The following is a 72,089-nucleotide window of genomic DNA, read 5'->3' on the forward strand; positions in this document are numbered from 1 at the left end:
TCCTTGCTCCCTATAAGACACTGAAAAATATTTTAAAATAAATTTAACCAATCCAATGCAGTTATATATTTTTACATTTAATATAAAATAGTGGATTTTTTGGGTATTTCTCAAAATAACCTCTTAAAACATTAAATTATTCTTTAATATCTATGTAATGGTTAATATTTATTTTCCCTCTGATTCAGTGACTCATAACAAATAAAATGGTTACACACCCCCTTTATGTTTTTGTAATTTTACTCCACACATATTTTCCAGTGTCTGTGAAATAGGCTTTATGCTGTGGGTACAGACATAAACACAATCATTGACACAGATGATGTTCAAACATAATGGACATTTTGAAATATTCAATGAGTTACTGTGATGATTGATATCAATTCCTGGTTTAAAGATCTTTTCTCCATCTCATATCTCAGATTATGATGTTTGCTGCATCTAAAGTCAACATCTTTCTCAGCACCAGATGTGTGTTCTCCTAGTGATAGTGATAATGACCATCATTGTATGGCCTGCAGGTCCCATGAGCACTGGTATCTCTGGACACTGGAGTGTAGAAGCATACTGGGGACAAATGTGTATGGGGAGGATGAAGAGAGTGGTACCAGGGGATAGTTGTATTCCCTGAGCAAAATTTTAGAAAATAATGCCATTTCAATTATTTTTCAGCCAATACTATATATATATATATATATTTTTTTTTTGTATTGGCTGAAATATATATATATATATCCAGAGGAGGTTGTATGCAAAACACAATAAAAAGTATCAGTGTCAGATAGGTGTTCCCCCATATTAGATGCTGGCCATCTCTGGAGCAGGGCAGAATTCTGTAGAAATACACATGCTTCTAAAGTCCTGGGTTTAAAATTACTTCTGGTCCTTTCAGGTTCTGAGCAAAGATTTTACTTCTTTACTGGCACAGATACCATCAGAAATGGGCACACCCTCCCATCCACCACTTGGTTGACCAATGAGCCACTTCCCTGACTTTGGGGGATTGTCTCTGGATTCTTCCATTCAGTAGCAGGGTATTAAATTCAACTACAGTGGCCCCTTTTCTCAGTAATAAGCTGGTGCTTCATGAGTGAGGGAAAAGTTGGATGTCTAGATACTGGTGCTTTCCTTTTAGCTTCCTTAAAAATGGCAAGTGTATATTAAACCTGGAGCCAGAGAAGAATAACATTCTGAAAGGATGAGTATTTTTTTCCATTTTCTCCCATTTCAGGATCTTACCTGTTCCTTGTCTGGCCTCTGGGGGGCTTATTCCAGATGTCAAAGAAAATGTAAAGTCTGTAAACTATCAGCACTTTAAGGAGTATTTGTACACTTACCAGGGAATTTCGGAGAAAAGATCTAAATCACTAAGGGATGGCTATCTAATGAATACATTTCAGAGAAGCTGGAAGTTATTTTTGGACAGAGAAGAGAAAAGAAATTGAGTGCATACTGTTAACAGATAATGGGAAGCACTCTAGGGTCATAGTGTTTCTATACCTGGAGTCCCAGTAAAATATAGCCCAAGACTGTTAGGACTTTGGAGGATAAATCACTGAGGAAGGGCCCCCGTTTCCAAATCCAAGAGGTGAGATTTGCATTCTAGTCTTCGGGATGGTGCTCAGTTTACTGTTTATTTATCTAGCTCTATTCTAGAATTACTTGCTTTTAATTTTTTTTTCCCCCTTTCCATGACTCAAATCATGAACCCTTAAACCAAAAACAAAAACCGGCTTTACCTCAAGGGAAGCCTGGAAGGGGTTTGGGCTGGAGGAGCCGCTCCGAAGTAGGGTCGGGAAGACGCAAGTGGAAGACAGATTTCACTGAACCAGAACCGGGCTCCTTCCAGCCCGGCGCTGAGGCTGAATGCGGTGGGTGAGGGCGGCCTGCTCTAAGGTCATCCCTCCTTCAGTTTTGGGTACCAGGCAGACCGTCAGAGGAAAAACGGTGGCACCAGCGCCCGGCGGACGTTTGAGAGCTCATCTGGGGGCGAACCGCAGCAGCAGCAGAGGCATGGGCGCTCGGAGCTCGTGGCGGGGCGTCCCAAAGTGCGCGCGGAGCCTGCGGTCCGGAGCCAGCCCTGCGTTTCCTGCCAGGGCTCAGCCCGCCGCCTCACCTGGGTGGACGGCGGCTCTCGCGACGGTCCTGGGCGAGGACCGTGGGGAGAGCGAAGCCTCACTGCGCAGCGCTTAAGCCACCACTGAGAAAGGGCCGGCTCGCGGCTCCCCTGGCTGGCCGGCGGTGGCACGTCGCAGCGTCCCCGCGGGGCTGGGGCCAGCCGCGGGGCAGGCAGCAGAGGCGGTGTCCGGGCGCGCAGGGGCTCAGCCCGGGGAGCCGCCGTGCAGCCTTCGCCGCGCGTCCGCCGCGCGTCCGACCCGCGCCGCCTCGGCCTCTCGCCCCTCGCCGCCTACGCGCAGCCGGGCGCCCTCTCCCTCCCCCACGGCCCGCCCGGCGCGCATCCCCGGGCCGCGCGCATCCCCGCCGCGCTGCAGCGGGAGCCCCGGCGGCCGGCCGCGCGGACCGAGGGGCGGAGGAGGGGCGCGCGCGCGCGCGCGCGGGCGGGGCGGGGACGGAGCGAGGAGGAGGAAATAAATAAATAGCGCCGGAACCTCCGCGCCAATGAGAGCCGGGCAGCGCGGAGGCCGCAGCCGCGGAGGCCCCGGGGCCGCTTGCCTTGCCCCTGAGAGGCTCTGCCGGCGCGCGCGTGTCCGTGCGTGAGCGCGTATTCGCCGGGCCCGGAGCTGGAAAGTTCAAACCGGACGTGTTGCTCGCGCCGCTGGCGGAGACCGCGGCGGAGGCTCTGCCCAAGTTCTGCGGGCCGAGCGCCTGGCGGCGCCCTGCGTCCCCGCGCCGCCGCCCCCAGCCACGCTCCCGGCTCGGGCTCCGCGCCCGGCGACCGCAGCAAGGTACGTGTCGCCTTCCCGCACGGCTCCCGCGGGCTGCCCGGGTCCTCTTGGCGCTGCCCGTGGCCGCTGCAGCCGTCCTCCCCGCAGCCTGGGCAGCGCCGGCCGAGGGGGGCGGGGGGCGGACCCTCCGGCAGCGGTGCTGCCCACCTGCGCGAACGGCGTGTCCCTGCCGGAGGCGCGGGTCTTTCCTTGCGAGGGTGTCCTTCACCACCGTTCCCTGGGACGCTATAATGGTTTTCCCTGGCCCCCTTGCGAGGAAGGATGTTCAAGTTGGCAGAAAGAGGTATGTGCAAAGCAGGGGAAGTTTGCAGCCGCCCGGCTCCGGGAGCGGAGTAGCCCTTTCTTTGCAGCGGCGGCGGCGTTGGCGGCCGGGCGGGGGGCGGCAGCCGCTCGCTGTCCCGTCTGCGACGAGGAGCTGAGGGAAAAGTCCGGCTGCCTGGTCCGAAAGCGCGACCCTGCGGTTGCCGGCCAGGATGCTGCGGAGGAGAAGGCCGAGGGCTTCCCGCTCGGTCGTTGGGGAAATCCCGTTCGGAGAGGCGTTATCTCCTTCTGTGCCGTTTACGGGCCCACCGATAGGCGTGTTTTAAAAATCTCTTTAAAACTTTTATGCATGTATTTCCATTTCTCGACTGGGTGAACGGCTCTAGGATCCTTAGATAAATGTCTGCATCTGTGCTTGGAGCGGTGTGCAAACCGGCAGTGAATGAATAGCCTAGTTCCTTCTGGTTTGCCTTAGATCCCCTACGGTGAAGCGTGTCTTCGCTGCCTTAGTATTTTAATGACGGTTGTGGGTTCTTAATTAATTAATTTTAAATATTTACGGTGAAATTGGAACTCTGGGCGAAAATTAAAAAGTCACAGTAAGTTTCTCAGGCAACGCGCTTGAGCCTTTTGAAGCCACCTGCTGAATTAGTTCGTGCTACTTTTTAGAGGTTGCCGCTGGGTGCCGGAGATGCAGGCATATCCAGCAGATGGAGCAGTGTAAAGCTGTGCTGCAACCTGCCTTACACTCTTGTATCCCCATTCAATCACGATGATACAAAAGAAAAGAAAAAAAAAAGTATATGGAGCTCATGCTTAGGAGAGGCAGTGGATTTTCTGTCCTTTTTGAAAAGAAAATTGCATGCCCACTGAAATATAACCGGAGCATATCTGTAAAAACTTCAATTCTTTAAGCTTTTTTCTTCCATAATACGTTAAAAAAATAGTTCCTTGTATAAATTAAAGTATAATATGATTCCCTCATGTCAGAAATACCAGTTGGTCCTATAGTTACATTTGGGGGGTGACTCGCAGCACCATGGGAAACAATCCCTCCTGCCATAATAAAAGTCTCATTACTGTGTGATCATTTAGAAAACTACATAAAGTTGTATTTAAAGGTGACTCAACATTATGAGTTTGAATGCTTTTCAGTAGTTTGAATGTAACTGAGTGTGTGCTTTACAAAATTAAGCTAGGCTGATATACCTATTTCTTGAAATAATTTACTGTAGCCAAAATTGAAGAGGAAAAGTTGGTAAAACTTTTTTGTTAATTCTGGTGAATTGCTGGTCCTTGTTCCTCAGACGTGCGTGAACTTTGGAACTGCTGTGACCTGAACACGTTAGTCGTATACTCAGATAGAAAGGGGAGAACCTTCAAAGGCTACCTGTACATTGTTTGTACCTGTACCTGTACATTGTACCTGTACATTGGTAATTATGGTAGCAATAATCATGTAGAGAGATAATCTGCCTTCCTACATAAATTTATAAACTTCCTAGGAAGTCATGCATCGACAGTGTAACTTTAAAGTTAACAGAGAAAAATAGGTTGCCCATTTTATAGACAAAGCAGCAAAGGCTTAAGAAACTTCAGGTCTTCGTCGTGCTGTTTCAGGAAGAGCTGGTTCTCAAATCTAGGCTATACTCATCTCCAGTCTCTGCACCTTTCATTGTATTTTGCTGTAGATTTTTCTGTGACATAGAACTCTGCTTAACTAGTCTGGAAGAACTCAGTCAGGGCTTATTTTAATTTTATTATTCAGTAATTTAAAAGTTACAACTATGTATCAAACATCTCAGGGAACTTAGGGACAAGTAGGGTGCTTCCGGAAGATGTAGTGCCGGTAATCATTTGAACTATACCTGCTTTACATTGAGTGCACACGTTTATAAAATTTATGTGATTATTTTCTAAATCATCAGGTAACGTCTCTAGAAAAGTACTGAATTGTGAGTTCTGAAAACTCTATTTCCTTCACATTCACATAATATTAAGGAAGGCTTGGAACTCCCCACGTTGTAAAATAATATTATTTTCCTGAAGGAAATGGTTTTACCTTGTCTGTTGTCACATAAATTCATTGTAGATTTTTCTAAATTTATCACATACCTTACCCCTTCACACATTGCAAAACCAAAAGGATTTCCATGTAAGATGCCGAAAGATTTATGCCATGATTAAAAATATGAGAACAGGACATTTACTAATTTTTTATCATTATTAAGCATGTTAAATTGCTCAAGCATGAGAACTTATTGGTAATTTAAAAGGCAGCTAGTAACAGCAATGTTAATTTAGTAAAATAGGGTAGAAGTGGGTATATTATGGTCCTTGCTTATGTGACATATACATTTGCAAAGAAAACCAGATGTGTTTATAGGCTTTTCCATGAATTCAGTCTCAGTGAAATATTGATACAATTGATATAATTTTGATATAACATGGATATAAGGATAGATAAATTATATTTTGGAACTTTAAAAATGCTCAGTGCTCGCTACGTCATACAGTAGTAAGCTGTTCAGTTAAGGTTACTTGGCAGAATCGTGTAGCAGACTGCTGAAGTCGGGTTCAAGTTTAAGGGAGGAAACATTGCATAGGAGGGTAGGTAGGTAGATAGTGTTAAGTCTCCAGAAATGACACTGGTATTGTATTGATGAATTTTGGAAATACTTTAATAATTAACTTTTTAATTCTTCTTTGAAAAACTGCAGTATCACATATGGGCTGTTTTAAAGCATCAGTTACAGAGTGTGTCTGTATTTAACCGAAGCCTCAGCTTTGCGGCTTGTCAATCACTGAGTATTTGTCCTTCTTATCATAGTGATTTTAATCCATATTTGTGCATTATTTCTATCTTTATTCCATCTTTTCAGGGCTTTATTCTGTTATAGCTATATTAGGTAGTTTTCTTCCAGCAGTCTAAAAATAAGCTGTTAGTTTTAGACTTAAATATATTTCAACTGAATGAAACTTAAAAAAAAAAAACATTTAGAGGGACTGAGAGATTATGAAGCAGCAGTGAGTTTTGTTTTTTTCTCCATTAAATTATCATCTAAGATAAAATAGATTTATCAGTCAGTGAAGATCAAACAAAAGATGAAATCTTTTTATTCTTTAATTTCTATCTTGTCAGCAGCCTGTTTGACTTCACCTGTAATATAAAGTATAACTGAATATGACTTTCACTTGTAATTTCTAGAAAATGCATATATATTTGAAGCTTAGGTTTTATGGGGGGGGGACACCATTAATTCTGAATTAGAAGAAAGAGTTTGAGAGATCAGTTATAATATAGGAAAATAAGAATTATTCTGGATGAGCACAGCAGTTAAAATGTATCTTAGAATATGTCTTAGTAGAAATGATGAGAATCTGAAGATTTATTTCAAATGATATTTCCAAATTTGAGTATTACTCTGATTTAATCTTCATATGTTTATGATGTATTGGGTACGGATATCTTTATTTTTAAGAACTGTTTTCATTTCAATCAGCACTTAATTTTATAAAACCCTACCAAGAATAAATGTAGCTTAATTATATGTATATGATCATCTGTGTTAATTGTATATATATTCACATTTTAAACACGAGTGCAATTTTGCTCTTACCATATCAATATTAAGGAATAGGTTTTATTACATTGATTATCCAAAATTATTTTTGAAGTCTAGGGACTTCAGGCAGTTTTTTCTATATGGTTGCATAGGACATTACTAGTTCTGCCATATGGTTTTAGAATGTTCGGTCATAGAAATGATTGGTAAACCACCTTACTATTCACCCAACTACCATAAAACTGGTAATTAATCCCTAAGTATAGCATATTATATGAACTATATGTAATGTTATTTAAAGGTTAAAATCATTGGATAAGACGAACACAGGTATTCCTTTGTGATGGTGGAAAACTATCTTCCACGTTTTTATAGGACCTATATTTAGGAGTTATTACTGGAAAAGGTGGATGAATCAAAACTTGGTATCAAATTAGTGAAAAAAATTAAGGATTTAGCAGAATCATTTATCAATTATTACAATAAGCATATCTTGGCATTTTTTTGAAGAAGTAGGAGATTTGAAACAGATGGAGAGAATCAAAATTAAAAGATAGAAAGTATAATCATGGAAGAATTTACTGCGTGATATTATTAGAAGAAAACAGTTGTCTAAGTAGTATTTACATTATGATAGGGATATGTTTTATGATTTTGGTTGTTTTACAACACCCCATACCCCAAATAATTGTTTTCCACTTTCTAACATGAATATTTTAAAGGTTTTATAATATTTGACCAATGTTTGGAAATCTGTGCCTAAACTAAAGGCAGGTATAATGCTGTTGGAAAGACTGAATGACTAAAAAAAGTTCACATTGATATTACTTTATATGTAGCCCCCAAATCTGCATTATTACTACTTTGCTGGCAATTTTATTAAGAATATAATCAGATGAGGTTCTTATTCATCTCCCCATTTTCAGTATAGTAGAGTATGTTTAGGAATCTGCTGGTCTTTGGCTGGACTTCCGTAATGAATATTGATCATCATTGTATGATAGGGATCTTTGATGCTCACATCAGATTTCAAACATTACCATACAAAATAAACAATCCAAAAAAATGCTCTGAGTGTATAACATTTGCTGAACTAGTGCCCCAGGCGAGTAAGAATGGAAAACATGCTTTCCCAGCCTCAGTTACGTGAAGATGAAAGCAAGGTGACTGAGGTCACCTGCTGACACCATGGTTGCTTGCCCTCCAGTTTATACAATGAGTTTATTAAATACATTTGATTTTAACATTTTGTATACCTAGATGTGTTTAATGGGAACTAATTACAGTCACAGGTATCAATTCATTCATGGACTGCATTGATACTTAATATTTTTTGGATTATAGCTCAATCAGTTATTAAGTGTTAACTAAAGCAGAAAGATTTATGCCTGTTACCTTTTAAAAATAAAAAGTATTTCAGCAGTTACAGGGTGACAGTGGCATGGACTGGTTTTGAAAAGTTACAAATAAAACTAAGAAGAACTTGTTGATGCAGTTTTCAGGAATTAGTTTTATTATTTGGAAGATAAATATTTCTAGGTTAAAGCTGTGATTATATACAAAATTAATAGCAGCATAAACAAAGAAACCCATATTTCAACAAATTTGACAGCTAGAAATGATAAATGGGTTTCCCTGTGTGTGTGCGTGTATTTTAATTTTCTATGTTGATTAGTTTGGACTTTCCTTAGAATAGAATATCCTGAGAGGATAACGATATCCTGTTGAACAGAGATTTGAAAGTTACATGGTTATATTATTGAAAACCAAACATGTTAATTTACCTTCTCTCCCTGAAATTTTTTTTTTCTTCGAGAGCACTTTCCTAAATTGGGACGGCATTCATAAGCTTGATTAAAGTTATTTAAAGAATAAATATAAAATTAAATTCCCTGTAAGTATTTTTCCCGTTGCGGAGCACAGGCTCCGGATGCGCAGGCTCAGCGGCCATGGCTCACGGGCCCAGCCGCTCCGCGGCATGTGGGATCCTCCCGGACCGGGGCACGAACCCGTGTCCCCTGCATCGGCAGGCGGACTCTCAACCACTGCGCCACCAGGGAAGCCCATGCCCTGTAAATATTATGTTCCTCCTATCATTGATCTGTTCATATCATCAAATTAAAAAAAAAAAAAAACAGTACACTGATATTTTTCTTTTTAGTCCAGTTAGGTACAAGAGAATCCAACAGGTTAACAACTGGAGAATATTTGTTTTGTGATGGGATGTATTACAATTTCTTTTTCTCATTGTCTTATAAAGTTGCTATTTAATTTTAATTTGATGTGGTATGTAAAGATTCCTTATGTAAAGTAAATTTGTTTTATGAACACATTAAATACAGTAAAAACACCTTGCCTTCTTATGTGTGATACATATAGATATTGAGTATAGAAACACTAAATTTTTATTTTGTATATATCATTACTTATACTGTAGGTCTTTCCTAAAATACAGATCCAAGATCTGTTTATATCACTCAGAGGTTCCTTATTCACACTTTTCACAATACTTTTCCATACAACTTAATATTTTGTTTATTAAATTCAAAGAATTTGATAATATTTTAGTTATTGCCAACTTTATTTTACTTTGATTAAAAATACATTAAAATAATGAAAAGTATTATTAGCCTTAAAATATATTGTTGCTAAAGTTATTTGTGTAAATCGTTTGCTTCTCAGTTCTTCAAAATTTTATTGGTAACTGTGGGATCAAAATTAAAAGTTTATTACTTTTAATATAGTTATGGTCAGTGATATTTCCATTGTGTTTTTAGTCTATATCTTTTACAAATTTCATAATAAGATTTTAAATAAAATATTTCTTATTGATGTTTGTGGAGTATATTATACTTTTTAAGATTTTGTGTTTTCAACAGGTAACAGTAATTAATTTGAACAAAAAAGAAAACAAAAATTTAATGGTTAGCATACATATTTAAAAATAAGTTTCAGTTAAATGAAAAGTTTGAGTGATGACCTCATCTAAATTTTATATATATATATATATATATAAAAGAAATCACAACATTTGATTTTATGAATTTTGAGGGAAAATAACCTTGAAATAGTTAAATGCAGAAAACAATGTTAATTATTGAGTTTTCAGTTTCCTGGTACTGATTTGGTAAGATCTGAGTCCAAATTTCCATGCTAATAATGTTTACATAGGATCATTCATAATTTTAATGTTTTAAAAAATTTGTGCATCTCAACCAATATTGTTTTATACAATGTTAATAGTTTCCAAGTTACCCTCATCAGTTTTGATATTGATTGTATATGTCAGATCATCTGCCTAATTCTCTGTTTAATATTTAAATGGACATAGTGATTTGTGAAAAATCTAGATTAAAAATATAATTAATTACATGACGATAAAACTCTTCGCTTTTTCCTATTTTGGGAGTTTGGTCATTTCCTTTTAGTTAATTTTATTGAGAATCAACTTATGATTAACCACTGTAAAAATTGTTAAGTATTTCCAACACTTCCTATTTCCCTAAATCAGACTGTCATAACTCCAGTGAAGTTATGGAGAGCTCATATTTAAATTGTGTCAAACTCAAGGGTAGTAACGTCAAGGGACAGTGGTTTTGCTAGTTATGTAATATCACTTAGAGGATTACATATGATATATCCATTTGAATGTTATTTCCCATGCTTAGCCAGTCATATGTTGAAAGTTTTATTTAAAAATATTTTCTATTGAGCAATGTCAAAAGACTTTTATTCTTGTTTAGAATATGAATAATGCTTAAAACCTTTTATTAGCGTTGGTAATATAAAATCCAGAAAAAAATGTCCTTGTAGGCAAAAGTAAGAGAAAGATACCTCAGAAGACTCTTAAGATTTCAAATAAACAGTTATGCAGTAATAGGTCAGAAGACACCTCATCATAACAGACCAAATCTACACAAAAAGAACCTCTACCAAAAAGAATAGAATCTATCCCCAAGGCAGCCTCTCTAATCTTATTGACAGGGTTAACAGTATCTAAGAGACAAACGTTTCTAACATGTATCAAAAAGATTCTGGCAAACAAATTCAGAATCCCATAGGCAATTTGGGAATCTTCATCTTGCAGCCACTCTGGGAAGACGGTGGCCGCTAGCTTTCTGAATGTTTGATGCAGCAGGCTGGCTTGGGCTGATGGCATTAGTAACATATCCCATAAATAAAATACCATATAAATAAAATAACGTATGCTATTTCAGTGCTTGCCAAACAAACTTCAGATAATCTGTCTATTCCTGTGCGTTTCGTTTAGGGAAAGAAGGTGTTTGGGGGGCTCTTGCACAATCAAGGCTGGGAACTGTTGTATTTCTATTGTAAATGACTGAATTGGCACGTTGAGCTCTACGTTTCGTACCCTTGTGAGTGCTGCCAGCGAGAACCATCCTCAAATGTGATTAGACACTGACACATACAGTGACCAAAACTGCAAGACCAAGTTCACCAAAGCAGTGTCACCCCCAAGGGCTGTCCGTCAGCCACCACTGAGAAGAGCCCTCATCATGTCACCAGTGAGAACTATTCTTCCAAAGGCTGCAAAGATTAACATGGAGAATAAGGACCCCCCCCACCCTACCCACCTTTTTATTAAAATGAAAATAAGGAAAACTAAAATTACTCAGGGAACAAAAAAAGAAGAAAGGAAAATTGGGAGAAATAACAACATTATGGAATGAAAATACTTCCAACAGAAATATTCCTATCGTGACATTTATTGGGGCATTTAATTATTTACACTCAAAAACCAAAATTCAAGATTTAAAATATAGCCTTAGTAATATTTTGAAATTTGAAAGATTAAAAGAGCAGTCGCTTCTCAAAATTCATTGTGTTTACCGTATGCAGATTTTTACAATTTGCTTTTTTACTCACCTTTATATTGTTAAGATTTTTCTTTATTCACGTATTTCGAACTTGTTTGTTTATTATAACCACTGTTCAGTATTTCCTTATATGATGATGATTAAACTACAGTTTCAGTATTCCTTTCCCGACATAAGAAAAAGTTCTTAAGTGTGATACTGCAGTAAAATACAAAAGAATTGTATGCGAAATACAATACAGAATACACAACTGTATAAGCTAACTTTGAATGGTATTGTGATGTGTGTATGTATGATATATTTTATTTTGTTTATTATCACATATCGGGTTGGCCAAAAAATTTTTTCGGGTCTCCTCTGTAAGATGTTATGGAAAAACCCGAACTAATTTTTGGCCAACCTGATACTTATCATAGCATCCTACATAACACTTTTTAAATTAAAAATATCTACGTCATTAAATATCTTCCTACCACAGCACCAATTCAGTGGCTGCTTATTATTTCATTGTATGGATTTAAAAGAAATTACTTAACAGTCTCATATGGTTGGGTATTTTGGTAGTTGTTGTGTTTTACATTTTCATAAGATTAAAAGAAGCTACGTGAAGGGTTTAATTGTGGTTTATATCTTTGTTGCCATCCAAAAGCATTTATTTAAGATAAATTCTCAAATGTGAAATTATGTCAGAGGGTATGCCTGAATGTTTTTGATTTTTAATATAATTAACATAATGCAGTAGGTTTCATAAAAGCATGTTCTTAAATAATTGGAACCGCTGTACTGTTTTGGTTGACTCTTAAGTGAATTATCGCTTGAACAAAATTAATTTTGATATTTTATTATCATAGACATAACAATGAATCCTGCCAGAGTCTGAGATTTGATTTCATTTAAATCTGTGTCATCTTGTGTGGGTTATTGAATATCTCTTAGTACCAATTTCTCTGACTTATAAACCTAGGAGTTTGTAACAATGCTTAAGAGAATATGGGCTACACTGACATTTTATTATTCTAACTCTACTTCTGATTTTGGAAAAAAATTAAATAGTGTGTAGGAATGAAAACAAGTCGCTGTATTTCCACAGCTTATCAGTGTTAACTCACTTATTGCCAGCTGCAAGGTTGCAAGAATTTTTTTTGTCAGTTACTTATAGTAATATTTAATGATACAGCCAATTATTTGGAGTGAAGCACAGATTAGCCTGCAACTTAATATTCTTTTAGCTTTCCTTGGGTAAACATTTTCACAGCTGACTGTATAATATTTTGGAATATAGACACATAGATAGCAGCATGTATATTTACAATTAATTCCTGACATCATTTTTTCTGTGGAAATAATGTGTGCATGTGTGTATGTACACACATTATATATTCTTGCACAAACTTGCACTGATTCTGTTAATGTATATTACAGGCTAATATTCAAGTACACTTCTAACTTATATAAATAAGTTTAAAGATATGTACATATTTGTCACCATTTTGTCACTTAATTTTTAAAGTATTTGTTCCCAATCACTGTAATTATCCAGAAAAAATAATGCTTTCATTATGTTTCTCTAGATTAAATAAGTTTTAGAAGTACCTAATACTTGCCTACTAAATGAACTTTTGAAGTAGATTTGCCCTTGTTTGTTGCCTGAAGTCCAGTGACTTTAGCGCCCTACCTGAACCTGATTATGTAGGGCCATGTTCTCAAAAATAATGTTTCTTCTTTCAGTGCTTGTCTTCCTCCTGATCTGTAAGAAATGCTGTCTCTACAGAGGTTTTGCTTTTAAAAGATACGTACAAATATTTAGTCAATGTAATTTACAAATATATTTGAGGTTATATGTGGGAAATATTTTTTTATGATCATAGAAGATATTAGTGCTCCCTGAGTCCTGCTATTATACACTTTGTCCTTTGATCAAAATGTGTGTGTGGGGCTTCCCTGGTGGCGCAGTGGTTGAGAGTCCACCTGCCAATGCAGGGGACACGGGTTCGTGCCCCGGTCCGGGAAGATCCCGCGTGCCGTGGAGCGGCTGGGCCCGTGAGCCATGGCCGCTGAACCTGCGCGTCTGGAGCCTGTGTTCCGCAGTGGGAGAGGCCACAACAGTGAGAGGCCCGCGTACCGCAAAAAAAAAAAAAAAGTGTGTGTGTGTGTACATGCATATATAGGAGTGAATGCAAGTGCACATAGCCTCTCAAACAATGGGGACTTAACACAAGTCAGTTTTTACTAGTTACCATGCCAAGTCTCCAAGCACAGGAGATGGAGACGAACAGGAATCATAATCTTAACCCCGTTTAAAAGGTCTTTGATCCCTGCCATCGTGAGTTTGGTTCTTTGTAGCAGAGCTTCCAGGATATACCCTATCCTAGATCAAATTGTAAAATATATAACAGGAACGATTAATATATTCTAATTAACAGCAATCAAACAGCACATTAAAAAGTGTATACTTTAAATTGGTTGTATAAAGACCTTTGATGGAGATAGAGAATAAGGGACCAACATTCAGCAGCAGGCAAATTTCCAGTCAGTCATGGAGTAATAACTCTGATTGTCTGCTGTCTTCTTACAGAGTCGGCAAGCAGTGGAAAGTTTCCTAATGTGTGTAGAAGTTTCAGGCAGTAGGGGAACAGTGGATTATGGAGAGTTCTGGGCTAGGACGTTCATGATGGCCTGTAGTCAGTTTTGCTGCTGTTCTTTTGCTGTTGTTTCCAGTAGGTTTTTTTTTTTTTTTCTTTACCTGAATACCTAGTCTTTCTTAACTAGAGAACTGTAGAGGCTGTGAGATCACATAAATTCCAATTAGGCGAAAGTGATCATAAGGGCCATTCCCTTTGAGTCCACTGCCTTCTACAGACTACTTCATGTGAAGAAAAATAAACACAAATGATAACAGGTTACCTTGTAAATTAAATGGTCAAGGCCTGAATGCCTTCTAACCATTTTCCTCTTAATAACCTCAAATGCATTGTGTGTTCTTCCCAGAAAAAGCTGAAGAAACCTGATTCTTCAAAATTACAATTATGTACAGAATTTTCCTTTAACCCCCCTGGTTGTTTTTCTGGAAGTGAATGTATTTTTTATTTCTCATTCCCCTAAGATAAAATCATGTATTGCTATTGCAATTATTTATACCTAAATGCACATGAGTTTCTTTTTCCTATCTAAGCCTTTAAACCTTTTCCTAAGGAGAACATTTGTCTCTGGGCCGTTAGCTCCTTTGTTCTAAAGCCCAACACCTGTCTGATCCACACGTTCTCTCCTCTGCCAGAGGACAGGTCACTTTCTCCTCCCTGTTCTTTTGGTCACCCATGTTCTCCTCTCCTTCCTTGAATGCTGAGGTCACCGCACTCACCCCCCATGTCTGAGAGTTCTCTTCCATCCAGGCGTCTCACCCACAGCGTTCTGTTCTTAGTGTGATCATCCGTTTTTAGTAAGTGCCTAGGTGAATATGGTCTTGAGAATGACTGAAAAATGCTTCTTGTGGCCAGACTTTAGGAGGAACCCAAATACAGTTCACAGAATTAAGGATTTGGGGCAAATGAAAAGATAATGTTAGAGTTTGAGCCTTTCTGTATAGTTTAAAGAGCGCAATGGCTATTAAAAGATTCCTGATATGGAAAGTTGTTAAAATTAATTCTTGCGGATGCTAGAGAAATACAAGATAAGATCATCAATAAAATCAATAAGAAAATGTAAATTTTTACCTGCTGGCTCTTTTTTCTCGTCCTCAGGCAGCATAATAATTCATTTGCATATCATTAAGGGGATGTCATATTAAATGAACCATTCTTTTGTCAGTAACGTTAAGCTTCTTTTGCTTCCCTAGCATTGTTTGATCAACAGGACATGTCCGCGCGTCTTGTCATTAAGTCTCCTTAGGCTTGTGTTGCTTCAGAGCCTGTTCAACGCTGTGAAAGAGGCAGCTTGCTCTAGATCCAGCCAGCCAACCACATTTTAAAAGGCAAAGTCATTTTGCCATAACCTAACATTCTTGCATCTTTGACATTTTTCTTCAGGTGTTCGCCCAGATTTTGCCTCCTTATTAGAGCTAATTGGGAAGTCAATCACCAGAAATTCTCGATTACCCCTTTGGGAGATGTGGAAAGAACAGTAACTGCTTTGAAGGAGATCAAGGCCCTGAAAAGAAATAACTGACGTGGATGGTGGCTTTCTTAGCTTCCTAGGGCTGCCGTGACAAATTCCTGCCAACCGGTGGCATGAAAGAACCGAAATTCGTGCTCTCACGGTTGTAGAGGCCAGACTTCCGAAATCAAGAAGTTGTCAGTGGTGATTTCTTTCTGGAGGCTCTCAGAGAGACTCAGTGTCATGCCTGTCTGCTAGCATCTGATGCGGCCAGAAATCCCTGATGTTCCTTAGTTTGTAGATGCGTCTCTCCCATCTCGGCCTCCATCTTCATGTGCCTTCCCCCTTGGGTTTCCTCCTCTGTGTCTGTGGATGTCAACCCTCTCTCTCCTTCCTCTTATTAGGACACCAGTCATTGGATTTAGCGCTCACCCTAAATCCAGGATGATCTCGTTTCCAGACCCTTAACTTAATTGCATCTGCACAAATTCTTTTTCCAAGTAAGGTCACATTTGTAGGTACTGGGGAATAGAAGTTAGGCATATCTTTTGGGGGGACCCTATTCAATCCACAACAGTAAAAAAAAGGCAACTTTGGTAGAACCTAAAGGGTTAATTTTGGACAGGCCATTAGGACTGTGCCGTCTCCAGAAATTGTCTCTGTGAGTGGCGTGAAATAGAAATATAATGGTTGGCAGGATTGCTAAGTCTTTGCCAGAGATAAGAAGTATAATGTAGACATCTGAGACATGAGATGAATTTAATTCGAGAATTTACATACTAGTTAGAACACTGAACAGAATTCAGGGAATCTAGCATGAGACTTGGAATCTAGGAAGGACAAGGATAAATGTCCGCAGGGCAAGGTGTGCCAGTGGCATCTCTAGTGACATTGTTGAGGCCATGACTTGCATGGGCAGGGGCTTCCCTCAGCTGTTCCTGATATTAAGGGTTTCTTTTCTTCAATCAATTCTACCTAGTAAGTAGAAAAAAACAGTGGTTCAGCAGTCAAATAGAACCGAGGTAAAGTCTCTGGTTTGTCAGTTACTAATATTCTGAATATAAATATGCTGTTTATTTTCTTAGAATTTTACTTGTCCTATCTGAAAAGAAAAATAATGAGAATCGTTTTCATTATGTCTGGGAAGAAAAATATCTGCCTCCAGTGCTGTCCAAAGGAACGTTCTGTGATAATGAGAGTGTTTTCCACCTGTGCTGTCCTAAAGGGTGACTGCTAGCCACAAGGTGAGGACTCTGGGAATGTATTTGATTTTAATTAATTTAAATTTAAACAACTACAGTAAGTCCCCTACACACGAACTTCCAAGTTGCGAACTTTCAAAGATGCGAATGTGCGTTCACGTGACCAGTCATGTAAGTTAGTTCACGTGTCTAGCGTACATTGTCCCATGCGGGCATCCTCTATAAGTGGTTGTGCTTTTGTGTACTTTACAGTACTATATAGAGTGCAGTAGTACAGTCTCTTTATGTCGAAATCAAAGCACTGTAAAAAGAGAAAATTAAATATAAATAATCTCTTAGACTCTTCATGTTTAAATAATATGAGAACTCAATTTGCTCTATGCTGACTCATTTGTCACTCAACGATGCAGATCGAGGATACTGTGATAGTAAAATGTGCATGTTAATTCAGGACACATCCTGAACTTCCCTTTATGTGATTTATAGTTTAAAGTATTCATTGCTCTCTTTGCCAATTTTAATCATTTTATTTTTATTATTTTCGTGAGTGAAGTTTGTAGGTGGTTGGAAACCATACAATTTCGTGTACTGTTTTACTTGGAAAGTAATTGGAGATGGAGAAGAGTTTTTGATTGTGCTCTGAAATCCTCCACCAAAACCACGACGAAAATATCTGCCTCCCACTAATATCACATATTATAAGTTAACTTACGACATAGAATTAAAATAAGTAACAAATAAGTAACACAAAACTACTAAATTCACAAGGAAAAAGTGAAAAACACAAAGAGTAATCGAGTTTAGCACACTTTAGTTTATGAAAGATTAATGCATAAGAATTAAATTGTGTCAAGGTTGGTTTTATTGATATAATTGATAAGATCACTGGAGAGATGAGTAGCAAACTTTGTGCTACACAAGCAAATAAACAAAAGTTCCTTGTCAAGCAAGCTGTATATCTCACTTATGCTGCCATATACTTAGAGACACACACACACACACACACACACACACACACACAAACACACACACACGTGGGGAAAAAAAACGACCGTGGTAAATTATGAAAAGCTGGTAGTCATAGATGATTCTCTGTTTTAAAATTAAGGCAACAAATTTAGAAATAACTAACCCCAAATTAAGAAACTAAAACTATAATTTTTACTGTTAGGAAATAACAGTAAAAAATACTGCTACATACAAAATCTGTGGGTGGAGACAAAACTGTAATGAAAAGGAGCTTAATATCTTAAATAATTTGTTACTAAATTAAAAAATAATAGAAAATGAATTATTTAATTAGAAATCTGAAGTGGAGCTTTTGTCTTTTCTGGATATATGCCCAGGGATTGGATTGCTGGATCTTATAACTCTATTTTTAGTTTTTTAAGGAACTTTCATACTGTTCTCCATAGTGGCTGCAATTAGGACCTACTGTATAGCACAGGGGACTCTATTCAATATTTTGTCATAACCTATAATGGAAAAGAATATATATATGTATATATTGTATAACTAGAAACAATACATTGAATAAATTGTCCATTTAAAGAATAAATGATAATATTTGTAATGCCAAAAGTTTTTTTTTTGGAAATGTACCAAGGAAATGTCATAATTAAAAACTGCAGCTAATAACATAAAATATATGGATATAAATTCAACAAGACATGTACAATGTTCAGGTAAAGAAAATTTTAAAGCTATAAAAAGCAGTAACACTGGAATGAAGGGATTTACCTAAATTGCATAGTTGTCAGCGTGGGAGCTCCCTTTTCAAAATGCTTGGGTGCGGAATTGACCCCAGTGTTCACTGGGTACTTGACCATAGATAAGTTACCTACAATTTCTGTACCTCAGTTTTCCCATCCACAAAACGGCAATAAACATATCCCCTTCACAGAGCTGTGATGGCTAAAAGAGATAATGATGTCACGTGTTTGGAAGATTATCTTACACATAGCAATCTTTTAATTACCATCTGCTATTTTTCCTATTATTTCTCCTAACACCTCTGCTGCTACTCCTAAGAGGTATAAAACAGTAAAGGTAGGCAGTCTATAAAAACGAATCTGTGCATTCAATGTAAAATCAAGCCGAATCCTACTAAGATTTTAAAAATTTGTCAAGTGGTTTTAAAGTACCTCTTAAAAAGAGATGTAAAACAAGTGAAGGACACCCAGGCAGCATTGGAGGAGGGGTTATGCCCCGGTAGATATTACGATGCCTTATAAAATCATACAATTTGAAATAGTATGATAGTGGAAAGAATAGAGAGTGTAAAAAAACTGTACCTATGAATGTATGGAATCTTAATGTGATAACAAAGGCATTTTACATGAGTGGAAAAAAACCTATATTAATAACCCAAGGTAAATATCCTTCTAGGCAAATAGATACTGGACTTGAGAAAAGACATACAAAAGATCAGTAAAAATATGTTCACTAGTAATTGGAGAAATGCACATGAAATATGAATCTTGTATTTCTATTTTGGTGGGTCCTTAAAAAATTGAGCACTGTATTTCTGTCCTTTTGAATATTAGGGAATGTGTATTTTCCATAGCCTCCTTGACCCCAGTGTTAGGAATAAGGGTGGCATATGGATTTGGGGAAGGCTGTAGGTTGGAGACAGGACAGACCAAGGATATAGGTTGGAGGCGGAGACAGGGTCAAGGATGCTAAAAGCAGCAGAGACTTTTCTGCAGTCATCACTTGTAATGAAGGTTAATAAAACACTGATTTTACAGCTTGACATGGCAGTGTCAAAAGGCCAAGTTTTGCTTCTTGCCTATTGTTAAATACTAAAATTATTATGAAAATGCAGCCTTGGCCAGAGTGTAGGGAAGCAGACATGAACACACTGTTGATGGAGTATAAAGGTACGGTCTTCCTGCAGGGCACTTTTCCAACATTGATCAGGCATAAGCACGGATACGCTATGCTACAGAAATTGTCTTTATAGAAATGTATTTCAATGAGATAACCCACTAATTGTTCCTATATATATATTTTCTTCTCAGCATTTTTTATAGTACCCGGGGGGGAAATAGGAAAATAACCTAGATGTCTAGGAGTAAAGGATTATTTACATGAATCATCTTACATTCAACTGTGAAATGCTATGCAGCCATCAGCGGATGCTGTAGATTTACATTTACTGAAATAGAAAACTCTGCACAGCATATTGCAAAGTGTAAATATTTTTACACATGTGTATCTGTGTATGTGTATGTGGCTTTGTCCTCAGAGAGCTCTGCCTTAAAAGATGTTCAGAAAAATGTTAACAGTGAAATCCACCACCCACCCACCCCTTCCCCGGGGCATTTTGGGTGATTTAATTATTTCCTTTTTTTTTTTTTTTTGGTACGCAGACCTCTCACTGTTGCGGCCTCTCCCGTTGCGGAGCACAGGCTCCGGACGTGCAGGCTCAGTGGCCATGGCTCACGGGCCTAGCCGCTCCGCGGCATGTGGGATCTTCCCAGACCTGGGCACGAACCTGTGTCCCCTGCATCGGCAGGCGGACTCTCAACCACTGCGCCACCAGGGAAGCCCCTTAATTATTTCTTGTTTATGTACTTCTTTGTGAAGATTCTTCCAGAGCATGTATTATAATTTTTTTCTTAATGACTTGCCTAATCTTTTAACCAGTTCTGTCCATCAGTTACTGTGTTCCGAATCACATCAGTGTGATGTGAATAGCCCTCAGGCAAAAGCAATTTTGATTAAGACCAAAGGAGAGGAATATTACTTTTCAAATTAAGGATACCTTGGTAGAGGAAGGCTTTGGACAACCTCTTGATGCTGGACCCCTGGACCAAGAGAGAGTGCACAGGAGCTGGGAGAGAGTCAAAAAGGACATAAAGGACAGTAAAAGATGTGCTGTCTCTCCAAGATCTAGTGGCCGTGGTTGTTGTATTGATATATCATGGAAAATCTCATGGACTGCTGTTCTCACCTCAAAGACTACAGATGCCTAATTTAATAGATCACTGTAACTTTAGAAAGTATTTAATGCTGTCCTTTGGGTTTGTCAAACTCCTTCCCTTCTGTCGGAACCTAACTCCCCAGCCCCAATTTAGTGATAGCCCAGTCTTTTCCATCTAAGCGGTGACAGCGCATCCAAGTTCTGCCCCTCCTTGCCTGTGACAAGAGGCAAAAAGGGATATTCATTAATTAATCCAGCATGTATTGATTATTCCTCCTGAGCCACGCTCAGTGCCAGTCTGGTCAGAAAGGCAGATGGATAAATAAATAGGGTGCAGTTGGTAGTATATGATGGAAGCATGTGCCGCTGGCATTTGTAAGAAATGTCCAGCATAGGCACAGGAGAAAGTAGATTCGTGGTTGCCTAGGGCAGGGTGGAGAGAGCAATGAATGTGGGGTGGTTGCTAATGTGCATGGTGTTTCTTTCTGGGCTGATGGAAATCTTCTAAACTTATATGGTGTCCCTTTAAATGGGTGAAGTTTATGGTGTGAATTACGTGTAAGTAAAGATGTTAACCAAACAACCACATGAGTGAGCATTTTACCTGACTGGGGTGAGTGTGAGGACAGGCTGTGGTCACTCTCAGCAAAGGCGGTGGTGCAGGGTATCATGTAGGCTTCAGATTAATCAGAATTCAGGTTGGCGAAGCAATCAGGCCAGTGTGGTCCAAGCATATGCAGCTGGACGTGCAGAACGTACATGATTTGGCATCATTGGTTCGTGTTGCACTGAGGGCTAGGGAAGGCTGTAGAGGAAAGAGACTGTGTCGCAAAGGGCCTTGGTCCTACGGTGAGAAGTTTTATGGTGCCGTGAGGTTACCTTCCACTTGTGGATTAAGGCAATGGGAGATGTTTTTTCTATAAGGGGACATTCACCCAAGCAGCTTGTTTAAAATGCAGACATCTGAGATCCATGGCCAGAGATTCTGACCCAGGGGTTTTTAAGTGGGGGCCATACATCATCCTTCTAAACAAGCATCCTTCGTGAATCTGATGCCGGTGGTTTATGCATCAGATTTGGGGAAACACGATTTAGAGAAATCTCTATATTTATTCTCCTTCATATCCCAAGGGCTAAATCCCTTACATAGTGTACAATCACAGTCGGAAGCATTTAGGTGCTCAAGATATTAGATTGTGAGTCAGTTCTTTGTCCTTTGCATTTAAATTACATTGGAATTGCATGTTATAAGGAAAAAAAAGTTCCTACTGTATATTTCAGAGAGAGGCTGCTTTTTGTAATACGTGCTGTAACAAAGAAATAAAAGGTGGTTGTCATTTGTAAATGTGGAATGGACCAATGGAAATGTTACACACAAAATGAAACTTACAATCTGCAACTTGTATAAAATTATTTACAGTTATGATTTTAGCAGTCCCCAATATGGTACTATCTTTAAGGCTAGGGAGAGTTTAGTATAGGATTCTAAATCTGTTTTTCTTCCTGGAGGAGGACGTATATAGGTCTTCGTTTTTTTTAAAAAAGTACACTGAGCATAATGTAATGAGCATGCTTTGAAACAACTTACTGTACGTCATTTAAGCCATGATCACATGCGTCGTATTTCTTTTAGGAAGAAGATAAATATCAAGACTGTAATTGCAAAGCTTTTCTTCCCCTGAGAGTGTTTGCTATGAACGTCTGTTGATCTGGAGTGATTGTGCAGAAAGATATACCATTGTCCATAGTAGGAAATTAAGTCATGATACCTAGTTTTAGAGATACATATATATTTTACTTAAGACGTTTTTCCCCTTCAATTAGCTATACCTTTTCAAGATTCTGCCTTGGGGAAATAATATCTCTTGATTGTGGTCTCAGGTAGCCAATGAATCTAACTCGTTTTCATTAAATGTTATTTTGCTGTTATGGCCATCATTCTCAGTTAATTTTAATTTTCCCCAGTGACTGTGCTTTTCAAGAGGTGTATATTATCAAGAATATGCCTGATTACTGGAAGGATTTGTTAGATGTGGAAACTACAGAAAACAGGACTCTAGTAGTCTCAGAGAGTGTGGGACAACCACATTTAGTCTTATGAAAAGGAAAACTAAGTGATGTGAAACATTTGAAGAAACTTACCTGGTGAAAAAATAGCTTTTACGTATGTCTACGTTTATTACTTAAAATTTTACCTTTAGAAAGATACTCATTTTGAAAGTAGTGTCCCTGGTTAGAAGAAAATAACCTTGAGAGAGGCAGTGCTCATTCAGTTAAATATTTAATTTGCATCCCGACTATGGGTCAACCACAGAAACTGCCTATATAGGTTTTTCTGTTTTTCATCTTTGAACTATACCACATCATCTTTTTTTTTTTTTTTTACTGTAACCTGCATTATTATCATCATTTTAGATGGTAAAAATTAAGACACGAAGAGTATAAAGTTATCATCAAGGGGTCCCAGTTAGTAAGCAGTCAAGACACGATTCAAAGGAAAATCTCTTTAATTCTGAAACGCAGCCTGTTTCTATACCATGATATGTGCCTCTTAGGAGGAAGGGTATTAGTCAATTCAAAGAAACAAATGGGCTCTGAGACTGGTTGAAAAGGTGAAAAGTAGAAGATGGTGGACATTGGTTTTGGTAATACCTGCTTATTCAAATTCTCTTGACTTTCTTGGTAAAATTTCCGAAATAGAAGGGATTTAGAGGCTGTTTATTCCAGCCCTCCTCATTTTCTAAATGAGAACTGAGGTTCTCAATCTCAGAAGGTTAGGGATACACTTCATGGTTTTCCTTCTCAGAGAGACAGAGGAGATCCAGGGTGAAGGAAAATCTAAAACCCCAAATCCTTCAGCGTCAGCTGAGGTGTGTAGGAGTGAAAAAGGGCCAGATTGTAAATCCTGTTAAGGAGAAAACACTTTTCAGGACGGTCTGAGTGTCATCTACTGACGGAAGTGTAACAGAATCTGCCAATTTTGTGTGTTCTTAAAATTACAGTATGATTTTGTTTAAGCTAGGTTTTCCTGTGAAGAAGAAACCTTGAACTTATCAGTTTTATTGTCTTAGAGAAATAGTGCACTAGATACGATCTCCATGATACAGTGTTAAGATATATTACAGAAAATTATCTTTAAAACTTTTATAGTGTGAAAAAATAGATCTTTTTCATTGATAATATATTTCATTCAAATGTATTTTGGCATTTTGTGAGGAAACCCTTTCAACCTGCAATTTTTGATAGATTTGAAGTAGTTTATATAAGAAATTTGGGTATTTCCTTCTGATTCTACTTGACAGAACTGTGTGTGTGTGTGTGTGTGTGTGTGTATGTGTGTGTGTACGTACGTATGTTGATAATATCACCTTTTTGACCTTAAATTAATTAATTTAAAAATAAAAGCATTCGAAATTTGTTTTGGGGAAAATGGAACAGTCCTGTTTGCTCACTTATGCTCTCTATACTATAATATGCTCCGTGTAATTTTTCCTCGCTATTTATTTAAAGAGCCAAAACATAACCTTTGTCTGTAACTCTGGAGGCCTCTTACCCAAAGTCATTCTCTCCTGAATTGAAAGCTTCTCATAGTAATCACTTCATCTATCTTATCTAGTAGTTTGATGATCACATAATGTGCTTTATTGTGGGACATTCTCTTTGATACCTTCCTCTCTCTGGTTGAAATCCAACAAGGCCATGAATCACTTATTACTCACGTAAAAACCTACAGAACCAAGATAGATAAGGCAGGTGACCTTAAAGGCGGGCAGTAATGTTAGTTCACTTACAGAATCGGGATTGATGTAAATGTTGAAGTCTGTTATTGGATTTTTATCTTTTTCTTTTTACAAAGTCATTTTATTACCCCATAATTCTGTAATTCTCCTTTACAAAAATGTTACTTGGAGAGATAAAACATGTGATTGGTACCTCAGTATTAGCTGTTTCACCCCTTAATTGTTTAGATGGGAGGGCACTAGCTCTTTCCATCGCGGGAGGACATTTATTTGGTTTTCATTCTCTGTGGAGGGTTCTGCGAGTAGAAAATAAGGCGTATGTCAGTGTTTTTTAGTACTTATTTCCAAGTTACTGCTTTTAGGTGGAGATTCTTTTGGATTTTTATTCCCTTTCTAGTTTCACCCTTTCTTCTTTTGCAATTAAATTCAGGCAGACGATGGGTGACAACCCTACTATGATTTTTGCCCAATAAGGATTATTAATCTGTGAGATAATACTACTTACTATGTTTATTTCTAGGAAGGGTTATTTACCAGCAATAATAAATGTTTTATGACTTGAAAACACCTTCCTTTGGGAACATGAGACAGCCTGATCGCATAAGTGGAGCTGAAAGACCATGTAATAAGGAATTTGAAGTATGATTTTAAGCATTTTGGCCTATACTAAAGAGTTAATAAAGGAGTAAAGTGTACAGTTATGAGATTAGACTAAGGGTCCAGCAAATAGGGAAGCTCACATCAATGTAAAAAAATCCATATAGAAGTTCACAGTGTAACCAAAGAGCTTTTGCATTGGCTGCACTTCCCTTGAAGACGTGTTTGCGTATATTGCTTGGCAAAATATATAAGTGTTCTTTTAATATCTATAATCATATTTAACATTGTGCCCTGCAGATATTTCCCTACGGTCTCCAAATATTTTTTTTATCATTCAGAAGCATTTTGTCACAGCAGTTGTTTCCTCGAGCTACTGGATCAGTGTAAAAAGTTCCCCGAACTTTCACTAGTCTCCGCTGCAGCTCCTGCCCGTGTCTTCCAGGGTGTGCCTATCCATTTTCGGTGTCATGGTAAAATTGTGGCTCAAACCTCTCTTCTTGTAAGCCCACCTTCCACACTCTTTCTGTTCTTCTTGTAAGCCCGCCTTCCACACTCTTTCTGTTCTTCTTGTAAGCCCACCTTCCACACTCTTTCTGTTCTTCTTGTAAGCCCACCTTCCACACTCTTTCTGTGAATCTCTTGGATATGAGTTTATTAATCCTCTGACCTTTTAGTGAAGAGTGGTTCACAATCCTGTATTGTAGAAGCGCCCAGGGAGTTATTTTAAAAAGCTTCCGTGTCCCATCCCAGACCATTTTAATCAAAATCTGAGTGCTGGTCTCAAGGATGGGTATTCTGAAAGTTTCCCAGAAGTGCGTGCACTTTTCCTCTGTCTCATGCTGTTTTAGTTAGTATATGATCAAAATAACAAAACAAACACCAAAGCACAGGCCCTCAAATGGCTTCAGGATGACCATCCCCCAGTGTTTGTTTATTGTTTCTTTGATAGCATTCTGAAGTGCTTACCCTGACCCAATGTCCTTTCCTCTCTAAACGCTTATCAACTTTTCAAATTCGTATAGAGACCATTGCTTTCCAATAGAAATATCATGTGAGCTGCATATGTAATTTAAAATTTTCTAGTAACTATGTTAAAAAAGTGTTAAGAAGATTAATAATTTACTTAATTGGTATATCCAAAATATGATTTTAATACATAACGTATGAGGTACTTTACAGATGTTTAAAAATACTGTGTCTTCAAAATCTGGTGCATATTTTGCATTTTTCAGTACTTGGTGCATTTCAAGTGCTCGATAGCCAAAACTGGCCAGTGGCTGCTAACTGGAGAGTGCAGTGTGGACTCTTCACCTCTTATTTTGCTCTTGATCTCTGCTAATGTGCTGCCGGAACACATTAAAATATGTGGCTTTTTTTTTTTGCGGTACACGGGCCTCTCACTGTTGTGGCCTCTTCCGTTGCGGAGCACAGGCTCCGGATGCGCAGGCTGAGCGGCCATGGCTCACGGGCCCAGCCGCTCCGCGGCATGTGGGATCTTCCCGGACCGGAGCACGAACCCGTGTCCCCTGCATCGGCGGGCGGACTCCCAACCACTGCGCCACCAGGGAAGCCCCTAAAATATGTGTTATTTTAAAGTTATTCTGGAATTGATTTACTGCAAAACAGCTTATTTCTGCAGTAGTAGGAATTTTGTCTGATTTCGAAATATGTCTTGTTCAGATGGGGCTTTGAGCCACTACACAAAATCATACCACATGGAAGATCACCACATGTTACAAGCAGTTCTTAGTGTGCTGAAGTAAGACAGGCGCGCGCGCGCGCGCACACACACACACACACACACACACACACACACACACACACACACACACACACACACACACACACACACACACACACACACGATCTTGGTTAGTTGCAAATCAACACGTTACCCAGGTCTACAGGGAGGGAAAACCAACTCAAGCAAACCTCAGAGAACTCAGACTACTCAGTGAGTGATTCTCAAGGGACTGAAGGTTGATTGCCTACTGATATTTCAAAGGCTCTGGCAAAACTGGGTGTTCTCTGAAAGTGTAGCATCTTATTGCACCTTTGAAGACTCTGATTACATTCTCTGAATATATTTTTGCTGAAGTGGCAGAACTTTAATCCCTAAGGGCACTTTTAACTTCTGAGTCCCAGTGCCTTATAGGGAATAGTTACTGTTAAACATAAAATATGAAAATAAGCAATAAAGTCCCTTCATCCTTTGACTTTACTATTTGAATGAGGCAAGAAAAAAAATGTTCAATTTTACGAAGCAGTTTGTATATCAGGCTCTTTAATTATTGCATTTCTTCACGTAGTATTAAAGTTCTTGCTGTAATATAAATTAATATGAGATGTAATTTCAGATAGAACAGAGTTGTTCAATGTTATAAATTAAAAGGAAAATGGTGTATGTATACATTCACTTAACTTGTTTCTATTTCCAAATACTCAGATAATTTTCTCCTCAGTGCTTTCTGTTAATTCTAAACATTTTATTTTAAAAATCCATTTGAGCATATGTTTTAATAATTTAATTGTAATAGAAAAGGATTAGGTTACATTTCAGTTAGGTAGAAACAAACTATTGTGTGCCGATCGGTCTACTTCTTTGGATTTGTTTAACTAGCTACTAGAAAACAATTCTATTTCCTTTCACCTAGCAAACGATATGTAGTCATTTGATTCAGTCCGTGGTTGGTTGAATCTGCGGATGTGGAAACCGCGGATACAGAGGAACCAAGTGTAATCTATAGTCATCGGTGCTAAGGAGCTGCTGTTGGATACCTCCAGGTAGACTTTTCTAAGTGACTGAGCTAGGTCTAGGGGTGAAAAAACCTTATCACTCAGGATTCGGGATATATAGTATCCAACCACATCCAGAAGAAAATAAAAGTGTTATGATCCATGAAAAAATGTGTTTCCAGGAAATAGTAGAATATATAGGTATATGTCTACTGTTTGAAAAAATAAGTACGTTAGACTCACCCACGTAATTCTGTGTCTAAGCCTAGATTTGCATTATCTTTGAAACTATAATAGTAAAAGTAAAAAAGACATTTAAAACAGAAATTAATTTTATCGGTTTTTCCTATATTTTAGCAGCAAATTTGAAATATTACACTTAACTTTAAGAAGTGATTTTTTGGTATATACTTCTAAGAATAGGAAGGGAAAGGCTTTATTCCTTTTACCTGCACCTTTACAGAGAGAATCACTGTTAACTGGTAATTGCTCAATAAGGCAAAAAGGAGCACGTTAAACAGTTACTTTTGAAAATTCTAAAACAATGTAATTAGTTGAAGCAAACACAAAGAGGCAGCTAATACTAATTATGGGCCAGAGAAATTTGTTTAATATTGAATTTAATCTGTAGTACACCAGACAATTGCAAAGAGATTCTATCTTGTCTCTTTAGAATTTTAGAGGAAGAATGTGTCCTGTCTGCTTTTCAAAGCTTTGTTCTTGCCTGTGGGACTAAACCATAAAGTTCAACCAGCAAAGCTTGGTTTCCCAAAGGACCCAGCAGGCATTGATAGTGTACTCTAGCTGTAATTCTATAGTGATAGCAGATTGGTGACTGACAGAAATCTCTTGGGCCAAAGTCACAAAGCTGTAATATTTTCACAATAGACTGATGTCTTTGGAAGGTCTGTTTGATTTCAAAGGACATTTTATATTTTTCTGTGAAGATGAAAGTATTTTAGACCTTTGTGATGAAAACCATCTGACTGCATAATAAACATTGCAATAAATTATAATGTTTCTTTCCTGAGCTACTTATCGCTTGAAGCTGATTAAGAATATTGCAAAGTGTAGATCAAGTACTATTTATTTTTAGTACAAAGTGGATATGAGGTTATCTTTATTTCTATCTGATTAACAGAGAATAAATTATTTAGAAAATAGAATGCGTTGCCTATTGCTGTGAAGAGTGAAGAGCATATGTATTTTTATGAGATGACAGATTTATTATTTATAGTTAAAATAATAAATATTTAAGTAGATTAACACATAAAGTATTTTGTTTATATCCAGGTTTGAAACAAGATATGCAACATCATTTTAGTTTTTTCTGCTTAACTCTGTTAGTTTTACTTTTTGGTGGCAGATATCCCAAATTCTTGGAACTAGTAAACTAGGCATTTGTGCCCAAACTATGCTAATCTAATTAAAAGTTAAATTTAAAAATTTTTGAAATTTTGAAACTCCATATATATACTTTAATTTCTTTCTGTGGTACTTAACTTCAGTAAGATGTGAGAAGTAATTTTTAAACTATTTTTAAACAGCCATACTTGTTTATTATATGTGTTTTAAGAAAAAAGAAAAAGGAAAATTATCTTTATTTTCACTCTGGTATCCTTCCTTCAGATTTTCTAACTGAATGGTTAACGCTTACTATGTTATTTTGAAACTGATATTTGCATCTTAGAGCTTACATAAATTTGAAAAATATACAAAAATATTAACATGAATTTTGTTTAAATTTGAAATATACGGATAGTATAGACAGTTACTAGTTATGACATTTTAATTTATTTTTAAAATTTTATTTATATATGTTTTTATTTTTGGCTGCATTGGGTCTTCGTTGCTGCATGCGGGCTTTCTCTAGTTGCGGCAAGCGGGGGCTACTCTTCGTTGGGGTGGGCGGGTTTCTCATTGCAGTGGCTTCTCTTGCTGCGGAGCACGGGCTCTAGGCACGCGGGCTTCAGTAGTTGTGGCGCATGGGCTCAGTAGTTGTGGCTCACGGGCTCTAGAGCGCAGGCTCAGTAGCTGAGGCGTACGGGCTTAGTTGTTCCGCGGCATGTGGGATCTTCCCGGACCAGGGCTCAAACCCGTGTCCCCTGCATTGGCAGGCGGATTCTCAACCACTGCGCCACCAGGGAAGCCCCTCTGCAGAATAATTTAATCCGGGCATTGAGAAATGATTGCTTTCACCCAGTTGCTGTGCTATCAAAAATAATCATATTTCTCAACTTATCCCCACATCTCCTTGAAATTTTCCTTTACCTCCTAAAGTTAATGAAATTTGGCTTTATACCAAGATAGTAATCACACTATTCTTAATTGCCAGCATCTGGAAATAATTCAGATTTTTACCCCTTCATGCCTATGGTTTTGAAAGTGTCTTTAGAAAGTTGCCTTGGAAAATGTTGCAAACTCTCTCTCAGTTGTTCATCCCGCTTTTCATCAAGCTACAATTATTTGGATATCTGTGAAGTAGAATGCAAACTATCAGGATTTTAAAACCTGCAGTTTTAGGTGAACATCGGCAGGTGTTGCTGGTTAAATTCCCTGGAGAGCAGGCCCTATACTTAGCCTGAGAAAGCCCAGTCAATGAGCACCCACACCTGTGGAAAAGGAAAGGCAGCAAGATTGGACAGAGAGAGACTTCAGGCTGCAATGAAGTCCTTAGAAGGTGTCAGCCGATCTCGTAGCGAGTTTGATGCTGCCCTTCCAAGTTGTTCTAAGTTGGGAGCGAGCAAACCAGGCCCTGATCCTTCCTTATTGACCATCATTGGATGCAGGTTTTCCTGCCTTGAAAGAGGCAGCTCTTCAGCTGAAGGCAATTTCAGGAGAAAGCTGATAGGCCCAGGGCAGCCTAACCAGCAGCGTGGGGGTATAAATTCCTCCATCTTGGAGGGCGTCTCTTCGGTGCAGCATGGCGTTTCCTGCGGTTCTGCCGTATGAAGGATTCCACGAGAGATGTGAGTAATTCTGATGTTGTTTTTAATATCTGGCTTAATTTGTTCAGTTTGAGAAAAGGATGAGGCATTTGAAACTTTTCAATATCATTGATTATCTGACCATTTAGCAACACTTTTAGGGAAGTCCAAATTATGACATTTTTAAACAGACATTCCTTGCTTAACTACTTAGGAGAACAATAAATATTTTATTTATTTTGTATATGATATATGAGTCAACAGAATTTCATAATTGTCTAATGATCAAATTTATCATGCTGTGTTTAAGTGGTTGAAAATAGTGTTCATATTTCTTTTGGGTCAGAGATGTATCTCTCCTTTCTTTGGGCCCCCATTAGATTCCCTCCTAGCAATGGCTTCTTTTTGTTGTTTTTGTTTTTTGTTTTTTTGTGGTATGCGGGCCTCTCACTGCTGTGGCCTCTCCCGTTGTGGAGCACAGGCTCCGGACGCGCAGGCTCAGCGGCCACGGCTCACGGGCCCAGCCGCTCCGCGGCATGTGGGATCTTCCCGGACTGGGGCACGAACCCGTGGTCCCCTGCATCGGCAGGCGGACTCTCAACAACTGCGCCACCTGGGAAGCCCTGAGGAACTCATATTTTAAGATTTGGAGAGGACTGTAAACGGATACCTTATGGTGTGATTTTATATTGTGGTCCCGGACGGTAGTCAGTTCTTGGCCACTATTGAGAGCAGAGTAGTAATAACCTACAACAGCTACAGCACTTGCTTACTCACAGAGTTCTCCTCCCATGTAGAAAAGATCAAGAATATCAAAATGTTTCAACAAGCTAGTATTTTTTCTCTCCCCTGCAGAGATGTTAAGACCTCCAAGAGATTGCAGGACCCTTAGGGAATACAAAATGAGACCTCAGAAAACAAATGGATGAGGGAAGCTAATATTCCCAGAACTCAGCTCTGTAGAATTCTCAGGGCCCACTAACACTGTGCCTTGTCCAAGAGAAACACATTCCTGGCTTATTCCTTTATACGCTCTTCTTTTCCTCAGGAGTCTGTTCTCAGGGCTGCCAGACTGGAAAATATATTCAAAAAAACTCACATTGAGATATGGATGCCTGATTATAAGATAATTCTATTAGTATTTTCATTTAATTAAAGAATATTCAGGAAAAATTAGTGAAGTAGTTTTAGGCATTGGACACTCAATTATGGTAGATTTTGGGGGTTGAATGACCTTCCTGATCTTTCCATCACCTATGGAATGCAGTTAGAAGTCTTTATCTCATGTATTCAGTTAACTTTGGTTTTGCATAAATATAATAACAAACATTTTCATCAGACGCTTTGTTATCCTTGATGTTTTTACCCAACGTTGTAAATAGGATATCTACTCATTTTCTAACCTATTTAGGTCAGCCTTACCAGAGGCGATGGAATAGATTGTCCGTTTTGAAGTATAAAACAATTTAACATCCCATAGAAAACTTTCAAATTTTCTCTAAAAGTATGCTGTTTTACATAGACAGTAACATGAAATGTTTTCTCACTAGTGCTAGAATCACACGTTCAGTGACACTTTATTCTTACATTAGCTGACATTAATCAGTTATTCCAGAAAGTATCTTAAAGGTTATCTTAATTGACCTTTGCAGGCACCATGTGTTCTTGTCACTTGATATATATTTCATAATATCTGACTTTGGAATTTAGTGTGTTAAGAGACAAAGTCTTGAATCTGGATGATGTAGTCATTTTATAGGACATATGCTTTGAATTGTGCGCAATTAGGGTCAAGGCATGTGCGTTCTTTATCCTCCTTCTGTCTTCCTCTGTACACAGGGACTAAAACGTGCAGGGGTCTGGTACCCTAGATCCTGTTGATTATGCAGATTATATTGATTAGTCTTTTAATCATTTATACTTTTTAACTGCCTCAGCATCCGGAAGACATGTCAACTGCAGGCCTTAATATTTTGTTACACCAGTCACAGGAGGAATTAGGAGAGGTCATTTGACTGCATGTTTGTAACAGAAGTGAATAAAGGTAATTCATTTTTTAATGTGTCTCCAAATGCTAACATCTGCCCCCCCTAAAAAGAACATTTTCCCAGTGTTTGCATTATTTCTCCAAAAAAAACCTCTTTGAATTATTTTAATTCAGTATAGATGTTTCTCTGAAAAGAGGTAATTTTCTGAATATAACATCTATATAAGAGAAATGTTATTTATAACTATAGCGAAGTTAGTGCTGTATGATTAATTATTAACAGACCCTTCATATATAAGTGTCTATAATCTTGCTACACTGAGCTCAGGTCTGTAGTTTCAATGTACACATTCTTTGCTCAAATGTAAATTATCTTTAAAAGTTAAAGAAGATATCCTTTCAGTTATTTTTCTGAGAGGATAGGATATATTTTTGTCACAAAAACAGATCGAACTTTAGTGTGTACCTTGTTACCTCAATCGAGATGAATTTAGACCCATACAGATTTTTAAGCTGAAAAATGATTTGCCCAGTTTGTAATGATAATGATCAAAAGCATAATAGATTAAATGTAAAATGCAGTATCAGAAGGTATATTTCCTTTGTATTCCTAGGGAAAAAAATCCTATTGGGAATACAAATACTTCCACATCTCTTGAATAACTGAACATAGAGTTTTAGAATTACAACTTTTAATATACTATTTTAAACTAAGATTTCTAACTAATTTAAGATTTTTATCAGATTTTTAATGAGTAAAGTTCTTAAATTCTGAAAAAAATTAAGCAATAAAATGACTCCATGTGTTAATGTCATTTAGTCATTTTAGGAAGCAAATTGAAAGATGATATGGAATTTTCTACCCATAAACGTGTAGAAGTGAGTCCTTGAAATTCAGTGGGTATGAGAATGACCTACTAGAAATTCATAAAAATGTGAATCCCTATGACATCTCCCTCACCCAACAATCCCTATTTTAAAGAAACAAATCATGTAACACAGAGACCACTCTGAGACATACTAGTGTGAATAATTTCCTTTTTTCCCATATATGTGAGCCTTTTTGAATTTTAAAGTCTAATATATAAAGTACTGATATGACATTTATTTTAGAAATTGACCTCTAGTACTGAGGGAGGCTTTGTTGCTTTGTTGTTTTGCTTTTGGATGAGCCATCCTAAATATTTGGAAAAATGATTATCAACATTTTCAAGAACAACACATATTTCCCAAGTGACTGCTCTTCGTTTGCTAGACTGCTAACTTGTGGAAACCAAAAGCTTCAAATAAAATCTCTGACCTCTAGAGGTGTTTACTTTGGTTTGGAAATTAAAGCACCTAGATGAAAATGTTAATGACACTATAAGAATATAAAATGATCTGTTCTAAGACTCTCAAGACCTTGTTGGTAGATACAGAGAACATTAAATTAAGAATCAGAAAATGTGAACGTGGTTACTCTCTTAGCAGCCCTTTGATGTGTGTCTTTTAACATTTGCACTGAATTCATTGTCCCCAATTAAAATTAGTATGAGAACACTTCCCTTTTACAAATCACTAGCTTATTGTGAGAAATGTTTGTAGTAATTGATTTAAAAATACTATGTTATAAAAAATTCAATAAATATATGATAAGTATAATTCCTAAGAGTTTTAGGAGTTAAAGTCTAAGAGATATTCAAAGGCTAAGGTAATCATAGAAGAATATGTGGGAAAATTATTGCCAGGGGAGGACTTGAACAAGTAGAAAGAAGTGGTGAACACAGATGGTCAGATGGCATATTACATGAATGTGTAACTCTAGAGAGCCACTTTTGGGAAATTCTCAAAAATATTCTTAATTTTAAAGTAGAGGTAGAAAGCTCTCCTGTGTACTGTAATTTTAGGCATTATGGTAGTAGTCTATATTTTTTATTGTCAGGATTATTTATTACATATATACTTATATATAAAACTTCACTGTATATTAATAGCAATGGGATATTATATGTGCATAAAGAAATCGATTATGGTTACTAAGGGAAACAGTTTGAATTTTCTTGATTCATTATATGGAAATCAACGCTCAAATCTAACACTTTATTTAAAGTTTTATTTTATTTTAAATTCATACACATTAATTATGTTGAAATAATTTGTAGAGATCATAACCAGGTCTTTATTTCTGCTGATATTTTTACTTGTGAAGACTTCTTGTGCATCTAAAATTCGGTGCATTAATTAACAAATGCTTATTGAATAGATCTACATGTAAGACACTACATTAAAAGCTTCATGCAATGACATAAAAACATAAGGTACGGTACTAACAATTAAGAAACTTACAATATAGTTGTCAGGATAAGATATGCATTGCAATATTCGTATGTCAGTAAAATCCCTATGTAATTAACACCAGCAAAGTTGACCAGATAAAAGTTATAGCCCTTCAAAAGTGAAAAAAATCCCAGTCAGCTGGACCAGCTGGAGAAAGTGGAGAGCCTGAGTCACAAGTTCAAAGTGAGGTTTACATTGACAGGGAGGGCATTTCATTGTGGGCAGTTGTTGTGAGCAAAACACAGCAACAGCAGTATTTCAGTAAGTAGTGTGGAGAATATTCTTTCAATTAGGCATCAGAAATAGGCGTCAGAGAAAATTCTCATCTGTTAGGCTTACCATGAAGAGATGAACTCATTTTCTGTGTTAGTCATTCTTCAGATACTCAAGCATCCTTTCTCTTCCCACTTCTGATCCTTACACTGATTCTCTAGTTCCCTGCCTGTGTTCCCATAATCAGCTGCTGGCTCTTGTCGCTGTCGCCCCACCTGTCTGCAGTGCTCCCCGTTACCTTCTGCACAGTCCCTTTATACCCCCTAAAAGTCTGTCTTCACTTTTTCTTTATTATCAGCTGGAGTAGACAAGCATTGATGCCCCAAATCAAATTTCAAAAATCTCCTTCCTACCAGAGAAGAGTATCGCTGTTAGCAGTGTGAGGTAGTGTCTTCCAGTTTTTAAGACACGCACACGTATATACACTATACATTTACTATTTGCATGTATGTAGCATATAGTAAACCCACACTGTTTAAAAAATTAGAAATTTGGTTGTTACACCTCACTTAACAATTTTTGAGAGTTTTACCCACATAATTAACCTTGCTTTTGAAATACTCTTTTACTGGCTGTGTGGTATTCTGTGCTGTGGTTGAGGCTTCCTGAACTTCATTTTCCTCATCTGCAAAATGGGACTCTTAATAGCTCGCAGAGTTGTTTTAAGAGTTAAATGAGCTGACGTGGAGAAAGATTGTAGCACTGGTGGGAAAAATAGGTATTACAAGTCGGACTCCTTGGTTGGACAGTAGGGAATGTGGGTAGTGAGAACATGAGGTTGGCTCCAGATGTATTTTACCGGGTACTCCAGCAGGGCATCCAAAGTGGAGACATTGAGAAGACATTGGGAAGTGAACCTGGGTCTCGGAGCAGAGCCCTGTAGGAGGTAGGCGTGTGATTTAGGAATCCCCAAAGCACCTGCCGCAGTGCAGACCCTGAGAGTGTGTGAGTCCCAAAAGTTGATATGAAAAGTATGCTATAGGCTTGGGTATTTTCATAGGCAGTTGTAAATAGCCTTAGATTTGAATCCCAGTTTTTACGCTGGTTGCGTGGTTTGGATACGATCGTCACTTTTTCCACCTAGGACTGAGGCAGACCTAGGGCCGCTCTCTTGTTTCAGTGGCACGTCTTGTAGGTGTCTGAGTCCCAGTTCACAGGGAGCTGATCAAATACAATTGATAGCAATTCAGCGAGTACTTACTGTTGCCACACATGCCTCTCTTACTCCCCATATATTTACTCATTTAATCTTCACAAAGGCTCTATGAGTTATGTGCTATCATCTTCATTTTACAGATGAACAAGCTGAAACACAGGGAGGTTAATACATGCACAAATGTCTCTACAGATAGCGTCTGAGACCCTAGCCCGCCTGGCTCTGAGCCTGAGCTCTGAACCATTAGTGACACTAAGATGATAAAATTGTATGCGGAAAGTCTGTGGTAGGAAAATGGAAAAGGAAACCAACAATAAAGAAAAATTGGTGTCCTGGGCAGTAGATTGCCTTGGAAGAATAAAAGAACACCCCTAATAATATGGTCCTGAGGGCAATGAGTCCTAATCCCAGGGTGAACGCTAGACAAAAGAGGAAATTTCCAGGATGTTAAGACCAGTGTGAGACCTGGCTGTACGTGAAGCTGACTAAGGAAGGACGATTAGGTTCTCCTGGAGTAGCTTAACAATCCTACTTGCATCCGTCAAAAAGTAATAACAACAGTGTAATTATATTTAATATCAATAGTTAATATAACAAATACCATTTTAAATACTAAATAATGTAGATATATTTGTTGATTACACATGCTACATTTTTCTGTATTATGTATTACATACTTTAAGGGTAGCAAACATGTCTTTGACTTTTATAATATCAGACGTTACTCATTCTATAACAGGTACTCACCAAAATCTTACTGATTTAATATTTGTATAACATGCTCTGTTTTTCTTTTACTATTTAAGACTCTATGAATGGAGTATTATTTAATTTGGCTTATTTATAAATATTTTAATATAGTTGTTGTAAATGTTAAAAGCCTTTACATGATCCATTCATTTATTCACTCATTCATTCTTCCATTCATTCCACAAGTGCTACTGTACCAAATTCCATCTTCTGTTACATACTCAAGGCCATCGATAAGCAATTCTCTGCCCTCTCTACCTCACTATCACATTTTCTTCTCTACTGTCATTCCTACCAGCTCTTATTTCTTCCATTTAAAAGAAATCTTTTCTTAGCATCACTTCCTCCACCAGTTACTACCCTGATTTCTTTGTTCCTCTTTGCAGCAGAACCCCTTGAGTGAGTTCTCTTTAGACAAGATTATCAATTAATCTGCTCTCGTTTTATATTTTGCCCACTGCAGTCAGATTTTGCCACGTCTGTCTGTTTAAACTGCTCGTGTTAGAATCAGCAGCAGCCAACATGCTGCTTAGTCTAATGTCACTTCTCAGTGCCCGTCTTCATTGACTCACCTGCAGCATCTGACCTGGGTGTTTTCTTCCCGTCTCACTGCTCACTCCTGACTTGATACATCTCTTCTCTTGATGTCTGGAGGTGGGAATGCCCCAGGCCTCGGTCCTGGCCACTGTTCTCCATCTTCACTCACTGTGCTGGAAATCTAACTAGTCTCATGCATGACATATCTGAGCAATTCAGGAGAGATGATGGTGGTGGGTCTGGCTAAGGCTGAAAGCAGCAGCTCTCCTGGAGGAACAAAGGCTTGATCCCGAAGGGAGGTTTTGCCAAGACGGAGTGGTATTCAGACTGAGCTGTTCAAAAGTTGAGAAATTTTGCAAGTGAGTGATCTGGGGGAATTAATCTGATACGTCAGCCTGGGTAGGGAAATGAGCCTGAGCTATAAATAAAGGGTAAACGTAACCACATGGTAGATAACGGCTCCCCTTCTTCAGATATTACAGTTTTCAAGTAAATCTTTTTTTTTGGCTGCCTTGGGTCTTCGCTGCTGTGCACAGGCTTTCTCTAGTTGCGGCGAGCAGGGGCTGCTCTTCTTTGCGGTGCTTGGGCTTCTCACTGCGGTGGCTTCTCTTGTTGCGGAGCACGGGCTGTAGGCTCATGGGCTCAGTAGTTGTGGCACGTGGGCTCTAGAGCGCAGGCTCAGTAGTTGTGGCGCACGGGCTTAGTTGCTCCGCGGCATGTGGGATCTTCCCAGACCAGGGCTTGAACCCGTGTCCCCTGCATTGGCAGGCGCCACCGGGGAAGTCCCTCAAGTAAGTCTTAATATGGTTTCGAGGCCCATAAATTTGGCAAAGATGAATTCTATCTGTTTATCTTACTCTTGTGTGTGAGAGTTGTAATCTATTGACATATTGATATAAATAGATTAGCATATAGTGAGCAATCAGTAAATACTTGAACAGTTTTCACCTGATGAGTATTTGATGAATTGGCTTATTTGCTCCAGAAATTATTAATTCCAATCATTCTTATAAGTTCTAAAGCGAACTTTTATAGAATGATCTATATAAGACTAATGTAAAAAAAATAAAATTGGTAACTTCTGCTACAGCCGAATGAAAGCATTCTCTTATTACTTCTTTTCGCTACTCTACATTTTAAGCTCTACTGAACGTTCATTCATAGTTGAATTAGACCAGATAGACAATTTTTAAAATTTGACTGCTTTGAGATTAATTTGATATGAGCTCAATTTAGTATGTAACTTCTGGATGATGTAAAAAAAAATGCAGCAAAAGAATCATTTAACTGGAAAAAAAGTGTTTTTTTTTTTTTAATTTTTTGGGAGCAGATATTGCTGCTTGCCACCCTCTTCTTCAGGATATTTGCCGAAGTGTTCAGATATATAGGATAATTCAACTAGCTTGATTTTCATTCAGCTGCCTTTATTAAACTACAAATAAAGACGTAGCTCTTTGAAAAAGTGCATGCATGTCAAGACACATCTGCTCAGAAAGCTGTGGGTTGGGACTCTGCATCATTGTATTAGTCCTTCATTGTGTGTGTTGTTTTTTTTTCCCACAATGATCGTTTGAAGCCCAAACAGCCATATCATCATCGCCATTCTCTCTCTCCTCTCTCCCATCTCACTCCCTTCCTCTGTCGTCTCCTTCTTTCTCTCTCACACCCACCTTTCTTGTAACATTGTCTTGATTCCCTCATGAGGTTGAACTTACACACTCAGAATTCCACCAAAACAAAAGGAAGACTTCTCACCAGCTTCAGCGAGATAAATCCCAGGAAGGACCCTAATGGACCTGCTTAGGGAATAGGAAGACCCAGCCTGAACAGAGTGACCAGGTACAGGTGTATGGTTGACCCAGCCTGGCTGAGATGTCAACCCCAGTGGCCACAGCAGTGAAGTGTTATGTGTGTGAGCTTTTACCAGAGTCAGGGAGCCAGGAGTTTGAATGGAGAAGGGGGTCCTTCTAGTAAACCCTGTTGAACTCTCCAGTCCCTGGAGTGCTTTATTTTTTCTGTTCTATTAGTCTCTTCAGAACTCTTCATTCTCTAGAGCCTGGACCCCATATTTGATAATCATGACTATTTCATCCAATTGTTCGATGTTCTACAATGTTCTATATTTTCTTATCCAGTAACTTGGCATCAGCACCAGCGTTCACTGTTTATATTCTTACACTCAGACATGAATCTGTTTGGAAAAAGTCACACTGTTGTGCATTTGAGATCCATGATAAATCCATTGTCTGAGTTACAGCAAGACATCTGTAGACACTTTTCAAGCCATTTATTGTCCTTTGTCAACTCACATTCTCTTTCTGCTTCCAGTGATCTCAAACCTTCACCAGTCTTTTCAAAATCCGATCTCCTGGCCCCCTGGCAGATGACTTTTTTTTCTGTCATTTATCGAGAAAATTTCAAGCATCTGGAATTTTTTTTTCATTTCATCTTCCAAAATATTTACAAACCTATGTCCATCTATACCTTTCTAACCTATTTCCTTTTAGTTTCAGGAGATGATAGCTGCTTCAAAGCCAAATCATTTACCCACACAATTACCTCTACTGCTCCCTCCAAGGCCTCGCCCGATTCATCCCTTCCCTGTCTTGTGTCACCAGTCATTTTCTCTCTAAGAACTATTTCTCCAAATGAGAACTATTACCTCCGCTCTGCAATAATTAAAAACAGACATAGCTACCGTACTCTGGCACACATGTGCGCCTACACGCACAAAGCTTCCCTTTGGCCAGTCTCCCCTCTGTCGTTCTTCTCTTCACTGCTGTCATGAAATTTCTTGGAAGAGCAATTTACAATCATTGCTCTAACCTTTCAACTTGGATTCCTGCTCAGCCTGCCTCCTTCTGGCCTCACATCCTTGGCCCACACAATTGTTTTTTTGTTTGTTTGTTTTTAACATCTTGATTGGAGTGTAATTGCTTTACATTGGTGTGTTAGTAGCGGCTATATAACAAAATGATATACGTATAAATATATCCCCACATCTCCTCTAAAAGTATACATATATCCCCATATCTCCTATATAGGAGCTATACGTATACATATATCCCCATATCTCTTCCCTCTTGCGTCTCCCTCCCACCCTCCCTATCCCACCCCTCTAGGTGCTCACAAAGCACTGAGCTGATCTCCCTGTGCTATGCGGCTGCTTCCCACTAGCCATCTATTTTACGTCTGGTAGCGTATATATGTCCATGCCACTCTCTCTCTTCGTCCCAGCTTACCCTTCCCCCTCCCCATGTCCTCAAGTCCATTCTCTACATCGGCATCCTTATTCCTCTCCTGTCCCTAGGTTCTTCAGAACCATTTTTTTTCTTTTTAGATTCCATATATGCGTGCTAGCATATGGTATATGTTTCTCTCTTTCTGACTTACTTCACTAGCCAATAGGAGGTTGTTAGAATCCTATTTGCTACATCCACTGAGCACCTTCAGTTGTCTTACTGGACGTTATTTTGACTTTTATCTCTGCTAGCCTCTCTCTCCTTCAGACTCCCTATACCCATGGCATCTGTGACCCTATACCGTCCAAGTTAGACTGACACCCCTCCCGTTTCTATTCTCACTCCTTAGGGCTTATCATTTTTCTTTTATCTTAAATTTTATCGCTTCACATTTTTTTGTGGTTCCATAACTTTGTCATATTGATTTTCTCAACCATCATACTTTCCCTGGGATTAGATTGGTACTGTAATATCTTGGCATTTCCACATAGATGTCTTCCTACATCATAGTTCCTACGTAGGAATTTCCAAAATTGAACCCATCTTTTTTTTTTCTGCTAAACTGATCACTCCTTCTATTTTCCTCTTTTCCAGTCAGCAGTACTAATATCTATATGCAATTCCTGATGGTATTCATTATTAATACCTGACTAGCTTTTATTGAGTTCATAGTGTGCGCCTCACACTGTGTGGGTACTTTGTATGAAGCATTTCAACTAATATTAACAGCTTATGAGGCTGATCGCACTTCATTTCCATTTTATAGTTTTGGTGCGTAAATTAAAATGTGCTAAATATTGATAATTTGCCAAAAGTCACTTAGGAAGGGTGGCGTTGGAATGCTCACTGGGGCCACATGTTGAACCATATGGTCTTTGACGTCTCTTTAACCCTCTGTTCTAAAACAGCGCCTTATCTTGTCATTTTACTTGCCCAGTATTTCTTTTTTAAAATTTTTATGGGGGTCTAGCTGATTTACAGTGTTGTGTTAGTTTCAGGTGTACAGCACAGTGAATCAGTTTTATATATACGTGTATCCACTCTCGCTTCCCCAGTATTTCTTGAACATGTTGTCCTCCCCCAAATGTCTCCATCCCTTCAAAATACCCTTGTTTTTGTGCTCATTATTACTATGCTGAAATAATGCATCCATACCCTTACTTTCCTTAGAACCATACTTCTTAAAGACATTATTCCAGTAGCCTCCTGGGGTTAAAACAAATATATTAAAAAAAACAAATCAAGACGAAAAACATAACACACAAACCTGGGATTTTTCTTTCCTGCTCAGAACCTTTGGATGGTTTCCACTGCCCCTGAGGTGAATTCCAGACTCCTAAATGTAATTTGCGAGGTCCTGCTGATCAAGCCTCTGTGCACACACATCGCAGGCTCCTCACCCACTGCTTCCTCGTTCCTGGTTTCCCTCCTTTTCATCAGTGATGCAGGCTGCTTGTGGCGCTCCTACAGCCCATGCTGTTCCTCACTCTGTTCCTTTGCTCTTGCTACCACTTCCTCTTGGGAGACCTACCCCCTGCTCTTTCCCCGTAACTCGGGTCACTCCCACTGTCCCCAGCCGACCAACCACCTGACCGATACCTGCTCCTTCTAACTGATACCTCTCTGCTTCCAGAAAGCCTTCCTTGACTTCCACAACAAAATAAGGACCATTTTCTTTATTTCCATACTAACTTTTGCATGTGTCTATTAATGAACTTGCAATTTTGTTTTGTAGTCATCTATTTCTGTCTAGACTGGGCTTCTTGAAGTCGGGATCTACCTTGTTTATATTCTATTGCCTAGCCCTAGAACACCTTATTTCCTTAGTGTGTTAGTTAACTTTTCCACAAGTAATAGTATTACTCCGTGGAGGAAATGAACTTTGAGTTGGCTCTTGAGTAATAGGTTTAGAAATTGATGGACTAAAGGAGAGGAAACATATTTGAACATATGCCTGACCATCACTGAGATTAATTTGATTATATCTAGCCTTTGCATTTATAATACTCCATGACTTTTTTACACCGTGCATTCCACGCTGTATTTTTCATGAACCATGCATATATTTAGAAGGTGAAATAATGGACTGGGTATGGAAACAAAACTGTTTCCTAAAAGCAGTTAATTGTGTGATTAATTATAAAGCATGTTTAAAACAGCGCTGAGAGAGATGGCACCTGTGGTTGGCAGTAGACATGCTGTGGATGATTTATTATCAAAGACCTTTAAAATGTAAAAAAAAAAAAACTTGTAACTGATGGGTAGAAAATGCTTCTTTAAAAAGCAGAAATCACATTAGCAACATCACACAACCTCCAGGCAAATTCTGATCTCAAATAATAATACATTATCTGCCTAGTCTTTGTGTGAGCTAAGTATCATTGAAAAACTGCGCTGATGACACCTCAGGCTGTCATCACGTTAGATTCTGTAGATGATAAAGAATGGGGACTTATGGTGGGGGGAACTGCAGAAAAGAAAAAAAAAATTCATCTTTATAGGTGGCAGTCTTTATTTTCCTTTCTGATCTGAAACGATTAGTCTGACAGTGGCGCTATCACAAGAATGTTAGTTTGTTCTTAAGTAGCTTACGTTCTTGGTACTCGCGTTAGGACGAATTGCCACTCTTTTCTAAGGCTGCTCAATTATACACCTCCATTAGACGCTGAACTTGAGGGAGTTTGTATCATATGTAACTCTGTTTCACAAGTCACTGTATCCTCTGTCCGTCTTTTGCACGTGTGGGCCATTTCTTATGAATTACTGAATTGAATGATGATAGCCCCCTAATACCATCTTGTTCATACCACCTTTTAAAGGTAGCAATTAAGGATGGATCTTTTATGTTAAGCAAAATTGATGGTTAAAAATGTACTTTTTGTGACAATGATGAGATTGGGTCAAAAATATGGTGTTAAGGAAAGAATGGAAAGCAAAAACGTTTAACAAGAGAAAAAAGTCATCACTGTTTACAATGCTTACATTTGTTCTTATATGAAAATGAAATAAATATTTCATGAAAATTTTGTAAATTCTGAAATATCCTGCATTTTAGTTTTTATTATGATTTTCTTATTGATATTTCTTCTGATTTACTTAATCAAATATTTTAAAATTAGTTTTGCTCCCTTGACTCCCTTGGTTTGTTGATTTCTTGAGAGAATTAAAAAAAATAATTTATACAGTTGTTAAAATTGCAGAAACCTAAGATTGACAGAGTTGAATTGATTGAATTATTTTAAGATATACATATTCATCTCTATGAGTCCCTTCAGTATTATTAATCAACCTTTTCATAGAGTTTTATTTTTTCTGATGTAGCTTATGAGTAAAGGGATATGTTAAGGTAAATAATTTAAACTGCTTTGACTGGTGTGATAAAAGATGCTGATGAATTTGGAAATGAAATGTTTCAGAGAACAACCGGATTGGAAGAGGATGTGTTGTTACTTCCAGAAAAATACCATTTTTCTGGCAAAAAATTAAACATAAAATCAGTAGAAAGTGCCCTTGAAGGCGTGGCAGCCGTTGTGTAAATGAAATAAGACCCTGTTACGTTGAAGCAGATTCATTAGGAGAAGGAAAATGTGACTCCCTCAATCTTCATTCTTTGTTTAAACAGAGGCTAATGGAGTTTTTGGTCTTGTCACAATACCTGTTTCAAAGGCACTCAGAGTCTTTAAAAGGAGACTAATTAAAAAATTAAAGGATACCTGTCCCATCAAATGCCATAAACCTCTTTATTATTGATCTATTTCTTTGTAACAGTAGGAGAGTTGTTTATGGTAGAAGTTGCTCAACACTCATAGAGAAATAGTTTCTGCTTTTCTGTAGTTGTTAAAATTTCAATTTAAATACCAGTAGAGGACCATCAGAATTTTGCTAAATTCTTTGTTGCTGAAATGAGGGTTAACAGCGCGCACACACACACACACACACACACACACACACACACACACACACACACACGGTATATATATATATATATAGTAAAAAAAAAAAAAAAGTTTCATGTGATTTTATTCCACCAAATAGCAAATTTCCAATTATAGGTACTAGCGAGAAATAGGAAAAAACTTAAAATTTGGTAAAATTCAGTTAAGCATTTATAATAAACCTTCATTAATTCATATTTTATTAATTTAGTATTTGTAATAATTTGTTAGTACCAAACTGAAGTCGGTTTTTGTATTACACGTAAGGAAAAGAGTTCTGCAAACATGATGGGATAGAGAAGATGAAATATTTTAGAAAAAAATGCTTTTAAATCATATTTGAAAGAGTAATTTGTAGGTAAAACCATATTAATTGAAATGTACTTATTCAAAAATCTACACCCTTTACCCAACAACATATAATTAATGTTATTTTAAATAATACATTTATTTAAAATATTTTCTAATTTTTCTACTTCATAATAATCTCCACCAGTCAGTAGAGAATTGATTAATTTTTATCTTATTTCTCATCAAAAATTTTATGAGATCTCAAAGAAGTCATGCATTTCTTAATCTTTATTTTTATATCTTTGTTACCTTCTTCAATTTTGGAGAGACTAATAAGCAGAAAGAAATGATCAAATAGACAAGATAAAGGGAGAATGATGACGAGTTATTACTGTAAAAGCAATTCAAGAATAATTGAGTTCTGTTGCCGCTGATGCAAAATTGTATTGAAATTGTGTTGATATGTATCATTGAGGGAGTGCCAGGTTTTTCTGTAGCAACTTGACTACTTTGAGAGCAATTACATTTGCCATCAGCATGTCTCCTAATCCTACCACTTCTGTCCAGAAGATTAAAGGGTGAACAGGAAAATTCGATGCTTATTTCTTCATATCCTCTTCCTCAGGGCTCTTGTAGTTCATAAGATCTCAATTCTTGCCATTGTTTTAGTCCTTCCTCAAGACCTTGAGATTCATGTAATTGGCCACATGCTGAAAAAAACATGTTCAAAGACAAATGCATCAGCCTTCTGTAGACAGACCAACTCCGCCTTCCAGCCTTCCTCCTGAGCCACACGTGCATGCACAAGCGGGGGGATGATGCTGGGAGTGGGGATGCAGCAGGGATGGGACAGAGAGGCGCCCTGCTCTTGTACGGTCCACAGCTGTGCCCCACTCACACTGGCCCCGGCGTTTATCCTGTGAGCTCTTCCAGACCTCCCGTCCAAGCCTAGCAGAGTTCCTTGCCATTTCCAGCCTTAGTTTCTGAAATAGTCTCTGAATGGATTTCCTGGACTCAGAAGGAATCCCCTCCGTCCCATACTACATGGCTCAAAAGTCATCAGAATTTTAAATTGAAGATAAATTATACTTTCTTATTTTCTGTCTCCGTGATTTAGCTGATTCTGTGGATCTTAGTTATCCGTCTCTCTTAAAACTGTTTTTGTCAAATTGACTCTATTTCAGTATCACAAACAGTGCCTGCTTTTATTCATGGGTTACCTGTTTCTGTTACAGTCCTCTTATTCGTCTTTACTATCACTTGCCTTTTAAGTCCCCCTGAAGTCCAGTTATTCCTGGAAGACTTTACACCTCCAGTGATCATTTACCTTCAGCTTTTCTGTCGTCCTGTAGCACATAAGGAGTCCTCCAGAGCCAGTCCTCAATTATTCATCTAATTTTTGTTTCTCACTAGTTTATGCTGATAAACTCTCCAAGTTTGTTTTTTTGTTTTTTTTTTGGGGGGGTTTTTTTGGGGGGTACGCGGGCCTCTCACTGTTGTGGCCTCTCCCGTTGCGGAGCAACAGGCTCCGGACGCGCAGGCTCAGCGGCCATGACTCACGGGCACAGCTGCTCCGCGGCATGTGGGATCTTCCCGGACCGGGGCACGAACCCGTGTCCCCTGCATCGGCAGGCGGACTCTCAACCACTGCGCCACCAGGGAAGCCCTTCAAGTTTAATTTGAACTTCAACTCCTTCAATTTTTCCATTGCTCTGACAACAAACTGGAAAATCCTATTCTGGCTCACAAGGATCTTTTTCTTGATAGTAGCCTCTCTCTGCCACATCCCATGTAGACATAGTCTAGTCAGGGTGGAACCTTCCCATTTTCACAAGTATTCTAGCCTTCCTCAAGCTGCTCAGCCTTTGCACATACTGATCCTTCTACGTGGAACCATCTCTTTTCATCAGACATCCCTTCCACCTGTTGCAGACTTTGGAGAGCCTAGGCTATCACTTCCTTCCCCAGTCTTTGTTTAGCAGGCTTACGGTGGCAGGCGCATCGCTGGTACTCTGTAACACCCTGTAACTGTCGTTTCCCGGGCTCACTCTTCTACGATGTCTTCCCTTTCAAATGTGTGGAAGTCAGAATACACCCATCCCACTACATGTTTTATTCCCAGCATTTAGTATATGTTTGTTGAAAGCAAGGAAGAATTAAAGTGTAGCTGGAGGTTTTTGTTTGTTTGCTTAAATTTTCCCTTTAGGTAGTTTTTAAGCTTTCCATGAACCTAAAGCATGTCTTTTAATTATATTTAGTAATTTTCCCAGAAACATGCCAAGCAGAGGTACTATCCCCTTTCTCACAGGATATGGTTAATAACTAAACATTAATTCTGAAATTTTTTTTTACTTTTTAGCATTCATGGTACTTAAAATGTATCCTTACTTTACCAGTGGAAACATTTATTTTGCAGTTAAAGGCATTATAAAAATGTAACAAAATAAAGCTTAGGAAAATAAATATTCAGATTTTCAACATTAAGTTCTTAGCAGTTTTGAGAAAGACAACTTACCAACAGTAAAAGATATAAATGAACTTATTTCCAAAACAAGAAGAGACTCACAGACATAGAAAACAAATTTATGGCTATCAAAGGGGAAAGAGCGTGGGAGAGGGATAAATTAGGAGTTTGGGATTAACATATACACGCTACTATATATAAAATAGTTAACAAGGAGCTACTGTATACCCCAAGAGATTATGCTCAATATCTTGTAATAACCTATAAAGGAAGAGAACCTGAAGAAGAATATATAATATATAATATATATAAGTGAATTGCTATGCTGTACATCTGATACTGACACGATTTTGTAAATCAGCTATACTTCAGTAAAAGCAAAACAAACATACAAAAACTATATACATCTGTGTGTCATTTCTCATACCAAGCTTCTCATAAAATAATATTTATCTAGTCTTTCTTTTCATCCTGTACTGTTTAGAAGTAGTTGTACAAATTCTGCGTTCAGTTTGTAAATCATATGTCAGGTGTCTTTGGGACTAAATAATTCAGCTTTTCAGGAACATCTTAGATAGTATGGTGATAATTCAGTTTTAATCTTGGTTTAAAATTGAATTTTAATCTTGGTTCTTTCCTGAACTTGTCCTATGCTTGGGAGAAGTTCTTATAACTTTCCTCATTTTTATTCTTCTTATTTGTAAAATATGGACATTGGACTGGATGGTTTTTCAACTCTCTTTCCACTTCCAGAGTACATGATTATTACAAATTTTAAGTCTATATATGAACTCAAACATCAGGTGCAAGTCTGCCATTTAAAATTCCCTCTGTTGAAATCAGAACATCAGAAAGCTAGTCCTTAAAACAAACTAGTGGTTTTATCAAACAAAAACGCCTTCATTTAACTCATTTTGAAATATAAGGAGTGTGTGACTCTGATCTTTTATTTATAATCCACATTATTTAGTTATTACAGATCATGAAAAGATTAACAGCAAACTAGTCCAAGACAAAAAAAAAATTGTGGTTGGAAATCATCTATTCCACGCCCCCTTTTTTTTAAGTTGTGAGAATTTTGAATCAAGAAACAGAAATGATGTGTGCAGTGTACACTTAACATTAAAGGAGTTTATTATGAAATTTGTTTATTTATACTAGAGGAAGACATTTTAGTTCTATACCAGTTTAACAAATATGCTTGAAGTTTAAATAGGCCTGAGCTTCCATTTATTTTCTTCCCCTCAGAATTACTCGTAATGTGACATACTTGGTAGAAAGGATAACCTAGATTCCCAATGTTTCAATTCTTTAAATATAAACATAGTGCTTCCCCCATGCTACTAATCTGCCTTAGGAGGCTTGGGTGAAATAATTTCCTCTCTTAAACCCAGAGTTGCCTCCTACCCCAGGACCCAGCTTTGTATCAGGACCAATCATTGGCCCCAGGCTCTTCTATATACTAATTATTTGTTTTATTTCAGTGGCCATATTTTTCTAATTTCTGCTTACCTATTGCTCCTACTTCTGCTTGTAAAAAATATGCTGACCTAACAATATTCTCTAACATTAAATCTCAGGGAGAAATATGATAGTCTGGTCTTCCTTCCTAGATGGGCCCATGGACTCTTTAAGCAGATTAACCTCTAGGACTTTTTGTTTACCGAAGGAAAAGATAAAGAAAAGAGCTCTTTACAAGTCAACTGGTTGCATAGGTTTCTGCTTATTATACAAGCATTTTCCTTGTTCTCCTGACTCTCTTAGGTATTGAAACTTTCTCTTGGTTGAATGACAGAAATTTTGGTGGAGAAAATGGGAAGCGTTGCTTACATGAATTCTGACACCTTTTCTCATGGTTTAGGAAACTGAAGGAGCTAGAAGGCAGAAGAGTGGACAAAACCAGGAAAGAAATGGTAGGATAGAAAAAGAAATAACATAAATGAAATGTCAAAAACATTTTTAAAGGCCAGGTAGGGTGCTGCACATACGCTGCATTAACCTAAAAGTGAAGGAAAGGAAAGCGGGAGGCAGTGGTGTTTTTCTACCTCAAGTACTAACAGGAGGGGTTTCCAGCAAACAGCTGGCAGCATGTGAGGTGCTTTCACTCATGTCTGGAGACGGCTCAATAAAGCAGTTTTTCCTTTTCCAGAAACACGCCAATGCGCTGAGATGAAATGAGCGATGTGATAGCCCCGGCTCTGTTCTACCAACCGCAGGCCTGACCCCCAATGCCACTGCAATCATTTCTGAGGCCACAGGGTGGGAAGTTGTAACTCTGGCAGGCTCTCATTGGTGCCATGACTTTAGGAGCTTCAGATTCAAAATTTAACAAAGATAGTTTACATTTAACTATGAACGCTCAGTCAATAGATCATCATTTCATAGGTACTTCATCTGTTTGACTTTACTTTTTCAAGACAATAAATATCTTTTGTGCCAAACCATAGCCTGCATTCAGGGAATGATTCCATACAAAGGAATAAAAGGAATTCCGTGTTTTGAAAGATTTTCTGTTACATAAAAAATACTGTTTCTAAAATTAGTAATTGTTGGAGTGGTTTGATAAAAAATATAAACACAAATCAAAATTGAATTTTTCTTTACCATCTTCCCCAAAATAATAATTCATGCCTGTGGATAAATATTTCATTTTAACTATAGCTGACTTGCCAAATGTATAGAAACCCTATTTGTGTTGTATGACAGATCTCAAAATTAGAATAGTTCACATTGGGCTTCCCTGGTGGCGCAGTGGTTGAGAGTCCGTCTGCCGATGCAGGGGACATGGGTTCGTGCCCTGGTCCGGGAGGATCCCACATGCCGCGGAGCGGCTGGGCCCGTGAGCCGTGGCCGCTGAGCCTGCGCGTCCAGAGCCCGTGCTCCGCAAAGGGAGAGGCCCGCGTACCGCAAAAAAAAAAAAAAAAAAGTTCACATTGCTTTTACTGAATATAAGTTTTAAAACTTTAAAACACTTTTTTCTCTGATCTTAATTTTAAATAATATCTGTTGAAAACTAGCCACAAACAAGGACAAAAATATTTCAAGTAACTCGCTGTGATGTGTATGTATATGTTTTGGTTTTAATATGATTAGAGAATAAGCTGAAATCAATCAGTGTTTAACTCCATGACTAAAACGTCATTGATATTTCCACTAGAAATATCATTGGGATATATAGGTACATGAAGATATAATGGTGCATAAAAATGTTTTTTAAAAGCTGAAGCAAAACATTTAATTCCCCATTAGTACACACGAGATTATTCAATTCTTTAAATATAGACCTCAATTTAAGATAATGTGAACAGTGCACAAAAGGGGAAAAAATATCTGTTTTCCTTAGACCCAATGAAATATTTGAGACTGGAAATCATAGCATTGTTTTCTTAACTCAGTTTCTCAGGTCAAAAAAAGTTTTATGATCTTTGCGTCATTTTCTACAAATGCTTAATGATTGTCTAAGGGAGTCCTTGCCTTCAGAGCAATTACAGTCTTGTACAAGATATGTAATGTAGCCTGATACCTGCAGTATATGACAGAAAATGAATATTCCTTAAGGAAGTTACAAAAAGTTGTTCAGAGCTCAGAAAAAGCAGACTGTTTAGTTTTAGCATCTGATACAGTTTTAGAGCTGACCAGCTAGTCTGCCTTTATTTTATAGTTTATGAAACAGAGGCCAAGTTATTTTTTTTCCAAAAAGTGCTGTGACGGTAGTAAAACTTCATTAGTTTGTTTTAATTAGAAGAAAGAATGACAGAAGTGTCATGGGACGGTAGTGATACTTGATACACGATACATCTGAGATGTGAAGGGCAGGCTGACACATCAGGTGGATATGTCACGTTGGGAATGCCAGTAAATTACCTCAATTGGCCTCAGTTTCCATGTCTCCAAATGAGAGTTTGCATGACATCATTTGCAATGCCCCATCCAGCACATAATTTTTATGATTATATAAAAGACTATTAGGAATAAATGAAATATCTGTTACGATTAAATGAAAAGCCTAATTTAAAAAGAAAAGTATGGGGTTTTTTTGGTTCTGTTTTCTGTGGGTTTCTTTGGGTTTCAGTTAAGCAGAACGCACTTTGCAGTAGATATACTCAACCTAATTTTACTTATACTGAGTATCAGCAGCTGGCATAAGAACAATGTGCTTTTTCCAAGGGGTTTTGCCATTCCTCCTGTTATGTACTTGAAGCTACTCATTTGTTTAGTGTATGATTAAAGGTAGCCTTTAGGCCAGAGCATGTTAAATATCACAAATCCCAAATTTAATGAAGTAGAAATTAGTGATATTTTATTTCATTTTTTTTCATAACATCACACGATAAAAACCACACTGACATTTTACAGTATCTGGAGGACATGATAAACTACAGCAGCTATTCAAATAAGATCCGAACACCATGGCTAAGGCTGGGAGGCTGACGGCTGTAGTAAAGACGTGATCACAAATTCATTAACGAGCGCTCTCTTCATAATTGAATTATCTAGTCTTTTATTTGTTTTAAGTCGTATGTTATTCATTCAGTGACCATTTATTGAGTGCATAATACTTTGCAGATACAAAACTAAGGAAACCGAAGGGGTGGAAGTGTGAAGTAGTTACAACAATAGAAACTTGGGATGAAGATGAAAGTAAAAGCTCATATTAAGCCTCGGAACGCACTGGATGGTCAGTGTGAGGTGGAGAGAGGGAGGAGCCTCTAGATGATGTGCCTACGCGAAAATCAGGTCAGACTAGGAACGTCATTTATTTAGTCCTGAGCCCTTAGCATTGATCCTGGAGCAAGAAGGTAAAAAGAAAATGGAGAAGTCAGTGGGCACTCACTTCGTCATTGCTGCTATCCAGTAGTAACTTTTTTTTTCTGCGGTACGCAGGCCTCTCACTGCTGTGGCCTCTCCCGTTGCGGAGCACAGGCTCCGGACGCACAGGCTCAGCGGCTATGGCTCACGGGCCCAGCCGCTCCGTGGCATGCAGGATCCTCCCGGACCGGGGCACGAACCCATGTCCCCTGCATCGGCAGGCGGACTCTCAACCACTGCGCCACCAGGGAAGCCCTAATCTTTTTTATGGATTATAGATATTTCAAATATATACCTTTATTTGGTATACAAAACAAATACCTATTTATTTATTGTTTCTCCTCCATTTATCTGCGACAGGGATTTCAGTTTGAGTCTATATTGAGTGGTGCTACATTAGGAAACGTCTAACACACAAGCAGGATGGGCCAACAAGAAAATCATTTGCATGAAGACTGATTTATTTATCATAGGATAAATGATTGTGTAGGAATAAAGTCCCAGGCATAAAGAGGTTGGCTCGGAGAGGAAGTCTTAGTTTTCAGAGGGAGGTAGCATTCTGAATGTGGCCTGGCGACTGACAGTTGTATTTATTTCATGCATGAACCACCTGTGGCATGAAGTGCACAGGGAACTGTAAGTAACAATTGAAATTACACTTCTATGAACTTCGTGAAATATTAGGACGCAACTAATATAACTTTGAAATGTCTTTAAAATAATGGAAAGAGGACAGAATAGGTTTGTGTTCATCAGGATTCTGCAAAGAAATACAACCAATGGGTTTACATAAAAATAGACCCCATAGGAGATACATCTATATATATATATCTCAAGAGAATTTTTATAGGGGTTATTAGCTCACATGGTTATGGAGATTGAGGACCTACTTCTTCATGACGAGGAACCAGGAAAGCCAGTGGAGTAATTTAGTTCTAATCCAGAGGCCTGAGAACCATGGGGCCACTGGTGTCTAAGTTCCAGAGTCTGAAAACCCAAGACCCATGAGTTCCAATGTCCTAGCGCAGGGGAAGGTGGACATCCCTGTTCCACCAAAGAGGGAGAATTCAGCCTCGCTCTGCTTTTTTGTTCTGTTGGGACTCTCAAGGGGTTAGATGATGCCTACCCTCATTGGTGAGGGTGGATCTCTTTACTCCATCTACTGAGTCAAATGCCACTCTCTTCTAGAAACATCCTCACAGACATACTCATAAATAATGTGTTATCAGCTATCTGGGCATCTTCTAGCCCAGTCAAGGTGACTTTTAAAATTAATGATCACAAGGTCTTTCTCAGTAAGTTTTCTAAAGGCTGCTATGAAATAAGTAATCTAAATCCATTAATGATTCAAATAATGAGTGGTAACACCAAAACACCAAAAGCAGAAGAGATCATGGGCTCATATAGTCAGGTGTTGAGCGATGATCCCTGGCAGAGAGCTGCTATGCCCTGTACATTTGTAATGCAGAAAGCAATGCCCAGTAGAGTATCTGCAGGGAGGTGGCAGCAGCACGTGTAGAAACAGCGGCATCTATAGGAATTTGCCTTGTCCAGGAATCATGCAAGAACAAGGCTGGAGATCCTGGCGACTGGTTAGATGGCCCTGGTTCTCGGCAGAAACCATAGTTCTCTGTGAAATACAACCCTCACCTCATAGAGTGATCGCCACAGCTAGCAGAAGAAACAGTGACAGTGGACACCCGACCAAAGCGAATGCACTTGTTCATGGAGTATGTTCCATTCCAGGGGGTTATTTTCTCCTGGTTTTGCCTGCCTTCAGAGCTGTGATTCTTCTAACCTCTCAAACTGTTCCCTTTCCTATAATCTTGAAGGATCCAGAGTTGGAGCACACGCTAGGTTTTTTTTGTATAAAAGCTGATTTACTGGGACTTCCCTGGTGGCACAGTGGTTGAGAATCTGCCTGCCAATGCAGGGGTCATGGGTTCGAGCCCTGGTCCGGGAAGATCCCACGTGCCGCGGAGCAACTAAGCCTGCGCACCACAACTACCGAGCCTGTGCTCTAGAGCCCGCGAGCCACAACTACTGAAGCCCGCATGCCTAGAGCCCGTGCTCCGCAACAAGAGAGGCCACCGCAACGAGAAGCCCGCGCACCGCAACGAAGAGTAGCCCCCGCTCGACGCGACTAGAGGAAGCCCGCGCGCAGCAACGAAGACCCAATGCAGGCAAAAATAAATGAATGAATGAATGAATAAAATTGATTCTTAAAAATAAAAAGGTGATTTACTAATGTCCTTTGAACATGGAAATTTACATCATAGCTTCTCCAAAGGAGTCAAAGCTAACTCACGATTGCACTAGTGACTTTGTATGACTTATAGCTTCTTCTTAAAGTCAGTGTGATAGAAAGACAGGATAGAGTTGTGGAAGGAAGCTGAGTGTTGACAGAAGAGACTAACCATCAGGGAGGCGTGTTTTGAAGTGTGAGCCCGGGCTCTCCTGTCTCACTGCTCTGAGTTTTTTGGCCACAGAGTGCGGTGATTTGGGGACCATCATAAGAATTCAAATGATTACCCTGCAAAATCACCTGTGGAAACTCAGACTACAATAGTTTGCAGTTTCTCTTTGCATTTGCCAATTCAGCATGTTCTTTCCCAAGATACCATCGTGACTTGGTTTTTACCTCCAATCAAATTCTGAGGCAGGATCACCTTCTCAGGGAGGACTTCCGTGTTCAGCCTGTTTCAATTCCAGTACTTCACCCATCGTGGCTCTTTCTATCCTTCCAGCTAGAATCTGTCACTCTCAAATATACTATTTATTTCACTCGTTTGCTCGGTTCTTTGTCTCCCCTGCCCCCAACCTCAGTAGAATGAAAGTTCCAAAAGGTCACTTGTTTTTGTCTCTGTTTGCTGCTCTGTCGGTAGTGCCTATAACAGTGCCCGACACATGGTAGACATTCCTGAAACATTGGTTGACAATGTTTGAATAGAAATGAATAGAATAGTAATGAGTAGAAAATTTAACACTCTGAAGAAAACAGTGTAGTGAGTCCAATAGGATGATATAAAAGCTGTGCACTATTATTAAGAACGTTTCATCCCTACACTGTTTCTTCCTGCAACCACTGCAGTAGCATCCTGGCTCATCTTTCTGCTTCCAGCCTCCATTCACAGCGCATTGTCCACAGAGTAAGACAGCTGGTGTCAGCGTCTGGTCCTCCTAGAGGTCCCATGGCTCTTCACCTAAGCCCGGAGTCCTCTCCAGCCCCTTATATCCAGGCCTCTGCTAGCCTGTGCGTGCACTGCCTGTGATTCAGAATTCTGCTACCTTGGTGACCTTCTTCACTTTCCTCCAGTCTCCTTGGTTATTCTACCCTCTGCCGTTTGCGCTTGTTCTTTCAGTTTGGAACAAACGTGTGTACTATTGGCTTGTGTGTATCAACCATGTCTAAAAATTCTATATTTCAGATTTTAGCATTTTAAGAATAAAGATATGTAATTATAATAGAAAGCACATGTTAGCATTTTGGATAACTAGATATTTATATTTGTACATAAATGTATATTTATGAATATCTGTAACTTGAAGCCATTAATAGCAAAACTTCATTTGTGTGTGGAAACATAATTAAGCACCTCTCATGCAAAGGACTGGAGAAGTCAAAAGAGTAGTAAGAAGCTGCACTCCTAGTGGTGGGAGAGAGATACAGTGTACTGTCTAGTTTGTTGGAAGAGTACAATGATATCTAGCATTTTTGGAGAGGCTATTTATATTAACAGTATCTTCACAACAACATTTTGATGTAGGTGTCAGTGCAATCATTTTATAGATGTGAAAGCTGGAAGTCAGCTTGTTGAAGTTAATTCTTCAGGATCTCGAATATAGAAAATGGGTTCCTAGGGCAGGTGTATACGGCTTCAAAGCTCATGCTGCCTCTCCCAGATAAAAGAGTTCTCAGATGAAAAGGAGCACAGTGGGAGTGAGGGGTTAATCAGAGCATCCTGTGGTCGGAAAAAGCTTTCCACAGGAGATGGCCTGAAATAATCTGGAAGAGGACCAGAGAGTGCAAAAACACAGATGAGGCTGAGAAAAAGGAGTCTTTCTCGAAAGCACAGGCACTTCAGAATAAGTAGAAAGTAGACCGACAGGGAGTGGACAGAGGTGGAGTGATAAGACAGAGATGTGTGCAATACAGGAGGTTTGACTTAACCCTCTAGGTGAGCACATCATTAAGCAAGGATTTCAGCAAAACTGTACATTAACCACAGGATAAGAAAGATTGGGTTAAGGAGGAGGTCGTGGGGAAGACTCCCAGTAGTCCAGGGGCGAGATGGTGAGGACCCTGAAACAAGAAACAGGTGTTACAGGTGGAGAGCAGTGGTGACACTGAACGCATGTGGCTTGTGGCAGAGGTAGGAGTTTAGAATAAAACCCAAGGTTCCTGTTAAGATGACTGTGTGCCATTAAGGAATTTAATAGGAAGGACAGGTTTTTAGGAAAACACGTTTCCTATGTGAGTTTTAAAGTGCCCGGGGAACACTGATATGCTCACTAAGCCATTTGAAATACAGGTTTGGAGGCCAACGTAACGTTTTCGCTGTGGCTCTAGAGACAATGACCAGGTATAAATCCCAACCCAGCCACTTAAAATCTGTACCTGTGGATAAATTATTTACTTTTCTAAACGTCAGTGTCTTCGTCTATCAAATGGACAAAGTTTGTACACCATGTATTGTCCCCATGAAAATTGGGTGTTATATTCTCTGGAAAGCATATAGAACATGGCCTAACAGGTGTATTGGTGATTGTGGCTACAGTTTTGATGATTGCTTGTGATTTTGGTTTGTACCACAGAATAGACTTAGGTAGATATAAGCATGTGTTGTTTTACTGTTCCTTACAGGTATTACGTTTTTCACAAATGGAAGGTCTGTGGCTACCCTCCGTCGAGCAAGTCTGTTGGCACCATTTTCCCAACAGCATTTTCTCACTTCATGTCTCTGTGTCACTTCTTGGCAATTCTCACAATATTCCAAACTTTTTCGTTACTATTATACTCGTTTTGGGGATTTGTGATCAGTGCTCTTCGGTGTTACGATTAGTACAAAAAGATCATGACTCACTGGAGGCTCAGGTGGTGGTTAGCGTTTTTAGCAGAGAAGTATTTTTTCATTAAGGTGTGTATGTTCTTTTTTAAAACATGCAGTTGCACAGTTAACAGACGACAGTGTAGTGTAAATGTAACTTTTAGATGCACTGGGAAGCCAGACTATTCATGTGCCTCACTTCATTGCGATACTCTATTGCGGGGACTTAGAACCTCTAGTATCTCTGAGATCTGCCAGGATAGACTGATGAGTGTGTTACTAGATCAGTAGGTGTGACTCGAAGACCTGGCGTGAATGATGAGATCATCTGGAAAGACTGGACAACAGGAGGAAGGAAAACTAAGACTCAAACCCTTGGGAACACCTGCACTTAAGAAATAGGAGAGAAAAGTGAAAATGTGCTTGGGGATAATTAGTCTGAGAACAGAAAAAAAGACAAGGGAGTGGGTGTTAAGAAGCCACAGGAGTTGATGAAGAAGTGAGTGATTAACATGTTAAATAATGCAGAGGTATAAAGAAAAATGAGAGTAATTTGTCAATTTAGAGGAAGTAGAAGCGTTTCAGCAGAGTGGTAGGGTCAGAAAAGGGCCAGAAATTACTGGGAGGTCTGGAAGTGGAGAATAGACCATGAGAATACACTAATCATCATCTTTAATATATAAAGGCAATACGTATAATGGTGCAAAAGGTCGTTGAGAGTAAGAGGTAAGGGACTCCAAAGGGCAGGTGGATGAATCCGTGTCTGAAACTTTCAAAACGTTATGATGGCCTCGTTGATGTCTTACTACAATCTCTATGATTAATAAGATGGCCAATAAAAATGAGACTAAATATACAAATATCAGTAGCTATTAATCTGTTTATTGGTATGTGTATAATGTATAGAGAGGAAATTACAGAGTGCTCAGTCAGAGGACAGAATGAACTTATTTTTCATTTGTTTCAACAGCTTTATTGATTTATAATTTACATACTATAAAATTCACCCATTTAACATGCACAATTCAGTGATTTTTTTTTCTTTTTTTGTGGTATGTGGGCCTCTCACTGTTGTGGCCTCTCCCGTTGTGGAGCGCAGGCTCCGGACGCGCAGGCTCAGCGGCTATGGCTCATGGGCCTAACCGCTCCTGGGCATGTGGGATCTTCCCGGACCGGGGCACGAACCCGTGTCCCCTGCATCGGCAGGCGGACTCCCAACCACTGCGCCACCAGGGAAGCCCCCAATTCATTGATTTTTTTTAGTGGATTTAAAGAGTTGTGCAACCATCAACATAATCTAATTTCACTTCCCATCTTGCTCTCCCTACCCAGTTATAGGCAAACAGCCTTATTTTCTATAGATTTGTCTGTTCTGGATATCTCATATAAATAGGATCATGGGCTATGCGGTCATTTGTGATGGACTTCTTTCACCTAGCCTAATGATTTTGCGGTCTATCCGTGTTGTAGCATGAATCAATACTTCATTCTTTTGTTTGCTGACTAATATTCCAATTGCATGGAATGCCAGATTTGTAGCAGTTGCTGAATATCTGATCTGGGTTGTTTCTGGTTTTTGGCTCTTTTGAATAATGCTGCTATGAACACTCATGCATTAGTTTTTGCGTGGCTGTATGTTTTAAGTTTCTTGGGTTTGTCACTAGGTGTAGGATTGCTGGGTCGTGTGGAAATTCTTTTTAACCATTTGGAGAACTTCCAGACCACTTTCCAAAGCAGGTGCTCCTGTGTACATTTCCTCCAGCTGTGCATGAAAGCTTCAGTTTCCCCACGTTCTCTTTTCACCAACCCTTATTATTTTCTTCTTCTTTTTTAAAATTATAGAATGAACTTGTTTTTATATAGTAGGTAAATTATGCTTTTATACAATATGCCCATTGTGTTTTTCTTCAATCTGCTGATACCTTTTCAGTAAAGTGGCCCCAAATTTAAAGCTATCAATTCAATTGTTAATGAGAAAATGTACCATAAATTCAGTACACTGTTTTCTCTGGGATTCCAGATTTTGAGGGGGCATTCTGTGGGATATGTATACGCACATAGTTGTGTACTAATGGCAATGGGAGATCCATTTTGGCAGGTGTGGCAGTGTCAACAGCATAATCCAGTTTGTAAGAATGTTAAGTGGCATCAGTGGAAACACTGTCCAGTGGCTTGCAGAAGAGCCCTGGGCAGTGGTGTTAAATGCAGAGTCGACTGTTACCAGAGTAGTGCCTTTGTCATATTTCTTCTGTTAGATTTTTGCTATGGTCCTGGGTATGGCGTGGCATTTCTCGTCCCCGCCCTTTTTGGGAACCTAGTTCTTCTACTTGCTGATTCTGGGAGCTACTCTAAACCTTTCAGTATATTTCCTTTCTGTGTTATTCAGGGAAATCAATGTCCCTCATTTGAAACTAAGAATCCTCAGTTAGAGATCTGTGGTATTATTTTCATGACTGATGAGATAGGACACAAAAGCTACATGTTATTTTCATGGGAAAAAGTGATATTAAAGGAAATATTCAGCAAAGCTGAAGGAGATCCCTGACATTGATCCATCATAAAAATACATTATCTCAGAGAAATGAAAACCATTCACACAAAAATCTGTCCACACATATTCACAGCAGCTCTATTTGTAATAGCCCCAAACTAGAAAGGACCAAGATGTTCTTCAGCAGCTGAATGGTGAACTAAACTGTGGTATATTCATACCCTGGAACACTATTCAGCAATAAAAAGGGAACACACTATTAAAACACACAACAGCTTGGCTCAATCTCCAGGGAATTGCATTGGATGAAAAAAAGCTGGTTCCAAAAATGTTACATACTGGGTGATTCCATCATATAACATTTTTGAAATGAAAAACTTCTAGAAATGGGGAACAGTTTAGTAGTTGCCAGGGCTCAGGAAGGAGGAATAGGGCGGGGAAGGAATGTGGTGAGGAAAACGTTCTGTATCTTGACTGTGTTGATATCAATATCCTGGTTGTTATTTGCCCTACAGTTTTGCAAGATGTTACCACTGGGGGAAACTGGGTAAAGGTGCATAGGATTTCTATTATTCCTTATAACTCTATGTGAATCTTTAATTATCTCAAGGTAAAATGTGTAATGAAAGAGTGCATTGAAAGATATGCACTTTCTTATGGGAAAAAAAGACCTGATCTAAAATGATTAGAACCTTATTGTTTTGATATGTGGATTTTCCAAAACAAAAAAACATACCATTATGCTTCATGCAGATTTGCTTATGGCATTACCTTGTTTTGTTTTGTTTTTTAACCACAAGCAGTTTGAGATACCTTGGTTTCTTGGTGCTCTAGAAATAATACAGCTCCCTGGCCCCTTAGGGGTGAGATAGATAAAGAAAAAATATTTGAAAAGCTTCCTTCAAACTGTAACATTAATCCTAGATCACTGACACTTCATTGAATGTTTTGAATATCAAAGAGAAATGAAAGCTACAGGATTTCCCTTTAATAAGTAAATGAAAGAACTAATAACATCTATCAGTTATGCACATCCTGGCACAATCAGTGAAATTTTAGGGGAGCCCATTTTGAAAACTTCAGGGACCATTGATTTTTTAAAAAAATAGAAATGTTACTTTACTGATAAAAACATCATTTGAAAGAAAAATCTCAGACTGTTGTGTGCAGTGGAAACCATTGTAGGCTTGACATCCTATCTGATTTTGGTTATTTGCTAAAGAAAACCACAGCTCTGAATCATGATTTTTCATGAGCTGCTCTGTCATCAGAGATTCTGACAAAAATTCTTAAAAGTATTTTCTTGCAGTCCTGAACTTTGTCAAGGCACTTAATGTTAGGACCTTCTGAAGGGTTCTGCTAAGAAATGAAAATGTGATAGTATAAAGCTTTCTTGCAAGCATCTTGGAGCACCTGGTTAAAATTCAGGCAAAACTGGTGGGTTGATTTTTTGGAACAAAAAAAAAAATACAGCATCGTTCTCGGGCCAACGTAAGGAGAATAAATTTGGCCTGAACAATGCATGGGTTATTTGGGTAAATAATAAAAAAAGTCATGTTTATTTAAGGCTGTGTGGTCATCATAACGATGCTGAAAACAAAGGTGAGAGCCATTGTGCAAGAAGACATCAGAGGCAGATGTCAGTTCACATTTCCCAGTGTTTGAAAAGTTAAGCCTCATGTGGACCAAGGTGAAAATGAGTACAACAGTGTTTATCAACTGGAAACTCTAGAAACACCTTAAAACCCTGCAAACCATTCTGAACATAAATTCTTAGATGACCTTAAATATGAAATATACATTCAGAATCCTTTCTTGCTGACACAGGTAGGAACGGTGAGGAAGGATTTGCTGCAGATAATTTCCTTCAGTTGAAGACAAGGATAATAATAGTGGGTCACAGCATTCAGTGCGGAGCCTCAGCAGTGTCACCAATGGCAACTTCAGCTTTGTATTTTTTTTTTTAATTACACGGATTTTATAGTCAGCGTTTTCTAACTCATATCAATACGAAAAGGCAAAAGCGATTAGATAGTATTGTTAAAACAAACAATAAATGTTACAGTACTGTTGAAGGAGATGATTCCAGTTTTCTTTAAAAACACCAGGTATTTTTTGCTGCCTAGGTACAAATTTGTCATGATACAACAAAACATTAATAATAGTCGTCTCTTGAGAGTGAGACTGGGGGAGGCAATCCATCATGTAGTCTGTAAGTTTTGTAATAAAAAATGACTATATGTATGAATACCAAATACCATATATATGGCATATATTTTAATCAAGGCTAAGTCTAAGATTTGAACATTTTAGCTTCTTTTTTGGGAAAATGAAATATGGAATCTCACAGAAATCTATTTTTTGTGCAGAAATAAAATTTGTGGGCTTTTTTTGCAATTTTACTTGCAAAATTTATAATTTATTTTCAAGAAGAAGCTGTTAATTGCATGAAAAATTAAAAAGAAAAACAATTGCTTATGAAGATTATATTATGAATTCTCTCCATGTGAAGAAATAGCTTTTTAATTGCAATAAATAAGCAAAAAATCTAAGTTCAGGATTATTTTAGGGCATGGACACATACATACCTTTATATATCATTCTCAAAGAGAATCAACGCTCCACTGATTAAGAAACACTGATATACAGGTTATTGAAGTGGGGTCTTTATCTTATTTATATGTCTACCTACTTCCATCTTCAAAGTCTACTGTTTCTAGTCATCAGGAAATCAGGTAGATCCCTTTTAAGTTTTCTGTTTAGTCCCATCTTTCTTTTTCTTTTCTTATTTTTTCTTTAATTTTTTTTTTTCAGGAAAGAAACATACTCTCTACCAGGAGACAAAACAGACAGTAGTTCAGATTTTTGTTGTATGTGACTTGCTGTCTCATAAGGCAAAAGTCTTGGTGGTGGATTAGAGTAAAAGTTTTATTGACTGAAGAGCTATCTCCAAAGTATCATCTGTGAATTGTCCGTCATGACACTGCAAACAAAACACAGGGGGGCAGAGACAGACCTAGTTCATTGCTTTCACCAATAATTTGGTTTATATACGTGCATGTTTTGTCTATTAATGATTCTATTTTATATGGATATTAAAATGCTAACAATAAAATGTATCATCAGTGACTATTAAAATCTGTGGTCAGGAATGGGAAAGTCGAATAAAAGCCAATTCTTGTTACAACACATGAAAGAAAGCTGAACTGCCTACAAATCAGCATAGGAAAGATCAGACAAAACCTAGGAATCCTCGTTCCCCTGATGAGATCCGTGTTTATCAATGTGTATCTGGAGTAAGACGTCTCTTTGGCTTTTGCTTTTCTCCAAAGTAAGCTGCAGCACAGATAATCCATTTACTTAACACTCTCAGATGTTTGAAAGATACTATAGCGTAGCTTTAAACTTAGAAAAAACACACCTGTTTTGTGGATGAAATGTTTAAAACAGAAAAAAAAGCACAGGTTAGTAGACTAGGATTGAAATCTTAGTTTGTACACTAAAATCCAGTGTGACTGTAGGCAAATTACTAACTTTCTCTGGGCCCCATCATTCTCACTGTAAATTAAGGGAGATGGAACAGTTAGGAGAGTCTCAAAATAATATTTTAAACCTAAAATTTTATGGTCCTCCTTAAAGCACTAATACACCCATATATGCTCTTTTTTCTTTCTAAAGAGGAATAGGAACATCTTTAGAAATGCAATTTTAATGCAGTCAAAATGTGTTTTAATGTAATCATTGCAATAATAAAAGTATTATAGTTAAAAATGAATAGAAAAGATGGCATTAGCTTCTGGTTTTATTATCAATTGTGTTTCTAGAGAAGTAAAAATTTAAAAATAGCAATAAAATATGCAAGTGATTTACATAAAACTTCCTCAGTAAAGTAACATGACCACAACTGTTTCTAATTCCATTAAAGCAGCAATAAATAAAATTTAGGTGTATCATCTAAAAAGAATCTGAAAAAGAATATACGTATAACATATATATATAAAACTGAATCACTTTGCTGTACAGCTGAAACTACCACAGCATTGTGAATCAATTATACTTTGATAAAAAATTTTTAAAAAAATAGGCACAAATGTACAACCAACCAGTCGTGAAAGTCGCATCAAAACCCAAACCGGTGGATATCGGTTTCTGGAGGCAGCTGTCAACACAAGATAAGGGAAAATTCCTCAACATTTAGAGCTGGTCCAATTTGGAATTAACTACCTCATGAGCAGCCTGTCCCAAGATGCAGAGACTGAACTGATACTTGGTATGTAGGCGGAAGAGGTAATTTATGGATCAGGGGAAGTGGACCAGGTGATCTCTAACATCTGTACATCTCCGTGATTTAAAAATTAGGGTATATTTGCTAAAATACTTCCCCAGGCACCTAGGGTATCAGCTGTGTGGTAGAGCCTTGCTCCAATGTTGCTTGTTAGTTACCTGAAGTGTAGCTGGGTAGAGTGATTGCCTGACTTGACAGAATTCACCTCCCAGGCTCCAGTCTCCAGGCTTCAGTGCTATAAGAAAGCCCTGTCTTGGGCTTCCAGGCCACTGCCTGGCCCATAAACCAGCCGCATCCAAAGCTATATATCTTTTTTTCCCTCACTGACTGTTAACACGACTCTATTATTTTTCCAGAGCCCATGGGTTTCCTTTTTTGTGCACGTTCCTCATGGTGAGGACGGTGTCGACTCTATCTTTGACAATACTCGACTGTAAAACAAGGAGAAACATCAAAACCATCGCCCCTTTGACTTAGTTGCAAAATGGACCTGCTAAAATGGGAAGTTTCATTAATTAAACTCATTTTCTGTGAACAACTTAAAAAAAATTAGGTGTAACATGCAATACAGTTAGGTTCACTTAGATAAAGAGAAAAAATTAGAGATTTTTTATCTAAGTGCATTATATTTTATCATCAGTCTTTTGGCATATTTGTTAATATTTGATAATTAAGGAATAAGGCAAGATAGTGTTTGTGGGTACTTTTCATATCTCTGCCTAAGCTACTGAGTGAGAATTCATTGACCAGAGTAGTCTAGTCCAGATTTTGAGACGGTCATTCAGCCTGTACTGGACAGTCACCTTGGATTTACGGTCCTGCCTGTGACTGCCTGAGTTTCACTTGAGCTTTATTTCAGTGGGCAGATTCGGGCACAAAAGAAAGCAGCAGGGTAAAAAGACATAAGGAACACAGCTACGAGGGAAGTTTTATGCTTAAAGGTAAAGAGGAGTGGTTTGAATTTCTAAAACATGAGAGAATAAGCCACTGAGATCTTTTCAAGTACTGAAATAGTCATTTTTAAGCAAAAGAAGACTCAGAGCCTCAGAGAGTTCAGAGAACTCGGTCCTGGAGCTACTGATGCAGCCACACCAGGGACTGAAAGGCAGAGCAGGGGTCTCTGGCAGCTGTCGGGAAAATCTTTCAGATGGACGCAGTCTGAGCTGGAGCATGCGCTCCACAGTGTGCCCCCCGGGCGTTCTCAGCAGGCCTGGTGAGCAGGGGCTCCCTGGTATGCTCTGACTTATGTCTGTCTGTAAATTTACTTCTGATAGAGTCCAAAAAAGGAGACCGATCGAGAGTGCTACCACTTGAAATGCTTTCAGACTGTTCCCACCTCCCTCAATCTGTTGTCCAGGGCTGCAAGGAGACAAAAGCATCAGAGGCTGGTCCCAGCAGTCTTCCTTTTCCACTGGGATCCCTGGAAGGGACTATTCCCAGAACCACCCCTCACTTCCTGGGCTAGTAGAGAACAGCAGGTACTTACAGTGGCATTTAAAGGTAGTTCTCCTAATTGGTTGTCCTATCAATGAATGGTACCTATCATCTCAGAATTTATCTGATGCCTTCTGTGGTACACACTTGCTGACAGATTTCACATCATCCTAAGCATGCAACTGGCTCTCCTTCCCTGATCATTAGCATGTGTCTTGTGCCATGCTTCACTCTCTGATACCGCTGGAATGATCATGTATCGTCTTCATTTGATTGTATTTCCAGTTCTCCAAGGTCCAAACTAGATTGCCTCTGTGATAGGAGTAATGGGTAAAAACGTGGGTATCATGGTTTGATTTCTGTTGAAATTGTCTGTCGTTTGTAACTTACTGAAAGGTAGGATTGGAATAAAATAAAAGCAAGTATGATGCATTTTTAAACATAGGATACTTGCAAATATATTGAACTCCTGTATCAGGGGTTAGTGTTGAAAGAGGTATAAAGATACTACAGAAAAGCGTGCATTCTGGACTTCGGATTGTAGAATCCAAAGGCACTTACACATTTTAGTTTTGCTGTTGATATATATACTGAGGTCAGAGGCCCAGTTATTTAAAAGCATTATTTTACCAGGGTTTCAAACAGGGCAGGAGAGAATTGAAGATTTCATAAGTATTTTTAAAAAAACAATGAGCGTTGACACGGCTGAAGAAAATTTGTTATATGTGAAAGAAGAATTATGTAGGCATAGTGTAATTATGAAGAACTTTATAGCTGAGGTTTTGTTTGCTCCCTAAATCAGCAAAGATAATTTTTAAACACACCTTCTAAAAACTGCTTCATATTGGAGTTACATATATACGTATTTTGCTTTTCTTTACTCTTCCCAAGATGGTAAACACCTAGGGAACAGAGCTATGTCTTCTATACCATTGTAAGCAGCTAGTCAAATAGAATATTGGTTGAATATATGAGCTTTCAATACCCTTTGTTGATTATAAAAGTAAACTATTATTCCATAGGATTTACCCCATTCTTTGTTTTGAATTTTATGCACATATAATTATTTTGCCCTTATAATGCTGTCGAGTGGAAAAAACGCACAACCTAAAAGTTGAGAATTATGTTTTATTTGCTGGACATACTGAGGACCTAAGCCTAGGAGACAGGCTCTCAGATGCTCTGAGAAACTGTTCTGAAGAGGTATGGGAGGAGCCAGGATACATAGGAGGTTTTGCAGTGAAGACCAAGTGGTCAGAACATCAAAAGCTTACTGTTAATTAAAGGAAGACCAGACACCTCAAGTTAACGAATCTAGTACTTTTCTACGTATGGGAAGATGCAAGAGCTTGGGCTCACTGAAATCATTCTTCGACATGCACCTTACCTGTCTAGGGCCAGTATCCTGTTTTTTTCCCATCCCAGATCCCCTCAGGGTGCACAGTCTGGGGTGGCTGCAGCGGCTGATAGCTTGATGGCCGCAACATCCTTTGTTTACTGATATGACAGGTGACTTTCTTTGTCCATGATATCTAGTTTCTCCCTATCACTACTGCGTTGCTTTGTCTTATTTTATTTTTTTATTTTTTGCTTCATAATACTTGTTCTACTGCTACTCCCAACATTCTGAAAGAAAAGGGTATTTTTTTTCTAACTTTACTATGGCTTCTGTTTTACCCACATTCAAAACAGAAAGATTCATATTATAGCCTTTATTTTCAGGGCACAATCCTTGAATAGACCGTGTGAGTTCTTTTGAAAATTATGATACCTAGGTGCTGTTTAAAAATTTTAAAACATAGTATTTAGTAAGTCCTTGGTTAAAAATCTGTTCTCAAAACTTCCAGAAAATACTGGGACTTATGGAAAGAGAAAAACATAATTCGGCCTACTGGATGTGAGAGCTGGACATCTTGTGTTTTTATATCCTCCTCTGACATATCGTGTGTTTCTGTTGCTGAGGAAAGAGCTGTGCTAAAATACATTCACAACAAAGGCCACCATTCAGTTTCTGACCATAGAGGAAAGAGAAGCAGACATTTTCCCTGAATGCGAAGGTTGTGTTTGTGACTTCACGCAGCCATTGCTTGGGATGCGGTGATGGCGGGAGGACCGGAAGGTGCTGATGAAGGGGCAGGGTTCTGCTGCATGACTTTCCACAAGAAGTGCAGCAAGTATCAGAGCAGGAGCTTGGGTTACAGCGCCCTCACACCACTGCTGACCTGCGGGCGACAATAGTTTTGCTGTAATGAAAAAGTAATAGTTATGTTTGGTGAATATGTGGCATTCATATCAATTTTATGAGATTTTAAGTGTTGAGTTTTCAAATATGTAAATTCACGATGTCCTATAGAAAAACTGGCTCATTAAGCAGACTTCCTGTCCATGTGCCTCTCATGCCCTCAGAGAGTGAAAAGAATCATCATACGATAGGAACAAAAGGCTACTCTGGATAAACTTGTAAATTAATTGTGATCCAACACGACTGGCCCATTCAAATTATTGGTAAGCCACGCTGATGTATTTTAAGCAAGTTCTTAGTGGTGACAAATAGCAAAAGCATTCTAAATGAACAACTGTTTTTGTAATAAATATTTCATGAATAAGATTATGGCTATTTGAAGTTTGGTTTGTTAACTTTTTAAAAAGTGATAGGTGGTATCCTGTCTTGACTCAACTGTATACTTTCCCATGTACTTTTTAGTTACACTTAAGATTCTCTTTCCTTTGGTTATTCTTTTTAAGTTAACTCTAACACCTCACTGACACATTGCTGTTAATGTTGTACGGTTTTTCTTTGTGCAGCGGGTTTGATGATGGGTGTGATATATTTGACATTATAATTCATTTTTAAGATGCTAATAAGCTAGTATTTATGTTTTAACACCAAATCCGATTTTGAAGGTAAAAACAAGAAGTATTACTAGCTTTGAATTTAAGCAATGAAAAATAAGTCATATATAGGTTCTGGGTTCCTTTGAAGCCGCCCATTCTTAAAGCAGTTTGTTATGCAAAACTTGTTGAATTTTATTCAGATACTTTGCATTAAGATAACATTCGGTGTGGAAGGTAGTTATTTCAATAACCTTCATTAGTTCGAGTTCAGAAAAGAGGCAGGGCTTTAAAAAAATAATTTCTAATGAAACAAGGAATTATTGCAAACCTATATTGGATATGTTTGAATTATGTTTAAAATGGACACATTCAAGAAAAATAAAGTAATTAGTGGTAGTAGAGGTAATATATTGCTTTACACTCTTGCTGGCATCAGCCATTATGAGATCCTCTGCTTACACTCTGTATCCTCAATTCTAAGATGTCAATATCTGTACAAGGTACCATTGATTTAACATCAGCTTTCCTGGGGGAAAAAACAATAATGGCTGGCAAGTTTCCTTTAAAAATCCATTGCAGAATGCATCCCAATTTAAGAAATGTTAAAATGTGAAGAAATATTGATATTGGAATTGAGAAAATGTGATAATGTGCTTGTCTATTTACAATCTACAATATTCCAAATGAATCCCACCGTTGTGCTGCCAACAGCATTTCATGAAGAATGATGTCCTCACCTAAAGCTATCATAGCTTTGCCAAGGTTGTCGTAAATATGTATACAATAATGAATGGGTACAGTTTGATATCAAGTTATCTTTTCTTTTCATCTTTAAATTTTCATGTTTTGTTGAAGTATAGCTGAGATGTCAAGTTACTGTGTTATCACTTTTCCTCTGTAGTCAAGTTTGTCAGTGTCTGAAATATATTCTGAAATACTTCACCAAATGGGAACATCCTGCTACTGGGTTTGAAGAATGTCCTTTGGGATACAGGAAATTTACACATTACTTTGAAGAAATAAAAATCATGAGAATAAATAAATCATTATAAAATGGATTATTACTACCAGGTAATCTTTATTACCCCAATAAAGATTACTCATGAGCACAGTTTCAGGTAGAAAGTGGAATCTGATTTTGTGAAATAGGTTCTATTTAAAGTTACAGTCTTGAATTAGCATAGCATAGAATGAACCACTAAGACCAAAAAAAAATGACATTATGAATAAAATAAATCAAACATTTGTATTAGGATATGAAGGCTTCTAGTAATAAGAGAATTAGTTATGTTTTAAGAAAAAAGGCCTAGGTTATCCATATTACTTTTGCATTGGTTGTAATATTTATATGCTATTTAAATAAAATGTTTTAAAATTTCTTATTAAGGTTTACACATAATATTCACATAACAATTTCCAAAAACACAGAACCTTATTTACTTTAGGTGAACACTTATACTGAAATATATGAGCAATCCAGTATTTAACATAGGAATATATAGATAAATACATATATATCTTCTGTGTCAGTACAAAATTGCCACTTGTTTTGATTATATAGACCTATGCAAAACAAGCAGAATGGAATGAATTCAAATGGTCTTAATTAAGCCTGTCTTAAAGGTTTCATTAGTTATGTACCAGCTTGCAGTACATCTGGACTATAAAGGAGGCATCATGAGTATCTGAACTAACAATCTGAGGTTCTTGTTGTTTTTCAGATTTCTCTGTGGTTGTCTGTACATGATGGTGAGTTTGAGTAGACAATAGCTATTACTTTCAGTAACTTCTTCTGTTGTGAGTCATGGTTATGCTTTGTGTGTGTGTGTGTGTGTGTGTGTGTGTGTCTCCAATTACTAGATCTGGAAGTTTAATTAACAAGGTTACAGGAGCAAAAGCCCGAAGTCAGAGCCTTTTGGGCCTTAATTTATAAAAGTAATTTTTCAAAACTTTGTTATTGTTCATATAGCAATTTAATGCTAAAGGAAATAATATAAATGACAGAAAAATACACTCATTTTCCATTATTTTACTAATGGTTTTCTTATTTCCATGTCCCTTTACTACTTGTCCTGTTTACATGTATTCTTTATATGTGTTTTCTCATTACATGAATAAAATTTTGTATTCTACTTTTTTACTTAGTATTTTAAAATGTAAGGCTCTTAATGATTATGTTTTGCAACAGTTATGTCATATTCTTTTGAGATGATTTTAAATATGTTTAAACAACTAGGCCATGATAAATTTACATACTTCATATTTTAACTATTGATGCTGTGTGTAAACAGGGTATTTTGCATTCATAAATAAAAAAAGAAATAGCAGTTATCAAAAAACAAATAAACAAAAATATGGTGTCCAAAGCCAAAGAAAAAGGAATATCATATGTTATAATAATCAGACATAGGGAGGTACCACTATAAGAAATAGCAGATTGAAGAGAAGGTAAATTAAGAATATATGTTGAGAGTATTTTGCATTAGTTTAATTGTACCATTTTCACTAGAAAAAAAATTTCCTTATATGTTTTAATGCTTTGTAGCTACATGTTTCAATTGAGAAACAGATGATTATACTGTAAATTCTGTACATTTACAATTTCTTCTCACCTTTGAGTCTTGTTGCCTGTTGAAATGTGTCCTTATTATTAAAGGTGTAATATTTGTGTTATTTGAGTTTGTATTTGAAAAATACAGCTATTTATTATTGATGTTGGTTAATTATACTAAGTAAAACATCTGTTTCCTAGTCAACAACACTTACAATGAAACTTAGTATACTATAGTATATCTCCTTGAAACTGTTGAATGATTTAGCATTTACTTTTGTAATTTTTAGAATTCTTCATATATATTTATGTGTACATAAATATTTGTATACACCCATATATGGTTGTGGTAATAGTCTAAAATATAATGAGAAAGATGTTTTTGTTTTAAATGTTTCTCAAGGGTAAAGTGTGATGCCTCCCTTTGATAAACATAAGCGATTACTGATTCCATTGCCCTATGGTGAAAAGGTCTAGTTAAAAATCACGGTATCTTCTGCTTATGTTTACTAACAACTAAGATTTTGTCGAGCTTCATCTTATCTTTTATATAATGAAACAAGCTTTATGAATTTCAAACTTAAAATGTGTGTTCATTAAATTGTTTTTACCTCCCTGGGAGTTCCAGTACCGCCACCTCCTAGGTGCCTCTTTACCTATCAAGTAGATACGTTAAATACTTCACTATATATCCTGGTCAGCCACAGTAAGAATAAATCAGTTTGATGAAAGCAAGACGGTGGGAAAACTCAGAGGAATCCAAAAATAGACTCAATAAAGTTAAAACTGGAAATTAAGTAACAAATTCATTAACCAACCACTAGCTAACCATTCTATCTACTTGCAACAGATACAGAATATTTTCATGGATGGAGACTGTATTTTCAAAATA

Source organism: Orcinus orca, chromosome 21, assembly GCF_937001465.1.
Source record: "Orcinus orca chromosome 21, mOrcOrc1.1, whole genome shotgun sequence".
Lineage (NCBI taxonomy): Eukaryota > Metazoa > Chordata > Mammalia > Artiodactyla > Delphinidae > Orcinus > Orcinus orca.